Source organism: Lissotriton helveticus, chromosome 11, assembly GCF_964261635.1.
Source record: "Lissotriton helveticus chromosome 11, aLisHel1.1, whole genome shotgun sequence".
NCBI lineage: Eukaryota > Metazoa > Chordata > Amphibia > Caudata > Salamandridae > Lissotriton > Lissotriton helveticus.
This window is the reverse complement of record NC_136072.1, coordinates 1164742567-1164814655: the sequence shown is the minus strand read 5'-3', so window position 1 is coordinate 1164814655 and position 72089 is coordinate 1164742567.

Here is a 72089-nt window from a genome sequence, read left to right as displayed (position 1 = left end):
GCCCTGATCTTTGGACTGGGTAAGAGTGGTCTGCTTAATTCAGACACTCTGTTCATCACCACCCCCTTTTCTGAATCATTTTTGGCCACTATAGGTGTGGCGGGTATACTCAGACATGAGTCCCTTGCTCACTGCTCCATCAGGATTCAAGCAAGCCGGGCCGACGAGGCTGAAATGCCAGAAACCGGTCCCCGGTAGCTTGTCTCCTTTCTGGTGAAGAATTGGCCTGGTAGTTTGGTCTGTCCTGTTCCCATGATGCATTGGGCCAGGGACAGACTAATTTGCATATAGCCAGGTTCTGAGCTGGGATGGGGCAGTGAGCTAAATAACGGTGATGGATCAAGCCCTGATCTTTGGACTGGGTAAGAGTGGTCTGCTTAATTCAGACACTCTGTTCATCACCACCCCCTTTTCTGAATCATTTTTGGCCACTATAGGTGTGGCAGGGTATACTCAGACATGAGTCCCTTGCTCACTGCTCCATCAGGATTCAAGCAAGCCGGGCCGACGAGGCTGAAATGCCAGAAACCGGTCCCCGGTAGCTTGTCTCCTTTCTGGTGAAGAATTGGCTTGGTAGTTTGGTCTGTCCTGTTCCCATGATGCATTGGGCCAGGGACAGACTAATTTGCATATAGCCAGGTTCTGAGCTGGGATGGGGCAGTGAGCTAAATAACGGTGATGGATCAAGCCCTGATCTTTGGACTGGGTAAGAGTGGTCTGCTTAATTCAGACACTCTGTTCATCACCACCCCCTTTTCTGAATCATTTTTGGCCACTATAGGTGTGGCAGGGTATACTCAGACATGAGTCCCCTGCTCACTGCTCCATCAGGATTCAAGCAAGCCGGGCCGAAGAGGCTGAAATGCCAGAAACCGGTCCCCGGTAGCTTGTCTCCTTTCTGGTGAAGAATTGGCTTGGTAGTTTGGTCTGCCCTGTTCCCATGATGCATTGGGCCAGGGACAGACTAATTTGCATATAGCCAGGTTCTGAGCTGGGATGGGGCAGTGAGCTAAATAACGGTGATGGATCAAGCCCTGATCTTTGGACTGGGTAAGAGTGGTCTGCTTAATTCAGACACTCTGTTCATCACCACCCCCTTTTCTGAATCATTTTTGGCCACTATAGGTGTGGCGGGTATACTCAGACATGAGTCCCTTGCTCACTGCTCCATCAGGATTCAAGCAAGCCGGGCCGACGAGGCTGAAATGCCAGAAACCGGTCCCCGGTAGCTTGTCTCCTTTCTGGTGAAGAATTGGCTTGGTAGTTTGGTCTGTCCTGTTCCCATGATGCATTGGGCCAGGGACAGACTAATTTGCATATAGCCAGGTTCTGAGCTGGGATGGGGCAGTGAGCTAAATAACGGTGATGGATCAAGCCCTGATCTTTGGACTGGGTAAGAGTGGTCTGCTTAATTCAGACACTCTGTTCATCACCACCCCCTTTTCCGAATCCTTTTTGGCCACTATAGGTGTGGCAGGGTATACTCAGACATGAGTCCCTTGCTCACTGCTCCATCAGGATTCAAGCAAGCCGGGCCGACGAGGCTGAAATGCCAGAAACCGGTCCCCGGTAGCTTGTCTCCTTTCTGGTGAAGAATTGGCTTGGTAGTTTGGTCTGCCCTGTTCCCATGATGCATTGGGCCAGGGACAGACTAATTTGCATATAGCCAGGTTCTGAGCTGGGATGGGGCAGTGAGCTAAATAACGGTGATGGATCAAGCCCTGATCTTTGGACTGGGTAAGAGTGGTCTGCTTAATTCAGACACTCTGTTCATCACCACCCCCTTTTCTGAATCATTTTTGGCCACTATAGGTGTGGCAGGGTATACTCAGACATGAGTCCCTTGCTCACTGCTCCATCAGGATTCAAGCAAGCCGGGCCGACGAGGCTGAAATGCCAGAAACCGGTCCCCGGTAGCTTGTCTCCTTTCTGGTGAAGAATTGGCTTGGTAGTTTGGTCTGCCCTGTTCCCATGATGCATTGGGCCAGGGACAGACTAATTTGCATATAGCCAGGTTCTGAGCTGGGATGGGGCAGTGAGCTAAATAACGGTGATGGATCAAGCCCTGATCTTTGGACTGGGTAAGAGTGGTCTGCTTAATTCAGACACTCTGTTCATCACCACTCCCTTTTCTGAATCATTTTTGGCCACTATAGGTGTGGCAGGGTATACTCAGACATGAGTCCCTTGCTCACTGCTCCATCAGGATTCAAGCAAGCCGGGCCGACGAGGCTGAAATGCCAGAAACCGGTCCCCGGTAGCTTGTCTCCTTTCTGGTGAAGAATTGGCTTGGTAGTTTGGTCTGCCCTGTTCCCATGATGCATTGGGCCAGGGACAGACTAATTTGCATATAGCCATGTTCTGAGCTGGGATGGGGCAGTGAGCTAAATAACGGTGATGGATCAAGCCCTGATCTTTGGACTGGGTAAGAGTGGTCTGCTTAATTCAGACCCTCTGTTCATCACCACCCCCTTTTCTGAATCATTTTTGGCCACTATAGGTGTGGCAGGGTATACTCAGACATGAGTCCCTTGCTCACTGCTCCATCAGGATTCAAGCAAGCCGGGCCGACGAGGCTGAAATGCCAGAAACCGGTCCCCGGTAGCTTGTCTCCTTTCTGGTGAAGAATTGGCTTGGTAGTTTGGTCTGCCCTGTTCCCATGATGCATTGGGCCAGGGACAGACTCATTTGCATATAGCCAGGTTCTGAGCTGGGATGGGGCAGTGAGCTAAATAACGGTGATGGATCAAGCCCTGATCTTTGGACTGGGTAAGAGTGGTCTGCTTAATTCAGACACTCTGTTCATCACCACCCCCTTTTCTGAATCATTTTTGGCCACTATAGGTGTGGCAGGGTATACTCAGACATGAGTCCCTTGCTCACTGCTCCATCAGGATTCAAGCAAGCCGGGCCGACGGGGATGAAATGCCAGAAACCGGTCCCCGGTAGCTTGTCTCCTTTCTGGTGAAGAATTGGCTTGGTAGTTTGGTCTGCCCTGTTCCCATGATGCATTGGGCCAGGGACAGACTAATTTGCATATAGCCAGGTTCTGAGCTGGGATGGGGCAGTGAGCTAAATAACGGTGATGGATCAAGCCCTGATCTTTGGACTGGGTAAGAGTGGTCTGCTTAATTCAGACACTCTGTTCATCACCACCCCCTTTTCTGAATCATTTTTGGCCACTATAGGTGTGGCAGGGTATACTCAGACATGAGTCCCTTGCTCACTGCTCCATCAGGATTCAAGCAAGCCGGGCCGACGAGGCTGAAATGCCAGAAACCGGTCCCCGGTAGCTTGTCTCCTTTCTGGTGAAGAATTGGCTTGGTAGTTTGGTCTGCCCTGTTCCCATGATGCATTGGGCCAGGGACAGACTAATTTGCATATAGCCAGGTTCTGAGCTGGGATGGGGCAGTGAGCTAAATAACGGTGATGGATCAAGCCCTGATCTTTGGACTGGGTAAGAGTGGTCTGCTTAATTCAGACACTCTGTTCATCACCACCCCCTTTTCTGAATCATTTTTGGCCACTATAGGTGTGGCAGGGTATACTCAGACATGAGTCCCTTGCTCACTGCTCCATCAGGATTCAAGCAAGCCGGGCCGACGAGGCTGAAATGCCAGAAACCGGTCCCCGGTAGCTTGTCTCCTTTCTGGTGAAGAATTGGCTTGGTAGTTTGGTCTGCCCTGTTCCCATGATGCATTGGGCCAGGGACAGACTAATTTGCATATAGCCAGGTTCTGAGCTGGGATGGGGCAGTGAGCTAAATAACGGTGATGGATCAAGCCCTGATCTTTGGACTGGGTAAGAGTGGTCTGCTTAATTCAGACACTCTGTTCATCACCAGCCCCTTTTCTGAATCATTTTTGGCCACTATAGGTGTGGCAGGGTATACTCAGACATGAGTCCCTTGCTCACTGCTCCATCAGGATTCAAGCAAGCCGGGCCGACGAGGCTGAAATGCCAGAAACCGGTCCCCGGTAGCTTGTCTCCTTTCTGGTGAAGAATTGGCTTGGTAGTTTGGTCTGCCCTGTTCCCATGATGCATTGGGCCAGGGACAGACTAATTTGCATATAGCCAGGTTCTGAGCTGGGATGGAGCAGTGAGCTAAATAACGGTGATGGATCAAGCCCTGATCTTTGGACTGGGTAAGAGTGGTCTGCTTAATTCAGACACTCTGTTCATCACCACCCCCTTTTCTGAATCATTTTTGGCCACTATAGGTGTGGCAGGGTATTCTCAGACATGAGTCCCTTGCTCATTGCTCCATCAGGATTCAAGCAAGCCGGGCCGACGAGGCTGAAATGCCAGAAACCGGTCCCCGGTAGCTTGTCTCCTTTCTGGTGAAGAATTGGCTTGGTAGGTTGGTCTGCCCTGTTCCCATGATGCATTGGGCCAGGGACAGTCTAATTTGCATATAGCCAGGTTCTGAGCTGGGATGGGGCAGTGAGCTAAATAACGGTGATGGATCAAGCCCTGATCTTTGGACTGGGTAAGAGTGGTCTGCTTAATTCAGACACTCTGTTCATCACCACCCCCTTTTCTGAATCATTTTTGGCCACTATAGGTGTGGCAGGGTATACTCAGACATGAGTCCCTTGCTCACTGCTCCATCAGGATTCAAGCAAGCCGGGCCGACGAGGCTGAAATGCCAGAAACCGGTCCCCGGTAGCTTGTCTCCTTTCTGGTGAAGAATTGGCTTGGTAGTTTGGTCTGCCCTGTTCCCATGATGCATTTGGCCAGGGACAGACTAATTTGCATATAGCCAGGTTCTGAGCTGGGATGGGGCAGTGAGCTAAATAACGGTGATGGATCAAGCCCTGATCTTTGGACTGGGTAAGAGTGGTCTGCTTAATTCAGACACTCTGTTCATCACCACCCCCTTTTTTGACTCATTTTTGGCCACTATAGGTGTGGCAGGGTATACTCAGACATGAGTCCCTTGCTCACTGCTCCATCAGGATTCAAGCAAGCCGGGCCGACGAGGCTGAAATGCCAGAAACCGGTCCCCGGTAGCTTGTCTCCTTTCTGGTGAAGAATTGGCTTGGTAGTTTGGTCTGCCCTGTTCCCATGATGCATTGGGCCAGGGACAGACTAATTTGCATATAGCCAGGTTCTGAGCTGGGATGGGGCAGTGAGCTAAATAACGGTGATGGATCAAGCCCTGATCTTTGGACTGGGTAAGAGTGGTCTGCTTAATTCAGACACTCTGTTCATCACCACCCCCTTTTCTGAATCATTTTTGGCCACTATAGGTGTGGCAGGGTATACTCAGACATGAGTCCCTTGCTCACTGCTCCATCAGGATTCAAGCAAGCCGGGCCGACGAGGCTGAAATGCCAGAAACCTGTCCCCGGTAGCTTGTCTCCTTTCTGGTGAAGAATTGGCTTGGTAGTTTGGTCTGCCCTGTTCCCATGATGCATTTGGCCAGGGACAGACTAATTTGCATATAGCCAGGTTCTGAGCTGGGATGGGGCAGTGAGCTAAATAACGGTGATGGATCAAGCCCTGATCTTTGGACTGGGTAAGAGTGGTCTGCTTAATTCAGACACTCTGTTCATCACCACCCCCTTTCCTGACTCATTTTTGGCCACTATAGGTGTGGCAGGGTATACTCAGACATGAGTCCCTTGCTCACTGCTCCATCAGGATTCAAGCAAGCCGGGCCGACGAGGCTGAAATGCCAGAAACCGGTCCCCGGTAGCTTGTCTCCTTTCTGGTGAAGAATTGGCTTGGTAGTTTGGTCTGCCCTGTCCCCATGATGCATTGGGCCAGGGAAAGACTAATTTGCATATAGCCAGGTTCTGAGCTGGGATGGGGCAGTGAGCTAAATAACGGTGATGGATCAAGCCCTGATCTTTGGACTGGGTAAGAGTGGTCTGCTTAATTCAGACACTCTGTTCATCACCACCCCCTTTTCTGAATCATTTTTGGCCACTATAGGTGTGGCAGGGTATACTCAGACATGAGTCCCTTGCTCACTGCTCCATCAGGATTCAAGCAAGCCAGGCCGACGAGGCTGAAATGCCAGAAACCGGTCCCCGGTAGCTTGTCTCCTTTCTGGTGAAGAATTGGCTTGGTAGTTTGGTCTGCCCTGTTCCCATGATGCATTGGGCCAGGGACAGACTAATTTGCATATAGCCAGGTTCTGAGCTGGGATGGGGCAGTGAGCTAAATAACGGTGATGGATCAAGCCCTGATCTTTGGACTGGGTAAGAGTGGTCTGCTTAATTCAGACACTCTGTTCATCACCACCCCCTTTTCTGAATCATTTTTGGCCACTATAGGTGTGGCAGGGTATACTCAGACATGAGTCCCTTGCTCACTGCTCCATCAGGATTCAAGCAAGCCGGGCCGATGAGGCTGAAATGCCAGAAACCGGTCCCCGGTAGCTTGTCTCCTTTCTGGTGAAGAATTGGCTTGGTAGTTTGGTCTGCCCTGTTCCCATGATGCATTGGGCCAGGGACAGACTAATTTGCATATAGCCATGTTCTGAGCTGGGATGGGGCAGTGAGCTAAATAACGGTGATGGATCAAGCCCTGATCTTTGGACTGGGTAAGAGTGGTCTGCTTAATTCAGACACTCTGTTCATCACCACCCCCTTTTTTGACTCATTTTTGGCCACTATAGGTGTGGCAGGGTATACTCAGACATGAGTCCCTTGCTCACTGCTCCATCAGGATTCAAGCAAGCCGGGCCGACGAGGCTGAAATGCCAGAAACCGGTCCCCGGTAGCTTGTCTCCTTTCTGGTGAAGAATTGGCTTGGTAGTTTGGTCTGCCCTGTTCCCATGATGCATTGGGCCAGGGACAGACTAATTTGCATATAGCCAGGTTCTGAGCTGGGATGGGGCAGTGAGCTAAATAACGGTGATGGATCAAGCCCTGATCTTTGGACTGGGTAAGAGTGGTCTGCTTAATTCAGACACTCTGTTCATCACCACCCCCTTTTCTGAATCATTTTTGGCCACTATAGGTGTGGCAGGGTATACTCAGACATGAGTCCCTTGCTCATTGCTCCATCAGGATTCAAGCAAGCCGGGCCGACGAGGCTGAAATGCCAGAAACCTGTCCCCGGTAGCTTGTCTCCTTTCTGGTGAAGAATTGGCTTGGTAGGTTGGTCTGCCCTGTTCCCATGATGCATTGGGCCAGGGACAGACTAATTTGCATATAGCCAGGTTCTGAGCTGGGATGGGGCAGTGAGCTAAATAACGGTGATGGATCAAGCCCTGATCTTTGGACTGGGTAAGAGTGGTCTGCTTAATTCAGACAGTCTGTTCATCACCACCCCCTTTTCTGAATCATTTTTGGCCACTATAGGTGTGGCAGGGTATACTCAGACATGAGTCCCTTGCTCACTGCTCCATCAGGATTCAAGCAAGCCGGGCCGACGAGGCTGAAATGCCAGAAACCGGTCCCCGGTAGCTTGTCTCCTTTCTGGTGAAGAATTGGCTTGGTAGTTTGGTCTGCCCTGTTCCCATGATGCATTGGGCCAGGGACAGACTAATTTGCATATAGCCAGGTTCTGAGCTGGGATGGGGCAGTGAGCTAAATAACGGTGATGGATCAAGCCCTGATCTTTGGACTGGGTAAGAGTGGTCTGCTTAATTCAGACACTCTGTTCATCACCACCCCCTTTTCTGAATCATTTTTGGCCACTATAGGTGTGGCAGGGTATACTCAGACATGAGTCCCTTGCTCACTGCTCCATCAGGATTCAAGCAAGCCGGGCCGATGAGGCTGAAATGCCAGAAACCGGTCCCCGGTAGCTTGTCTCCTTTCTGGTGAAGAATTGGCTTGGTAGTTTGGTCTGCCCTGTTCCCATGATGCATTGGGCCAGGGACAGACTAATTTGCATATAGCCATGTTCTGAGCTGGGATGGGGCAGTGAGCTAAATAACGGTGATGGATCAAGCCCTGATCTTTGGACTGGGTAAGAGTGGTCTGCTTAATTCAGACACTCTGTTCATCACCACCCCCTTTTTTGACTCATTTTTGGCCACTATAGGTGTGGCAGGGTATCCTCAGACATGAGTCCCTTGCTCACTGCTCCATCAGGATTCAAGCAAGCCGGGCCGACGAGGCTGAAATGCCAGAAACCGGTCCCCGGTAGCTTGTCTCCTTTCTGGTGAAGAATTGGCTTGGTAGTTTGGTCTGCCCTGTTCCCATGATGCATTGGGCCAGGGACAGACTAATTTGCATATAGCCAGGTTCTGAGCTGGGATGGGGCAGTGAGCTAAATAACGGTGATGGATCAAGCCCTGATCTTTGGACTGGGTAAGAGTGGTCTGCTTAATTCAGACACTCTGTTCATCACCACCCCCTTTTCTGAATCATTTTTGGCCACTATAGGTGTGGCAGGGTATACTCAGACATGAGTCCCTTGCTCACTGCTCCATCAGGATTCAAGCAAGCCGGGCCTACGAGGCTGAAATGCCAGAAACCTGTCCCCGGTAGCTTGTCTCCTTTCTGGTGAAGAATTGGCTTGGTAGTTTGGTCTGCCCTGTTCCCATGATGCATTTGGCCAGGGACAGACTAATTTGCATATAGCCAGGTTCTGAGCTGGGATGGGGCAGTGAGCTAAATAACGGTGATGGATCAAGCCCTGATCTTTGGACTGGGTAAGAGTGGTCTGCTTAATTCAGACACTCTGTTCATCACCACCCCCTTTCCTGACTCATTTTTGGCCACTATAGGTGTGGCAGGGTATACTCAGACATGAGTCCCTTGCTCACTGCTCCATCAGGATTCAAGCAAGCCGGGCCGACGAGGCTGAAATGCCAGAAACCGGTCCCCGGTAGCTTGTCTCCTTTCTGGTGAAGAATTGGCTTGGTAGTTTGGTCTGCCCTGTCCCCATGATGCATTGGGCCAGGGAAAGACTAATTTGCATATAGCCAGGTTCTGAGCTGGGATGGGGCAGTGAGCTAAATAACGGTGATGGATCAAGCCCTGATCTTTGGACTGGGTAAGAGTGGTCTGCTTAATTCAGACACTCTGTTCATCACCACCCCCTTTTCTGAATCATTTTTGGCCACTATAGGTGTGGCAGGGTATACTCAGACATGAGTCCCTTGCTCACTGCTCCATCAGGATTCAAGCAAGCCAGGCCGACGAGGCTGAAATGCCAGAAACCGGTCCCCGGTAGCTTGTCTCCTTTCTGGTGAAGAATTGGCTTGGTAGTTTGGTCTGCCCTGTTCCCATGATGCATTGGGCCAGGGACAGACTAATTTGCATATAGCCAGGTTCTGAGCTGGGATGGGGCAGTGAGCTAAATAACGGTGATGGATCAAGCCCTGATCTTTGGACTGGGTAAGAGTGGTCTGCTTAATTCAGACACTCTGTTCATCACCACCCCCTTTTCTGAATCATTTTTGGCCACTATAGGTGTGGCAGGGTATACTCAGACATGAGTCCCTTGCTCACTGCTCCATCAGGATTCAAGCAAGCCGGGCCGACGAGGCTGAAATGCCAGAAACCGGTCCCCGGTAGCTTGTCTCCTTTCTGGTGAAGAATTGGCTTGGTAGTTTGGTCTGCCCTGTTCCCATGATGCATTGGGCCAGGGACAGACTAATTTGCATATAACCAGGTTCTGAGCTGGGATGGGGCAGTGAGCTAAATAACAGTGATGGCTCAAGCCCTGATCTTTGGACTGGGTAAGAGTGGTCTGCTTAATTCAGACACTCTGTTCATCACCACCCCCTTTTCTGAATCATTTTTGGCCACTATAGGTGTGGCAGGGTATACTCAGACATGAGTCCCTTGCTCACTGCTCCATCAGGATTCAAGCAAGCCGGGCCGACGAGGCTGAAATGCCAGAAACCGGTCCCCGGTAGCTTGTCTCCTTTCTGGTGAAGAATTGGCTTGGTAGTTTGGTCTGCCCTGTTCCCATGATGCATTGGGCCAGGGACAGACTAATTTGCATATAGCCAGGTTCTGAGCTGGGATGGGGCAGTGAGCTAAATAACGGTGATGGATCAAGCCCTGATCTTTGGACTGGGTAAGAGTGGTCTGCTTAATTCAGACACTCTGTTCATCACCACCCCCTTTTCTGAATCATTTTTGGCCACTATAGGTGTGGCAGGGTATACTCAGACATGAGTCCCTTGCTCACTGCTCCATCAGGATTCAAGCAAGCCGGGCCGATGAGGCTGAAATGCCAGAAACCGGTCCCCGGTAGCTTGTCTCCTTTCTGGTGAAGAATTGGCTTGGTAGTTTGGTCTGCCCTGTTCCCATGATGCATTGGGCCAGGGACAGACTAATTTGCATATAGCCATGTTCTGAGCTGGGATGGGGCAGTCAGCTAAATAACGGTGATGGATCAAGCCCTGATCTTTGGACTGGGTAAGAGTGGTCTGCTTAATTCAGACACTCTGTTCATCACCACCCCCTTTTCTGAATCATTTTTGGCCACTATAGGTGTGGCAGGGTATACTCAGACATGAGTCCCTTGCTCACTGCTCCATCAGGATTCAAGCAAGCCGGGCCGACGAGGCTGAAATGCCAGAAACCGGTCCCCGGTAGCTTGTCTCCTTTCTGGTGAAGAATTGGCTTGGTAGTTTGGTCTGCCCTGTTCCCATGATGCATTGGGCCAGGGACAGACTAATTTGCATATAGCCAGGTTCTGAGCTGGGATGGGGCAGGGAGCTAAATAACGGTGATGGATCAAGCCCTAATCTTTGGACTGGGTAAGAGTGGTCTGCTTAATTCAGACACTCTGTTCATCACCACCCCCTTTTCTGAATCATTTTTGGCCACTATAGGTGTGGCAGGGTATACTCAGACATGAGTCCCTTGCTCATTGCTCCATCAGGATTCAAGCAAGCCGGGCCGACGAGGCTGAAATGCCAGAAACCGGTCCCCGGTAGCTTGTCTCCTTTCTGGTGAAGAATTGGCTTGGTAGTTGGGTCTGCCCTGTTCCCATGATGCATTGGGCCAGGGACAGACTAATTTGCATATAGCCAGGTTCTGAGCTGGGATGGGGCAGTGAGCTAAATAACGGTGATGGATCAAGCCCTGATCTTTGGACTGGGTAAGAGTGGTCTGCTTAATTCAGACACTCTGTTCATCACCACCCCCTTTTCTGAATCATTTTTGGCCACTATAGGTGTGGCAGGGTATACTCAGACATGAGTCCCTTGCTCACTGCTCCATCAGGATTCAAGCAAGCCGGGCCGACGAGGCTGAAATGCCAGAAACCGGTCCCCGGTAGCTTGTCTCCTTTCTGGTGAAGAATTGGCTTGGTAGTTTGGTCTGCCCTGTTCCCATGATGCATTGGGCCAGGGACAGACTAATTTGCATATAGCCAGGTTCTGAGCTGGGATGGGGCAGTGAGCTAAATAACGGTGATGGATCAAGCCCTGATCTTTGGACTGGGTAAGAGTGGTCTGCTTAATTCAGACACTCCGTTCATCACCACCCCCTTTTCTGACTCATTTTTGGCCACTATAGGTGTGGCAGGGTATACTCAGACATGAGTCCCTTGCTCACTGCTCCATCAGGATTCAAGCAAGCCGGGCCGACGAGGCTGAAATGCCAGAAACCGGTCCCCGGTAGCTTGTCTCCTTTCTGGTGAAGAATTGGCTTGGTAGTTTGGTCTGCCCTGTTCCCATGATGCATTGGGCCAGGGACAGACTAATTTGCATATAGCCAGGTTCTGAGCTGGGATGGGGCAGTGAGCTAAATAACGGTGATGGATCAAGCCCTGATCTTTGGACTGGGTAAGAGTGGTCTGCTTAATTCAGACACTCTGTTCATCACCACCCCCTTTTCTGAATCATTTTTGGCCACTATAGGTGTGGCAGGGTATACTCAGACATGAGTCCCTTGCTCACTGCTCCATCAGGATTCAAGCAAGCCAGGCCGACGAGGCTGAAATGCCAGAAACCGGTCCCCGGTAGCTTGTCTCCTTTCTGGTGAAGAATTGGCTTGGTAGTTTGGTCTGCCCTGTTCCCATGATGCATTGGGCCAGGGACAGACTAATTTGCATATAGCCAGGTTCTGAGCTGGGATGGGGCAGTGAGCTAAATAACGGTGATGGATCAAGCCCTGATCTTTGGACTGGGTAAGAGTGGTCTGCTTAATTCAGACACTCTGTTCATCACCACCCCTTTTCTGAATCATTTTTGGCCACTATAGGTGTGGCAGGGTATACTCAGACATGAGTCCCTTGCTCACTGCTCCATCAGGATTCAAGCAAGCCGGGCCAACGAGGCTGAAATGCCAGAAACCGGTCCCCGGTAGCTTGTCTCCTTTCTGGTGAAGAATTGGCTTGGTAGTTTGGTCTGCCCTGTTCCCATGATGCATTGGGCCAGGGACAGACTAATTTGCATATAGCCAGGTTCTGAGCTGGGATGGGGCAGTGAGCTAAATAACGGTGATGGATCAAGCCCTGATCTTTGGACTGGGTAAGAGTGGTCTGCTTAATTCAGACACTCTGTTCATCACCACCCCCTTTTCTGAATCATTTTTGGCCACTATAGGTGTGGCAGGGTATACTCAGACATGAGTCCCTTGCTCACTGCTCCATCAGGATTCAAGCAAGCCGGGCCGACGAGGCTGAAATGCCTGAAACCGGTCCCCGGTAGCTTGTCTCCTTTCTGGTGAAGAATTGGCTTGGTAGTTTGGTCTGCCCTGTTCCCATGATGCATTGGGCCAGGGACAGACTAATTTGCATATAGCCAGGTTCTGAGCTGGGATGGGGCAGTGAGCTAAATAACGGTGATGGATCAAGCCCTGATCTTTGGACTGGGTAAGAGTGGTCTGCTTAATTCAGACACTCTGTTCATCACCACCCCCTTTTCTGAATCATTTTTGGCCACTATAGGTGTGGCAGGGTATACTCAGACATGAGTCCCTTGCTCACTGCTCCATCAGGATTCAAGCAAGCCGGGCCGACGAGGCTGAAATGCCAGAAACCGGTCCCCGGTAGCTTGTCTCCTTTCTGGTGAAGAATTGGCTTGGTAGTTTGGTCTGCCCTGTTCCCATGATGCATTGGGCCAGGGACAGACTAATTTGCATATAGCCAGGTTCTGAGCTGGGATGGGGCAGTGAGCTAAATAACGATGATGGATCAAGCCCTGATCTTTGGACTGGGTAAGAGTGGTCTGCTTAATTCAGACACTCTGTTCATCACCACCCCCTTTTCTGAATCATTTTTGGCCACTATAGGTGTGGCAGGGTATACTCAGACATGAGTCCCTTGCTCACTGCTCCATCAGGATTCAAGCAAGCCGGGCCGACGAGGCTGAAATGCCAGAAACCGGTCCCCGGTAGCTTGTCTCCTTTCTGGTGAAGAATTGGCTTGGTAGTTTGGTCTGCCCTGTTCCCATGATGCATTGGGCCTGGGACAGACTAATTTGCATATAGCCAGGTTCTGAGCTGGGATGGGGCAGTGAGCTAAATAACGGTGATGGATCAAGCCCTGATCTTTGGACTGGGTAAGAGTGGTCTGCTTAATTCAGACACTCTGTTCATCACCACCCCCTTTTCTGAATCATTTTTGGCCACTATAGGTGTGGCAGGGTGTACTCAGACATGCGTCCCTTGCTCACTGCTCCATCAGGATTCAAGCAAGCCGGGCCGACGAAGCTGAAATGCCAGAAACCGGTCCCCGGTAGCTTGTCTCCTTTCTGGTGAAGAATTGGCTTGGTAGTTTGGTCTGCCCTGTTCCCATGATGCATTGGGCCAGGGACAGACTAATTTGCATATAGCCAGGTTCTGAGCTGGGATGGGGCAGTGAGCTAAATAACGGTGATGGATCAAGCCCTGATCTTTGGACTGTGTAAGAGTGGTCTGCTTAATTCAGACACTCTGTTCATCACCACCCCCTTTTCTGAATCATTTTTGGCCACTATAGGTGTGGCAGGGTATACTCAGACATGAGTCCCTTGCTCACTGCTCCATCAGGATTCAAGCAAGCCGGGCCGACGAGGCTGAAATGCCAGAAACCGGTCCCCGGTAGCTTGTCTCCTTTCTGGTGAAGAATTGGCTTGGTAGTTTGGTCTGCCCTGTTCCCATGATGCATTGGGCCAAGGACAGACTAATTTGCATATAGCCAGGTTCTGAGCTGGGATGGGGCAGTGAGCTAAATAACGGTGCTGGATCAAGCCCTGATCTTTGGACTGGGTAAGAGTGGTCTGCTTAATTCAGACACTCTGTTCATCACCACCCCCTTTTCTGAATCATTTTTGGCCACTATAGGTGTGGCAGGGTATACTCAGACATGAGTCCCTTGCTCACTGCTCCATCAGGATTCAAGCAAGCCGGGCCGACGAGGCTGAAATGCCAGAAACCGGTCCCCGATAGCTTGTCTCCTTTCTGGTGAAGAATTGGCTTGGTAGTTTGGTCTGCCCTGTTCCCATGATGCATTGGGCCAGGGACAGACTCATTTGCATATAGCCAGGTTCTGAGCTGGGATGGGGCAGTGAGCTAAATAACGGTGATGGATCAAGCCCTGATCTTTGGACTGGGTAAGAGTGGTCTGCTTAATTCAGACACTCTGTTCATCACCACCCCCTTTTCTGAATCATTTTTGGCCACTATAGGTGTGGCAGGGTATACTCAGACATGAGTCCCTTGCTCACTGCTCCATCAGGATTCAAGCAAGCCGGGCCGACGAGGCTGAAATGCCAGAAACCGGTCCCCGGTAGCTTGTCTCCTTTCTGGTGAAGAATTGGCTTGGTAGTTTGGTATGCCCTGTTCCCATGATGCATTGGGCCAGGGACAGACTAATTTGCATATAGCCAGGTTCTGAGCTGGGATGGGGCAGTGAGCTAAATAACGGTGATGGATCAAGCCCTGATCTTTGGACTGGGTAAGAGTGGTCTGCTTAATTCAGACACTCTGTTCATCACCACCCCCTTTTCTGAATCATTTTTGGCCACTATAGGTGTGGCAGGGTATACTCAGACATGAGTCTCTTGCTCACTGCTCCATCAGGATTCAAGCAAGCCGGGCCGACGAGGCTGAAATGCCAGAAACCGGTCCCCGGTAGCTTGTCTCCTTTCTGGTGAAGAATTGGCTTGGTAGTTTGGTCTGCCCTGTTCCCATGATGCATTGGGCCAGGGACAGACTAATTTGCATATAGCCAGGTTCTGAGCTGGGATGGGGCAGTGAGCTAAATAACGGTGATGGATCAAGCCCTGATCTTTGGACTGGGTAAGAGTGGTCTGCTTAATTCAGACACTCTGTTCATCACCACCCCCTTTTCTGAATCATTTTTGGCCACTATAGGTGTGGCAGGGTATACTCAGACATGAGTCCCTTGCTCACTGCTCCATCAGGATTCAAGCAAGCCGGGCCGACGAGGCTGAAATGCCAGAATTCGGTCCCCGGTAGCTTGTCTCCTTTCTGGTGAAGAATTGGCTTGGTAGTTTGGTCTGCCCTGTTCCCATGATGCATTGGGCCAGGGACAGACTAATTTGCATATAGCCAGGTTCTGAGCTGGGATGGGGCAGTGAGCTAAATAACGGTGATGGATCAAGCCCTGATCTTTGGACTGGGTAAGAGTGGTCTGCTTAATTCAGACACTCTGTTCATCACCACCCCCTTTTCTGAATCATTTTTGGCCACTATAGGTGTGGCAGGGTATACTCAGACATGAGTCTCTTGCTCACTGCTCCATCAGGATTCAAGCAAGCCGGGCCGACGAGGCTGAAATGCCAGAAACCGGTCCCCGGTAGCTTGTCTCCTTTCTGGTGAAGAATTGGCTTGGTAGTTTGGTCTGCCCTGTTCCCATGATGCATTGGGCCAGGGACAGACTAATTTGCATATAGCCAGGTTCTGAGCTGGGATGGGGCAGTGAGCTAAATAACGGTGATGGATCAAGCCCTGATCTTTGGACTGGGTAAGAGTGGTCTGCTTAATTCAGACACTCTGTTCATCACCACCCCCTTTTCTGAATCATTTTTGGCCACTATAGGTGTGGCAGGGTATACTCAGACATGAGTCCCTTGCTCACTGCTCCATCAGGATTCAAGCAAGCCGGGCCGACGAGGCTGAAATGCCAGAATTCGGTCCCCGGTAGCTTGTCTCCTTTCTGGTGAAGAATTGGCTTGGTAGTTTGGTCTGCCCTGTTCCCATGATGCATTGGGCCAGGGACAGACTAATTTGCATATAGCCAGGTTCTGAGCTGGGATGGGGCAGTGAGCTAAATAACGGTGATGGATCAAGCCCTGATCTTTGGACTGGGTAAGAGTGGTCTGCTTAATTCAGACACTCTGTTCATCACCACCCCCTTTTCTGAATCATTTTTGGCCACTATAGGTGTGGCAGGGTATACTCAGACATGAGTCTCTTGCTCACTGCTCCATCAGGATTCAAGCAAGCCGGGCCGACGAGGCTGAAATGCCAGAAACCGGTCCCCGGTAGCTTGTCTCCTTTCTGGTGAAGAATTGGCTTGGTAGTTTGGTCTGCCCTGTTCCCATGATGCATTGGGCCAGGGACAGACTAATTTGCATATAGCCAGGTTCTGAGCTGGGATGGGGCAGTGAGCTAAATAACGGTGATGGATCAAGCCCTGATCTTTGGACTGGGTAAGAGTGGTCTGCTTAATTCAGACACTCTGTTCATCACCACCCCCTTTTCTGAATCATTTTTGGCCACTATAGGTGTGGCAGGGTATACTCAGACATGAGTCCCTTGCTCACTGCTCCATCAGGATTCAAGCAAGCCGGGCCGACGAGGCTGAAATGCCAGAAACCGTTCCCCGGTAGCTTGTCTCCTTTCTGGTGAAGAATTGGCTTGGTAGTTTGGTCTGCCCTGTTCCCATGATGCATTGGGCCAGGGACAGACTAATTTGCATATAGCCAGGTTCTGAGCTGGGATGGGGCAGTGAGCTAAATAACGGTGATGGATCAAGCCCTGATCTTTGGACTGAGTAAGAGTGGTCTGCTTAATTCAGACACTCTGTTCATCACCACCCCCTTTTCTGAATCATTTTTGGCCACTATAGGTGTGGCAGGGTATACTCAGACATGAGTCCCTTGCTCACTGCTCCATCAGGATTCAAGCAAGCCGGGCCGACGAGGCTGAAATGCCAGAAACCGGTCCCCGGTAGCTTGTCTCCTTTCTGGTGAAGAATTGGCTTGGTAGTTTGGTCTGCCCTGTTCCCATGATGCATTGGGCCAGGGACAGACTAATTTGCATATAGCCAGGTTCTGAGCTGGGATGGGGCAGTGAGCTAAATAACGGTGATGGATCAAGCCCTGATCTTTGGACTGGGTAAGAGTGGTCTGCTTAATTCAGACACTCTGTTCATCACCACCCCCTTTTCTGAATCATTTTTGGCCACTATAGGTGTGGCAGGGTATACTCAGACATGAGTCCCTTGCTCACTGCTCCATCAGGATTCAAGCAAGCCGGGCCGACGAGGCTGAAATGCCAGAAACCGGTCCCCGGTAGCTTGTCTCCTTTCTGGTGAAGAATTGGCTTGGTAGTTTGGTCTGCCCTGTTCCCATGATGCATTGGGCCAGGGACAGACTAATTTGCATATAGCCAGGTTCTGAGCTGGGATGGGGCAGTGAGCTAAATAACGGTGATGGATCAAGCCCTGATCTTTGGACTGGGTAAGAGTGGTCTGCTTAATTCAGACACTCTGTTCATCACCACCCCCTTTTCTGAATCATTTTTGGCCACTATAGGTGTGGCAGGGTATACTCAGACATGAGTCCCTTGCTCACTGCTCCATCAGGATTCAAGCAAGCCGGGCCGACGAGGCTGAAATGCCAGAAACCGGTCCCCGGTAGCTTGTCTCCTTTCTGGTGAAGAATTGGCTTGGTAGTTTGGTCTGCCCTGTTCCCATGATGCATTGGGCCAGGGACAGACTAATTTGCATATAGCCAGGTTCTGAGCTGGGATGGGGCAGTGAGCTAAATAACGGTGATGGATCAAGCCCTGATCTTTGGACTCGGTAAGAGTGGTCTGCTTAATTCAGACACTCTGTTCATCACCACCCCCTTTTCTGAATCATTTTTGGCCCCTATAGGTGTGGCAGGGTATACTCAGACATGAGTCCCTTGCTCACTGCTCCATCAGGATTCAAGCAAGCCGGGCCGACGAGGCTGAAATGCCAGAAACCGGTCCCCGGTAGCTTGTTTCCTTTCTGGTGAAGAATTGGCTTGGTAGTTTGGTCTGCCCTGTTCCCATGTTGCATTGGGCCAGGGACAGACTAATTTGCATATAGCCAGGTTCTGAGCTGGGATGGGGCAGTGAGCTAATAACGGTGATGGATCAAGCCCTGATCTTTGGACTGGGTAAGAGTGGTCTGCTTAATTCAGACACTCTGTTCATCACCACCCCCTTTTCTGAATCATTTTTGGCCACTATAGGTGTGGCAGGGTATACTCAGACATGAGTCCCTTGCTCACTGCTCCATCAGGATTCAAGCAAGCCGGGCCGACGAGGCTGAAATGCCAGAAACCGGTCCCCGGTAGCTTGTCTCCTTTCTGGTGAAGAATTGGCTTGGTAGTTTGGTCTGCCCTGTTCCCATGATGCATTGGGCCAGGGACAGACTAATGTGCATATAGCCAGGTTCTGAGCTGGGATGGGGCAGTGAGCTAAATAACGGTGATGGATCAAGCCCTGATCTTTGGACTGGGTAAGAGTGGTCTGCTTAATTCAGACACTCTGTTCATCACCACTCCCTTTTCTGAATCATTTTTGGCCACTATAGGTGTGGCAGGGTATACTCAGACATGAGTCCCTTGCTCACTGCTCCATCAGGATTCAAGCAAGCCAGGCCGACGAGGCTGAAATGCCAGAAACCGGTCCCCGGTAGCTTGTCTCCTTTCTGGTGAAGAATTGGCTTGGTAGTTTGGTCTGCCCTGTTCCCATGATGCATTGGGCCAGGGACAGACTAATTTGCATATAGCCAGGTTCTGAGCTGGGATGGGGCAGTGAGCTAAATAACGGTGATGGATCAAGCCCTGATCTTTGGACTGGGTAAGAGTGGTCTGCTTAATTCAGACACTCTGTTCATCACCACCCCCTTTTCTGAATCATTTTTGGCCACTATAGGTGTGGCAGGGTATACTCAGACATGAGTCCCTTGCTCACTGCTCCATCAGGATTCAAGCAAGCCGGGCCAACGAGGCTGAAATGCCAGAAACCGGTCCCCGGTAGCTTGTCTCCTTTCTGGTGAAGAATTGGCTTGGTAGTTTGGTCTGCCCTGTTCCCATGATGCATTGGGCCAGGGACAGACTAATTTGCATATAGCCAGGTTCTGAGCTGGGATGGGGCAGTGAGCTAAATAACGGTGATGGATCAAGCCCTGATCTTTGGACTGGGTAAGAGTGGTCTGCTTAATTCAGACACTCTGTTCATCACCACCCCCTTTTCTGAATCATTTTTGGCCACTATAGGTGTGGCAGGGTATACTCAGACATGAGTCCCTTGCTCACTGCTCCATCAGGATTCAAGCAAGCCGGGCCAACGAGGCTGAAATGCCAGAAACCGGTCCCCGGTAGCTTGTCTCCTTTCTGGTGAAGAATTGGCTTGGTAGTTTGGTCTGCCCTGTTCCCATGATGCATTGGGCCAGGGACAGACTAATTTGCATATAGCCAGGTTCTGAGCTGGGATGGGGCAGTGAGCTAAATAACGGTGATGGATCAAGCCCTGATCTTTGGACTGGGTAAGAGTGGTCTGCTTCATTCAGACACTCTGTTCATCACCACCCCCTTTTCTGAATCATTTTTGGCCACTATAGGTGTGGCAGGGTATACTCAGACATGAGTCCCTTGCTCACTGCTCCATCAGGATTCAAGCAAGCCGGGCCGACGAGGCTGAAATGCCTGAAACCGGTCCCCGGTAGCTTGTCTCCTTTCTGGTGAAGAATTGTCTTGGTAGTTTGGTCTGCCCTGTTCCCATGATGCATTGGGCCAGGGACAGACTAATTTGCATATAGCCAGGTTCTGAGCTGGGATGGGGCAATGAGCTAAATAACGGTGATGGATCAAGCCCTGATCTTTGGACTGGGTAAGAGTGGTCTGCTTAATTCAGACACTCTGTTCATCACCACCCCCTTTTCTGAATCATTTTTGGCCACTATAGGTGTGGCAGGGTATACTCAGACATGAGTCCCTTGCTCACTGCTCCATCAGGATTCAAGCAAGCCGGGCCGACGAGGCTGAAATGCCAGAAACCGGTCCCCGGTAGCTTGTCTCCTTTCTGGTGAAGAATTGGCTTGGTAGTTTGGTCTGCCCTGTTCCCATGATGCATTGGGCCAGGGACAGACTAATTTGCATATAGCCAGGTTCTGAGCTGGGATGGGGCAGTGAGCTAAATAACGGTGATGGATCAAGCCCTGATCTTTGGACTGGGTAAGAGTGGTCTGCTTAATTCAGACACTCTGTTCATCACCACCCCCTTTTCTGAATAATTTTTGGCCACTATAGGTGTGGCAGGGTATACTCAGACATGAGTCTCTTGCTCACTGCTCCATCAGGATTCAAGCAAGCCGGGCCGACGAGGCTGAAATGCCAGAAACCGGTCCCCGGTAGCTTGTCTCCTTTCTGGTGAAGAATTGGCTTGGTAGTTTGGTCTGCCCTGTTCCCATGATGCATTGGGCCAGGGACAGACTAATTTGCATATAGCCAGGTTCTGAGCTGGGATGGGGCAGTGAGCTAAATAACGGTGATGGATCATGCCCTGATCTTTGGACTGGGTAAGAGTGGTCTGCTTAATTCAGACACTCTGTTCATCACCACCCCCTTTTCTGAATCATTTTTGGCCACTATAGGTGTGGCAGGGTATACTCAGACATGAGTCCCTTGCTCACTGCTCCATCAGGATTCAAGCAAGCCGGGCCGACGAGGCTGAAATGCCAGAAACCGGTCCCCGGTAGCTTGTCTCCTTTCTGGTGAAGAATTGGCTTGGTAGTTTGGTCTGCCCTGTTCCCATGATGCATTGGGCCAGGGACAGACTAATTTGCATATAGCCAGGTTCTGAGCTGGGATGGGGCAGTGAGCTAAATAACGGTGATGGATCAAGCCCTGATCTTTGGACTCGGTAAGAGTGGTCTGCTTAATTCAGACACTCTGTTCATCACCACCCCCTTTTCTGAATCATTTTTGGCCACTATAGGTGTGGCAGGGTATACTCAGACATGAGTCCCTTGCTCACTGCTCCATCAGGATTCAAGCAAGCCGGGCCGACGAGGCTGAAATGCCAGAAACCGGTCCCCGGTAGCTTGTTTCCTTTCTGGTGAAGAATTGGCTTGGTAGTTTGGTCTGCCCTGTTCCCATGTTGCATTGGGCCAGGGACAGACTAATTTGCATATAGCCAGGTTCTGAGCTGGGATGGGGCAGTGAGCTAATAACGGTGATGGATCAAGCCCTGATCTTTGGACTGGGTAAGAGTGGTCTGCTTAATTCAGACACTCTGTTCATCACCACCCCCTTTTCTGAATCATTTTTGGCCACTATAGGTGTGGCAGGGTATACTCAGACATGAGTCCCTTGCTCACTGCTCCATCAGGATTCAAGCAAGCCGGGCCGACGAGGCTGAAATGCCAGAAACCGGTCCCCGGTAGCTTGTCTCCTTTCTGGTGAAGAATTGGCTTGGTAGTTTGGTCTGCCCTGTTCCCATGATGCATTGGGCCAGGGACAGACTAATGTGCATATAGCCAGGTTCTGAGCTGGGATGGGGCAGTGAGCTAAATAACGGTGATGGATCAAGCCCTGATCTTTGGACTGGGTAAGAGTGGTCTGCTTAATTCAGACACTCTGTTCATCACCACTCCCTTTTCTGAATCATTTTTGGCCACTATAGGTGTGGCAGGGTATACTCAGACATGAGTCCCTTGCTCACTGCTCCATCAGGATTCAAGCAAGCCAGGCCGACGAGGCTGAAATGCCAGAAACCGGTCCCCGGTAGCTTGTCTCCTTTCTGGTGAAGAATTGGCTTGGTAGTTTGGTCTGCCCTGTTCCCATGATGCATTGGGCCAGGGACAGACTAATTTGCATATAGCCAGGTTCTGAGCTGGGATGGGGCAGTGAGCTAAATAACGGTGATGGATCAAGCCCTGATCTTTGGACTGGGTAAGAGTGGTCTGCTTAATTCAGACACTCTGTTCATCACCACCCCCTTTTCTGAATCATTTTTGGCCACTATAGGTGTGGCAGGGTATACTCAGACATGAGTCCCTTGCTCACTGCTCCATCAGGATTCAAGCAAGCCGGGCCAACGAGGCTGAAATGCCAGAAACCGGTCCCCGGTAGCTTGTCTCCTTTCTGGTGAAGAATTGGCTTGGTAGTTTGGTCTGCCCTGTTCCCATGATGCATTGGGCCAGGGACAGACTAATTTGCATATAGCCAGGTTCTGAGCTGGGATGGGGCAGTGAGCTAAATAACGGTGATGGATCAAGCCCTGATCTTTGGACTGGGTAAGAGTGGTCTGCTTAATTCAGACACTCTGTTCATCACCACCCCCTTTTCTGAATCATTTTTGGCCACTATAGGTGTGGCAGGGTATACTCAGACATGAGTCCCTTGCTCACTGCTCCATCAGGATTCAAGCAAGCCGGGCCGACGAGGCTGAAATGCCTGAAACCGGTCCCCGGTAGCTTGTCTCCTTTCTGGTGAAGAATTGTCTTGGTAGTTTGGTCTGCCCTGTTCCCATGATGCATTGGCCCAGGGACAGACTAATTTGCATATAGCCAGGTTCTGAGCTGGGATGGGGCAGTGAGCTAAATAACGGTGATGGATCAAGCCCTGATCTTTGGACTGGGTAAGAGTGGTCTGCTTAATTCAGACACTCTGTTCATCACCACCCCCTTTTCTGAATCATTTTTGGCCACTATAGGTGTGGCAGGGTATACTCAGACATGAGTCCCTTGCTCACTGCTCCATCAGGATTCAAGCAAGCCGGGCCGACGAGGCTGAAATGCCAGAAACCGGTCCCCGGTAGCTTGTCTCCTTTCTGGTGAAGAATTGGCTTGGTAGTTTGGTCTGCCCTGTTCCCATGATGCATTGGGCCAGGGACAGACTAATTTGCATATAGCCAGGTTCTGAGCTGGGATGGGGCAGTGAGCTAAATAACGGTGATGGATCAAGCCCTGATCTTTGGACTGGGTAAGAGTGGTCGGCTTAATTCAGACACTCTGTTCATCACCACCCCCTTTTCTGAATAATTTTTGGCCACTATAGGTGTGGCAGGGTATACTCAGACATGAGTCTCTTGCTCACTGCTCCATCAGGATTCAAGCAAGCCGGGCCGACGAGGCTGAAATGCCAGAAACCGGTCCCCGGTAGCTTGTCTCCTTTCTGGTGAAGAATTGGCTTGGTAGTTTGGTCTGCCCTGTTCCCATGATGCATTGGGCCAGGGACAGACTAATTTGCATATAGCCAGGTTCTGAGCTGGGATGGGGCAGTGAGCTAAATAACGGTGATGGATCATGCCCTGATCTTTGGACTGGGTAAGAGTGGTCTGCTTAATTCAGACACTCTGTTCATCACCACCCCCTTTTCTGAATCATTTTTGGCCACTATAGGTGTGGCAGGGTATACTCAGACATGAGTCCCTTGCTCACTGCTCCATCAGGATTCAAGCAAGCCGGGCCGACGAGGCTGAAATGCCAGAAACCGGTCCCCGGTAGCTTGTCTCCTTTCTGGTGAAGAATTGGCTTGGTAGTTTGGTCTGCCCTGTTCCCATGATGCATTGGGCCAGGGACAGACTAATTTGCATATAGCCAGGTTCTGAGCTGGGATGGGGCAGTGAGCTAAATAACGGTGATGGATCAAGCCCTGATCTTTGGACTGGGTAAGAGTGGTCTGCTTAATTCAGACACTCTGTTCATCACCACCCCCTTTTCTGAATCATTTTTGGCCACTATAGGTGTGGCAGGGTATACTCAGACATGAGTCCCTTGCTCACTGCTCCATCAGGATTCAAGCAAGCCGGGCCGACGAGGCTGAAATGCCTGAAACCGGTCCCCGGTAGCTTGTCTCCTTTCTGGTGAAGAATTGTCTTGGTAGTTTGGTCTGCCCTGTTCCCATGATGCATTGGCCCAGGGACAGACTAATTTGCATATAGCCAGGTTCTGAGCTGGGATGGGGCAGTGAGCTAAATAACGGTGATGGATCAAGCCCTGATCTTTGGACTGGGTAAGAGTGGTCTGCTTAATTCAGACACTCTGTTCATCACCACCCCCTTTTCTGAATCATTTTTGGCCACTATAGGTGTGGCAGGGTATACTCAGACATGAGTCCCTTGCTCACTGCTCCATCAGGATTCAAGCAAGCCGGGCCGACGAGGCTGAAATGCCAGAAACCGGTCCCCGGTAGCTTGTCTCCTTTCTGGTGAAGAATTGGCTTGGTAGTTTGGTCTGCCCTGTTCCCATGATGCATTGGGCCAGGGACAGACTAATTTGCATATAGCCAGGTTCTGAGCTGGGATGGGGCAGTGAGCTAAATAACGGTGATGGATCAAGCCCTGATCTTTGGACTGGGTAAGAGTGGTCGGCTTAATTCAGACACTCTGTTCATCACCACCCCCTTTTCTGAATAATTTTTGGCCACTATAGGTGTGGCAGGGTATACTCAGACATGAGTCTCTTGCTCACTGCTCCATCAGGATTCAAGCAAGCCGGGCCGACGAGGCTGAAATGCCAGAAACCGGTCCCCGGTAGCTTGTCTCCTTTCTGGTGAAGAATTGGCTTGGTAGTTTGGTCTGCCCTGTTCCCATGATGCATTGGGCCAGGGACAGACTAATTTGCATATAGCCAGGTTCTGAGCTGGGATGGGGCAGTGAGCTAAATAACGGTGATGGATCATGCCCTGATCTTTGGACTGGGTAAGAGTGGTCTGCTTAATTCAGACACTCTGTTCATCACCACCCCCTTTTCTGAATCATTTTTGGCCACTATAGGTGTGGCAGGGTATACTCAGACATGAGTCCCTTGCTCACTGCTCCATCAGGATTCAAGCAAGCCGGGCCGACGAGGCTGAAATGCCAGAAACCGGTCCCCGGTAGCTTGTCTCCTTTCTGGTGAAGAATTGGCTTGGTAGTTTGGTCTGCCCTGTTCCCATGATGCATTGGGCCAGGGACAGACTAATTTGCATATAGCCAGGTTCTGAGCTGGGATGGGGCAGTGAGCTAAATAACGGTGATGGATCAAGCCCTGATCTTTGGACTGGGTAAGAGTGGTCTGCTTAATTCAGACACTCTGTTCATCACCACCCCCTTTTCTGCACCTCATGACACCGCAGGAAGGTGTAGCATCTCTGTGCAGGAGTCAGGGTGGTGACACCTCTGGCTCTGGTTAGCCACAGAGCCCTTAGGAAGTAAGGCAGGTCCGACCACAGGCCCTGGGGCACTCAGCCCCTAAGGATGCCGTTGCCGCTCGGGCAGGAATCACAGCCAAGTCACCCTCCCTGGAGCACCATCCACGGGACGCCAGGCAGTGACTGCAGCCCCAGAGCCGGTGCCCCTGCTTCGGTGCCAGGACTGGACCACAAACCAGTCTGACACTATAGGGATAGAGATTGGTACACAGTGATGGTTATTCTCGATGGAGAATGCTCACAGCAGCCCCAGTAACATTTCAACCCATGCAAATTCCAGACTTTTTTAAACTTTATTTTTCATTTTATTGACTGAAAAGCAAAACATACACTTGGGAAAAGGAGTCGTTAAGGCATGGAGTATGTTCAATTGCGGGCAGCAAGTTACAGCAGTTGGCAGAAGGTATTGCAGCAGACTCTTCAATGAGAAACACAGAGTTACATCAGCATCACAGATAAGCAAACACATAGGCAGTTCTCGTACAATCGTAGCCATCAGGCATGTGCTAGGCATCACGGTTATTAATGACTTGGGGGCATATTATCAAGAGGGTTTATCTCTGCTTTTTTGGCTTTAAAAGCCAAGAAAGCGGAGATAAAATGATCTCCCTATTACCTAGCTGTCGCTAACACCAGTTAGCGACAGCTAGTAGGAGATAGCGACCATCTTGGGCCCCCCTTTGCATGTCAGTGATATTTATCACTAATGACATGCAAAGTGGGCGTGCCAAGATGTTAGCGACTGGAAACAGTCGCTAACATCGCTATCTCCTATTACCAACTTTTGGAGATATTCGCGCTAAGCGCGAATATCTCTAAAAGCTTACACCTGCCCTGAGCAGTTCTTAGCCATGTTAACCAATGGGAGGTGGATAACATGGCTAAGAGCATTAGCTCAGTAATGCATGAATATCGCTGACTTTTCAGCGATATTCATGCATTGCGGGGGTTTTTTATCTCATTTGCGATAAACCTTGGTAATATCAAGGTTTATCTGCGATAAAAATCGCCGCAGCTCTGCAGTACATTTTTGTCTCTAACCAAGCAATAGCGATACTTATCGCTATTGCTTGGTAATATGCCCCTTGGTTCTGTCCTGCCGTGTGAAAGGTCTTGACTTTCCCCATCCGTGTCCAAGTCCAGATTGTAGTATTTTATCCATGGCATCAACATTTTTCGTAATTTACGCGGGCAGCCCCGCGCCTTCTAAATGCAAATCCCAGTCTTGATTTCAGTGGCCAAAGACCACCGCCTGCAAAGCAGAGGCTTGGTCTCCGCAGCTGACCGTGACTTATTGCTTCTGTAACTTCTCTCATGTTATAATTTGCCTGCTGTGGTGCAAACCTAATCACCCTCATGTTCAGCATTTCCCAGTATTGATTGTTTGCGCCTTGTTTCTTTAAACCAGATGAATGTGTCAAAAAAAATCAATTTTTCTTTCTGCCGGGTTCTCCGTTGACAGCGTTGCATGATTCTCAAACTCTCTGGTACCCTTGTTCCTGCACTCCCCCGATACTGGCACATTTCAACCAATATAAAAGAACTGATTCAATTTTTATGCTGCTTTAGCAGAAGAAATTAAACCAGTCTATTTCCAATCAGTTTGTAAAGTTAAAATGTGCTCCTGCAAGAAAAAATACCAGCAATGCTAAAACTATGAGATTTAAATTCTCTAACAATGGCTGCTTGGTGCATTATTTTGGTTCATATGATCGCAGATCTTCCGGTAGTCCCGGAAATACCACAAGGGGAGGGTAGAGGCACTAGATGCCGAGCATCGGGGGAGGTAAAAGCAGGCGCATCGCTGGCAAGCCGAAGACGCGCCAAAGGCAAGCCCATCAGCGACCGTCGTAGCGTAGCCAGTACCTAGTGCCAGCCACTCTGCCAGTTTCAGCCCCCATTCTACATCTTATCATACGTATACAGCTATATATCAAGATTACATCATTGGAAGAGATCATCATTATGAACCTGGCATTGAAGAGGACCGTTCATTGGCTAACTAATAATAATCTCAAGCTTAACCCGCATAAAAAAGAATTCCTTCCGATTTCACTTCAGAAAAGCTCAGCGAGGATAATGGAATGGACCACGTTGATCACTGCGCTAAACTGTACCCCAAAGCCAGTGGACTCAACCAAGTCCCCTGGAATCACGCTAGATTAGAACCTGAACCTGCAATCCCACATTTGCACGATGACTAAAACTGCCTGCTTCCATCTGAGCTATCTTAGAAAACTGAAAACATTCATATCTACATCAGACCTCAAAACGGCAGTTCAGGCTTTGGCCATCTTGAGGATTGAGTATGGATGCACAACGTTATCAGGACTATTCAAGATTTCAACAGCTCCACTAACAGCCTGTCTCGATGTGGCCAAAAAAACTCATAACAGGCTCCAGAAAGTTTGACCACATCCCCCAAAGTGCTTAACTGGTTACCTTACGAAGCAAGAATCCAACTAAAGATGGCATGTATCACCCACAAAGCGATACACTACATAACGCCTCTTCACCTAGCCCAGAAAATCACATTGTTAGGAGGCAGCAGATTCTCTCCGAGTAATGGAGACCTCTTACTGAAACCCGCCCTCCTCCGTAAGAAGAGAATTTATGACGGAGCATTCGCTGGCATTGCACCAAGAATCTGGAACTCACTCCCCCCGAGCATCAGAGAGATCTCGTCCACGTCAGTCTGTAAAAACGAAGCTAAGACGTTTTTATGAGCAAATTCCTCCCATAAATACAGAAAGAACAGACACTGTTATGATACTTTGTAGTTCACGGACTATGCTAACACAGATAGATCTCTTGTAACCGTTCGGACATGTATGTCTTTTGTAATAAGCACAAACATCTTAATCTCACAGACTGATTATTTACACGTGTTACTGTTGCTGAAAGGTTTGTGTCAAACCTGCCATTGAAAGTTCTAGGCTATGGAATTGTGAAGCGCTCTGATACCCTAATTGGGTCATGTCCGCGCTATATAAAACATAGAATAAATAAATAAAAAATACTTACACCGGGGACCAGCTGCTAGAATTCAATAATATAAGTAAGTGCTGTTGGAAACCTCCCCTTAATTCTGACTCGTTCGCGGTACATGTTCACTGCCCAGACTGCAACATTCATATCTGCCCCACTAAACCACCATTGCTATCACCCAGCTCAGCCCTGTCTCGAGAGGGCCATGCAGGACCAGATACATTTTCTGTACCCTAATTAATGCAGCTCTCTATATAAGCACGCTTCTGAATTTGCCATTTTTTGGACGCTCAAGCTGTTGACTTAGCTTTCATTTCTGAGACCTGGGCAGATGCCTCCTCAGGCCCAGGCTTAGCCATTGCCGTTTCAACTGGGTATGGCATATTTTTACAAAACAGGGCTGGGAAAAAGGGTGGTGGGCTGGCCATAATATACTGAAGAAGGGACATTCACTACCCAAACCAATTTGTCAACCCTGAAATCTCTACATTTTAAGATCTCAATAGATAACATTACACTTTCAATGGCCTATCGTTTTATCGTCCTCCTGGCCCCAGGGCATACTCTCTAAACACGTTGGATCACTCCTCGGATGTGATATCTCAGTCGCCAGATTTCACGCTTTTGGGTGACTTCAATTTACACCTCTAGACACGGATGCAGTACACTTTATTGATTGCAACTGAAACCCTAGAAAGCTCTCTGGCCCAGAATCCCCCTGAGATTAAAAATGACCCTAACACAGCGGCAGTCGCTTTCGAGCAGTGGCTCTGCAGCTCAATGATTATGTTCTATCTGAAAAGTCCACTACTAATCGTAGATCAAGATGCTCTGAACCATGGTATACTGAACATCTTAACCCCTTCCATGCTGAGGACGGCCCCCAGACGTCATGCATCACATTGGGCGTGTGCTGATGACGGCTGGGGGCCGTCATGGACCCGCCCACTGTTTAATAAGTGCCGCACAAGCGCAGATTCGCGGCCGTGCACAAGGGGTTCATCTTCAAAAACAAAACTGCTGCCATCTTGAAAGGAAATGGAGATCTCGCTATGATATCAGTGACAGAATAGCCTATAAACAATCTCTGGTAGACTATAAAAAAATGTATTCATGATGAGAAAACCCCGAATGTTACTACAGCCATAACAGCAACAGCAAAAAACTCATTCAAGGAACTCTTTGCCAAAGTACAAAAGCTAGCCAAACCCCCCTAAATGGCAAAATGCCAGTGAGCAAGGCTTTTTGTAACTCCTTGGCCACCTTCTTTTGGTTCAAATTTAAATCAGTCTGCAGTTGTTTCTCTACATCCTTGTCTCAATGTGCTAGCCCCTCCCAATGTACTTCAGTCACTCCTGACATGCCAAAGGAGGTCTCCATATTCGGCTCAAAATTTATCAATCCTCCTGAACTACTTCACTGTCCATCATTGACCTCTGATCAGGTCACCAAACTACTTCAGTCTGCCAAATCTGGCCCCCCATTGGACCCCTGCCCCCTCAAGATCCTTCATCTTCTACCAGAAGTAATTGCTACTCATCTGTCTCCCATCTTTAACCACATGTTTTCCTCAGGCATCTTTCCCACCAACTGGAAATTAGCATCAGTCCCCCCTCTTCTAAAGAAAGCTAATTTGGGCCGGATCCAAAAAATTATCATTCAATCTCAAGACTGCCCCTGCCCGCTAAAAGGGTGGAGGAGGCCATGAATGTAGTAATATGTGACTACATCAAGAAACATGCTTTCCTGGATGCTACCCAGTCGGCTTCAGAAAGCAGCATAGTACCGAACAGACACTGATCTCTACATCCGAACAGATCAGGCAGATGGTCAATGCAGGGGGCAATGCAGCACTGGTGCTGCTTGACCTCGCCGCCGCATTCAACACTGTTAATCACATAAAGCTACTGGAATGCCTTGACAGGATTCGCATAAAAGGAAAAGCGCTCGCGTTACTCAGATCCTATCTGACTGGACAAGAACAGTTCGTAGCTCTTTCTGAATTCAAATCACGCTATTTTACACCGCCTTGTGGGGTACCCCAAGGCTCATCATTGAAACCCACCCTTTTTACCATCTACGTTGACCCCCTGGCACAGTTGACTAGATCTCTGGGTTTCTCAGCAATTTCTTATGCTGACGATACCCAAATTGTCGTGTCAGTTAGCCTTCGGATACAGTATCACAGTTCTGTACCTGCCTCCATCAAGGCAGTGATTGGATGGCCACCATTTGTCTGAAGATAAATTCCAATAAAACTGAAGTTCTACTTTTTGGCAGCAACACCACTTTCTGGTCTCCAGCTTTTTGGCCATCAGAGTCTTTGCCCATCCCTACAAATAAGGTAAAAGATTTCGGAGTCACCTTTGACTCCAAGCTCACATTCGAAGGCCATGTGAACCAGATCACCTCTGTATCTTCTAGACATTAAAATTACTCTGAAATTTTTTTCCATTCATTCCTGTCAAACTATGCCAGCTGGTGATCTCTGCTCTGGGTCTGTCCAGAGCCGATTACTGCAACGGTCTTTTTATCAACCTCAGGACTAAATGCCGAACTAAACTACAGATTGTACAAAATGCCGCAGCGCACATTTTGCTGGACATTTCCAAGCACAAATCTGCTACTGCTGCACTACAAAGTGGTACACTGGCTACCAGTGAAAAAACGTATTGAGTTCATAGCTCTCTGTATAGCATTTGAAGCAACCCATGACATAGGACCAGTCATTTTAAAGCAGAACCTCTGACAGTACATTCCTGCACGCCATCTACGCTCAGCTCAGTCTCACATTCTGGGGATTCCAGGTTCAAGAAAAGCTCCTGGGGTGGCAGAAGTTTTCTGGTCGGTACTACCAGACTCTGGAAGGTTAAAAGATGAAACACAATTGTTGGCTCTCAGGAAAGCATTAAAAACATGGCTGTTTAATCTCTGATTCCTAACTAAGATCTTCCGGTATATTTACCCTGATGAGCCAGCTCCTTGACACCTTCGGGTTATTGTTTTGCGCTAAATAAATCTCTTTTTCATTTCATTTTCTTTCCTATTTTAGCCATAAATATGGGTATGTAAGCTGAATTCATGTAAATATAGTTAATCTATGTGAAACAAAACACCCAAAGAAGTGTTTAAAACATAGAGGGGCATTTTAAAAAGCTGAAGTATCGCCGCTTTCTCGGCCCAATTCGCCGAGAAAGCGGCGATACTTCCAGCGCCCTATTAACAAGGGCATTGCAACGCCTGCCACAAGCCCACTTTGCATGTCAGCGAGAAACATCACTAATGACATGCAAAGTGGGCGTTCCTACGTCCAACCACATGTAAAATGTGGTTGGAGGTGGGAACACCCTATCACCAAGGCAGGCGTTGGGAGGAAAAGACCTGGGATAAACTTGTTTATCGCAGGTCTCCCAACGCCTGCTCTGATCAGGCGTTAGGCATTGTTAACATGGGGGTGTGGATCATAAAGCTGAATCCACCCCCCCATATTAAAAAGGCACACATTAGCGCGTGACAACAACGCTTGTTTTCACGCGCTAATGTTCACTATCGCAGGATTTACTATTGCCTATGTGTTGCGCGTTGATAATAACGCGCTAACATGGTGAAAAAATCCGGCGATAGCCGGCGATAGTGAAATGTGCGATGTGCGTTTTTTAACTCACATCTTGTTAATATGCCCAGAGGGTTTTAGGTCCCTGGGCTGGCTTCCCCCCTCCACCTCCCCGCTGCTGCAGGTCCGCTCGATGCCATACCATGCTTCCAGTCTGCCCCCACTTGTGCTCGTTCTCCCCTTAACTCTTTCCTCCTTGCTCCTTTTTCCCCATAACGTTTCCCTCCTTGCTTGTTTCTTCCACTTAACTTCTGCCTCTGTGCTTGTTTTTTCCCCTAAGTTTGCCTCCTGGCTTGTTTTTCCTCTTAACCTTTACCTCTGTGCTCGTTTTCCCCCTTACCTTTTGCCTCTTTGCTTGTTTTTTCCCTTTAACTCCTGCCTCCTTGCTTGCTTTTTCTTCTTAACTTTGCCTCCTTGCTTCCTTTTCCCCTTAACTTTTGCCTCTGTGCTTGTTTTTCCCCCTTAACTTTTGCCTCTGTGCTTGTTTTTCCCCCTTAAGTTTTGCATATGTGCTGGTTTTCCCCCTTAAGTTTTGCCTCCTTGCTCGTTTTTTCCCCATAATTTGTCCCTTCTTGCTTGTTTTTTCCCCTTAACTTTTCCCTCCTTGCTCACTTTTCCCTTTAACTTTTGCCTCCTTGCTCGTTTTCCCCCTTTAACCTTTGCCGCCTAGCTTGTTTTCCCATGTATCTTTTTTGCCTCCTTGCACATTTTTTCCCTTTCCCTTTTCCTTCTTCTCTTATTTCTCCCTGTGTTATTTTTGCTGCCTTTTTCTCCACGATCACTAACCTGTTTCCCACTTTCCATAACCCGCCCACTGCCTCGCCCCCCTCCCAAGAACCTACTTTATACCGGCCGCAGCACGACCACATTGAGCAGGTCCCTGGGCCAGCTCCACCCCCTTCTGCAGGTTGTGTCCCCTTGACGCCCTTCCATGCACTCAGTCCACTCTAGCTTGTTCCTGTTTTCCCCTTAACTCTTTCCTCATCCTCATTTTTCACCTTTACTATTGGCTCTTTGGTCTTTTTTACCCTTATTGTTTGCCTCCTGTCTCATTTTTCTCCTTAGCTTTTGCCTCCTTGCTTGCTTTTCCCCCTTAACCTTTGCCTCCTTGCTCATTTTTCCCACTTAACGTTTGCCTATTTGCTTGTTTTTTCCACTTAATTTTTGTCTCCAATGGAATGGAAACACGCAGAAATTAAACCCCTCATCAAAAATCCTTTCATGGAGCCAGAGGAATTGGCCATCAATAACCAACTCACTGTCCACCTTGAAGCCTACAACCTCCTGGACCCTTCCCAATCAGGGTTCTGCTCAAATCACAGCACAGAGACCACTCAAACAGCGGCCACCGACAACATCCTAGACCAGGGAGACACTGCAGTACTGATCCTCCCAGACATTTCTGCTGCTTTTGACACAGTGTCTCACAACACCCTTTTAACCGCATGCGCGCTAGCGGTTTTCCCGCTGCGCGCTGCGATTCGCAAAAACACTCGTTACGTGACAAGGTCAGCTCGTCACACGCGCAGCGCAGGTAACGCCCATGACGAGCTGACCTTGTCACGCGCGTCGAAAGGGTTAAAAAGACTCCACCAGATGAGAATAGAAGGAGATGCACTAAATTGGGTACCATCATTCCAGACCAGAAGAAGGCAGAGCATCGCCTCTCCCCCTACGCCTCGGCCCAAAAGTATCATCTGCAGCATCACCCAGGATTCCTCATTGAGTCACCCTGTTTAATGCCTACATGGCCTCGATGGCCACCTTGGTTGGAGCCCATGGCATTAACATCTTCTCATACGCTGATGACCCTCAGCTCTTTATCTGCTGACCCCACTAACATCAAAGCAAATTTCAACATATGTATGACGAGCATCGCTAGCTGGATGCAGAACAACTGCCTCAAGCTTAACATGAACAAAACAGAGGTTCTCATCTTTGGAAAAAATGGCAACCCCTGGAATTACTCATGGTGGCCAGGAGAAGTGGGCCAAACTCGTGCACCTGTGGACCACTCCAGGAACCTTGGCATCATATTTGACAGCAGGCTCACAATGAAAAAACAAATTAGCGCAGTCTCCTCAGCATGGTTCTAATGCTCCACGTGCTCCAGAAAATCTTCAAGTCGATTCCCATCAGCATCAGACACACTGTCACCCACACCCTCATCGCAGCCACCTGGACTACAGCAACACTCTCTACATGAGAGTTACTACTCAGATACTTAAAAGATTGCATACCATCCAGAACACAGCAACGAGGCGCATCCTTGACCTACCGAGGACAGCCTGTATCATGTCCCACCTCACAAAACTCCACTAGCTTCCCATACACAAAGGATGTCAGTTCAAAATGCTGACCCGTGCCTACAAGGCCTTGCACAATCAAGGATCATCCTACCTGAACCACAGACTGAATTTCACACACTGGTCAGACATCTGTGCTCCACCTCCATTACCCTCGCCCACACCCCTTACTTCCTCAAAAGCAGAAGTGGTGCCGCTCCTTCTCCTACCTCCTGACTGCAAAAATCTGGAATGGTCTCCTCCTCCACCTTTGGATATCACCCACCCTGCAGGATTTCAGGCATGGACTAAAGACCTGGCTGTTCGACTAACAGAAGTCAGCAGCAGATCCCTCCACCCCAGCGCATGGATACCCTCACGGGTGATAATCAGCGCTTTATAAATCCAGATTGATTGATTGACAGCGTATGGGAAGGGGCCTACTGGTGACAAGCTCCTCCACCCTGATGGATGATATCAATCATATTTAGAGATTTCTACTAGCCTGGTGGAGCTGCTGCTGTGGTGGCTCCTCTAAAGGTGCTAAAGTTTGGCTGAGGAGCCGCCATGTTTAATGCATCTTCTCAGCAAAGATTTTTGTTTTTGAAAAACAAACTTCATAGCAAGAATTTGGCTTTGAAAACCAAAATAAATTTTTAATCTGACACCCCAGGCGTTTTCTCACTGCTTTTTTTTGGTCACTTTTTTCCCCTTTTCTGTGCTACCAAACTTTCCGTGGTGATCCAGGAACAAATTATGTTACAATGTCTGGACAACTTGAGGAAATTAGATCAAAGGCCTCATGTACATGAAGCCATCGATTTAAGATTTCCAACAATAGAGTGAGAGGAAGCTCCTCCAGCAGTAACATGATGGTTCACCCAACTTCGAATAGAGCAGGCATTCCGATAAACTCTTATAAGCCGCTAACTTTCGATCACACACATTTTAACATTTTTCTTGATAGCATAGGGTGGTTGTTCAGAGTTTGATAACCAGTGCTTAATTTGTGTAATATTAGGTTCTGGGGTGCAAAGCTATGTTCAGAAGCCCGGGGTCGATGGTATTGAAGGTTGGGGTGCCAAATATCAAATCCCTGCACTACTGATTCCACCTCACTCCTCTTTCATCCTCTTTCATCCACCAGACACTCCCTGGCCCTTCATCTCACTGCAGGTTCATTTACATCCGGTTGTTTTCTTTTTGTCAGCTGGTCCTCCTCCCCCTTTTGCACTTTCCTCTCTTTTGATTTGCATTAAAGTTTGTGGAGGAAGCATAAGTTACAGTCCCCAAAAATGAGGGCCTCACCTACCATCATGTAACACTTTGTGCTCTGATGTCGACTGCCACCGGTCCTGTAGTACCTCACTGCCCACTGTCATAGCTACTTGGGAGTCAATCAGTGTGTTACTGGACTGTTCCGCGTAGGAAAAGGCAACAATAGCCCCCTAAGCAAAGAGTGAAATCTTACTTCACACCAGGGTTACAGCTATTTAGCTTTCTTGTAAGAATTGCTGCAAGTTTGTTTTCAGAGAACAAAATCGGTGGCACATCAGGTGCATCAAAGATGGAGGCCATCAGGCAAAGTTCAGGGCCTTTGAAGAAGCCGCTGGAGCATCATCACCAGCATCAGCACCAGAGTCAGCACACTGACCCCAGCCTGCCTGTTGAGGATCTCTAAGTATTGCGGCAGTCCTTCACCAGGTGTGTCAAGTCTATAGCTTCAGCTGCCCAGGTGGAACATTTGGCTACCAACCAGACTCTCAGAGAGCCCCATAGTGCTGGAAAATGGATGTGCTGCAGCAGACTCCACAACTCTTTATCTTTCTGTTCAGTACTCTCCACATCAGCACTTGGCAAGAATGTAAATTTTTTTACGTTTTACCTTCAAATGTGTTTCAGCTGACTTCATTTGGCAAATCGGGGATGTTGATGGAATCAGGATCGCCAGGTGTTGTATATATATATGTATGTATATATATATATATATATATATATATTCTCTGCACCGTGAGGAGGAGTAGCTGAGTTTTTATATATATATATATATATATATTAATCACAGAAAAGGTTGCCCTAATGCAAGGACGCCTCCAAACAGCTGCAAGCTTGAAAGCCTTTTAATGTAAAAACCGGCATTTACATTTCGCAATAAAAAGTCTTTTATTCTTCTTCTTACGCGTTTCAGAGCAGGATCGCTCCTTCATCAGAGAAATGACATCGGATGCAATGTTCAACAGCACCAATCATAGCATGCAAAGCAATTTTATACTTTTCCCCGGTGCCTCTTCAGGTGTATTTCCGGTATGAGGCATGCTGGTGCTTGTAGTTTGGTGATAACACCCCCAGTGGGTACAGTTCAATTCCGTGTCGAATTTTTTGACTTCCTTTCAGCCCAAGTGGGTTACGGAATGTAATCCCCGGTTTTCTTGTTCAAAATGCAGCAGTTCCTAAGGTCTTGAAGAGTTCGAAACCTTTTCAGCCCCAGTTGTGCTTCAGGGGTGTGGCGTCCTTCACGGCCAGGCTGCCGTGTTTAATTAATCACAGAAAAGGTTGCCCTAATGCAAGGACGCCTCCAAACAGCTGCAAGCTTGAAAGCCTTTTAATGTAAAAACCGGCATTTACATCTCGCAATAAAAAGTCTTTTATTCTTCTTCTTACGCGTTTCAGAGCAGGATCGCTCCTTCATCAGAGAAATGACATCGGATGCAATGTTCAACAGCACCAATCATAGCATGCAAAGCAATTTTATACTTTTCCCCGGTGCCTCTTCAGGTGTATTTCCGGTATGAGGCATGCTGGTGCTTGTAGTTTGGTGATAACACCCCCAGTGGGTACAGTTCAATTCCGTGTCGAATTTTTTGACTTCCTTTCAGCCCAAGTGGGTTACGGAATGTAATCCCCGGTTTTCTTGTTCAAAATGCAGCAGTTCCTAAGGTCTTGAAGAGTTCGAAACCTTTTCAGCCCCAGTTGTGCTTCAGGGGTGTGGCGTCCTTCACGGCCAGGCTGCCGTGTTTAATTAATCACAGAAAAGGTTGCCCTAATGCAAGGACGCCTCCAAACAGCTGCAAGCTTGAAAGCCTTTTAATGTAAAAACCGGCATTTACATCTCGCAATAAAAAGTCTTTTATTCTTCTTCTTACGCGTTTCAGAGCAGGATCGCTCCTTCATCAGAGAAATGACATCGGATGCAATGTTCAACAGCACCAATCATAGCATGCAAAGCAATTTTATACTTTTCCCCGGTGCCTCTTCAGGTGTATTTCCGGTATGAGGCATGCTGGTGCTTGTAGTTTGGTGATAACACCCCCAGTGGGTACAGTTCAATTCCGTGTCGAATTTTTTGACTTCCTTTCAGCCCAAGTGGGTTACGGAATGTAATCCCCGGTTTTCTTGTTCAAAATGCAGCAGTTCCTAAGGTCTTGAAGAGTTCGAAACCTTTTCAGCCCCAGTTGTGCTTCAGGGGTGTGGCGTCCTTCACGGCCAGGCTGCCGTGTTTAATTAATCACAGAAAAGGTTGCCCTAATGCAAGGACGCCTCCAAACAGCTGCAAGCTTGAAAGCCTTTTAATGTAAAAACCGGCATTTACATCTCGCAATAAAAAGTCTTTTATTCTTCTTCTTACGCGTTTCAGAGCAGGATCGCTCCTTCATCAGAGAAATGACATCGGATGCAATGTTCAACAGCACCAATCATAGCATGCAAAGCAATTTTATACTTTTCCCCGGTGCCTCTTCAGGTGTATTTCCGGTATGAGGCATGCTGGTGCTTGTAGTTTGGTGATAACACCCCCAGTGGGTACAGTTCAATTCCGTGTCGAATTTTTTGACTTCCTTTCAGCCCAAGTGGGTTACGGAATGTAATCCCCGGTTTTCTTGTTCAAAATGCAGCAGTTCCTAAGGTCTTGAAGAGTTCGAAACCTTTTCAGCCCCAGTTGTGCTTCAGGGGTGTGGCGTCCTTCACGGCCAGGCTGCCGTGTTTAATTAATCACAGAAAAGGTTGCCCTAATGCAAGGACGCCTCCAAACAGCTGCAAGCTTGAAAGCCTTTTAATGTAAAAACCGGCATTTACATCTCGCAATAAAAAGTCTTTTATTCTTCTTCTTACGCGTTTCAGAGCAGGATCGCTCCTTCATCAGAGAAATGACATCGGATGCAATGTTCAACAGCACCAATCATAGCATGCAAAGCAATTTTATACTTTTCCCCGGTGCCTCTTCAGGTGTATTTCCGGTATGAGGCATGCTGGTGCTTGTAGTTTGGTGATAACACCCCCAGTGGGTACAGTTCAATTCCGTGTCGAATTTTTTGACTTCCTTTCAGCCCAAGTGGGTTACGGAATGTAATCCCCGGTTTTCTTGTTCAAAATGCAGCCGTTCCTAAGGTCTTGAAGAGTTCGAAACCTTTTCAGCCCCAGTTGTGCTTCAGGGGTGTGGCGTCCTTCACGGCCAGGCTGCCGTGTTTAATTAATCACAGAAAAGGTTGCCCTAATGCAAGGACGCCTCCAAACAGCTGCAAGCTTGAAAGCCTTTTAATGTAAAAACCGGCATTTACATCTCGCAATAAAAAGTCTTTTATTCTTCTTCTTACGCGTTTCAGAGCAGGATCGCTCCTTCATCAGAGAAATGACATCGGATGCAATGTTCAACAGCACCAATCATAGCATGCAAAGCAATTTTATACTTTTCCCCGGTGCCTCTTCAGGTGTATTTCCGGTATGAGGCATGCTGGTGCTTGTAGTTTGGTGATAACACCCCCAGTGGGTACAGTTCAATTCCGTGTCGAATTTTTTGACTTCCTTTCAGCCCAAGTGGGTTACGGAATGTAATCCCCGGTTTTCTTGTTCAAAATGCAGCAGTTCCTAAGGTCTTGAAGAGTTCGAAACCTTTTCAGCCCCAGTTGTGCTTCAGGGGTGTGGCGTCCTTCACGGCCAGGCTGCCGTGTTTAATTAATCACAGAAAAGGTTGCCCTAATGCAAGGACGCCTCCAAACAGCTGCAAGCTTGAAAGCCTTTTAATGTAAAAACCGGCATTTACATCTCGCAATAAAAAGTCTTTTATTCTTCTTCTTACGCGTTTCAGAGCAGGATCGCTCCTTCATCAGAGAAATGACATCGGATGCAATGTTCAACAGCACCAATCATAGCATGCAAAGCCTTCAAGACCTTAGGAACTGCTGCATTTTGAACAAGAAAACCGGGGATTACATTCCGTAACCCACTTGGGCTGAAAGGAAGTCAAAAAATTCGACACGGAATTGAACTGTACCCACTGGGGGTGTTATCACCAAACTACAAGCACCAGCATGCCTCATACCGGAAATACACCTGAAGAGGCACCGGGGAAAAGTATAAAATTGCTTTGCATGCTATGATTGGTGCTGTTGAACATTGCATCCGATGTCATTTCTCTGATGAAGGAGCGATCCTGCTCTGAAACGCGTAAGAAGAAGAATAAAAGACTTTTTATTGCGAGATGTAAATGCCGGTTTTTACATTAAAAGGCTTTCAAGCTTGCAGCTGTTTGGAGGCGTCCTTGCATTAGGGCAACCTTTTCTGTGATTAATTAAACACGGCAGCCTGGCCGTGAAGGACGCCACACCCCTGAAGCACAACTGGGGCTGAAAAGGTTTCGAACTCTTCAAGACCTTAGGAACTGCTGCATTTTGAACAAGAAAACCGGGGATTACATTCCGTAACCCACTTGGGCTGAAAGGAAGTCAAAAAATTCGACACGGAATTGAACTGTACCCACTGGGGGTGTTATCACCAAACTACAAGCACCAGCATGCCTCATACCGGAAATACACCTGAAGAGGCACCGGGGAAAAGTATAAAATTGCTTTGCATGCTATGATTGGTGCTGTTGAACATTGCATCCGATGTCATTTCTCTGATGAAGGAGCGATCCTGCTCTGAAACGCGTAAGAAGAAGAATAAAAGACTTTTTATTGCGAGATGTAAATGCCGGTTTTTACATTAAAAGGCTTTCAAGCTTGCAGCTGTTTGGAGGCGTCCTTGCATTAGGGCAACCTTTTCTGTGATTAATATATATATATATATATATATATATATATATATATATATATATATATATATATATATATATATATATCCACAACAGTTTCAAACGCCCAGTGCAGCAGACTCAATTCCGCCGCGGCACCGCCAAGAAACAGGAGACCCAACATTCCGTGAGTAATTATTTATTCTCTGCAACGGACAGCATAACGTTTCGGCCTTCCAGAGGCCTTGGTCACATGGCGCCACTGAGGGCGATGGCAGAAATTTAAAGTGCTAGTGCATTTGAATTGTCCAATCAATGTAGGTATATGCTAAAGACACAAAAGAAAGTTTTAACGCTTGCATTGCTGTGTACTTTTAAAGCATAAAATCACAATATTGGGGTTAATCCCTTTAAACATGATATTGCACAAGATAATCCTGGAATGTATTGCTTAAATGGCTCGCAGAAGTGCTGATAAACTTTATAAGACATTTGCGTCATGGGTCTACATATTTTTTAGAAAAATCCTTGACCACAATATGCTTTGAAATAAAAATATTTGGCTACAAACGTCAATATACATATGTACAAATGTACAAAACATCCTATAAAGATGCTTAAGCATGTATTTACATATAACTTATAGTCCAATATTATATGTGCAAGAGCCAATACTACATGTATAATACATTCATGTGCAAGTTCGCAAATGCTTATCCTATGTGATAAAAACCCTACTGGACAAATCAAAAATGCAAATAAAAAACAAAAACAAAGTGCTCGATATTTTTGTGTGTGTGATAGCCACTAATATGTGTCAAGTAGATGTAATATTGAACAGGCTGATCCCAGTCTGACAGCCTAACACATATGGTGGCAGGTTCTGCATAAACAAAAACAAGAATTTAAGATGCCGCCACAAAGTACATATCACAATTTACAACAGCCCGTTGGTATTACAGTAGGTTATCACCATTGTATATGCAATAATGTACTTTTGTATGCTGATAGTGTTAACACAATTTGGCACAGGTTATAAAGGAAGTGATTGCCTCAGAGACAGGTGTAAAAATCTTCTGAGGCATTAAGGCCCTGTGGAGCCTTACTGTCTAACATCAGAATATACCTAGTTTCCAACTTCCTAAGTGCAGCATTCCTGACACCTCCCCTTCTCATAGGAGCTATTGAATCAATGGCATAGTACCTCAACAGAGTACTGTTGCTGTTATGGTACTCCTTGAAGTGTCTAGCCACTGGATAAGCAGGGTCATTGGTGTTGATAGCCCTCAAGTGTTGGAGAACCCGTTTGTGGACTTGCAGCTTCGAGCTGCCCACGTATCTCAAACCACACGGGCACTCCAACACGTACACTGCAAACTCACTTTTGCATGTAAGCTTTTTGTTGATCTTATACGGGACTTCAGAAAAAGGGGTAATATATTCTGTTCTGTTTGCCCCATGAGCACATGCCTTACAGACAGAGCACTTCCTAAAACCTTTGCTACCCACCAGCCAGTCTTTGTTTGTTAAAAGTTCTGGGCTGGATTTTACCAGGGCGTCTTGTAAGGAATAGGCCCTTCTGTAGGTAATAGCTGGTTTTCTAGGCATGACTTCTCCAATGACTGGGTCGCACTTCACTAGATCCCAGTATCTATTGACAATCTTTCTTAATGCCCCGTGCTGATTATTAAATGACCAAATTAGTCTGACAGGTTGCTGCATTTTATGAAGTAAGGCAACTTCACGCGGGAGAGCATTAGCTTTGCGGATGGCAGCCCCGACAACTTTTTCACTATATCCTCGTGCCAGAAACCTGAGTTTGCTGGCCTGTTGTGCTGCAGTACATTGAAGCTCAGTACTGCAAACCCTTCTAATCCTGAACATCTCCCCATAGGGGATGCTACTGATCAAATGCGGAGGATGATGACTGTGGGCGTGTAGTACTGTGTTTCCCGCCGTGGGCTTCCTAAACAACGCTGTTTCCAAATAACCATTGTTGATTTCAATAGATACATCTAAAAAGGGTGCATGTTGTTCACTGATGTTAGAGGTGAATGCCAGGTTGTAGTTGTTGATGTTCAACTGAGTAATGAATTGTTCTGCCTCTGTGCGTGTACCTTTCCAGATCATAAAAACATCGTCGATGTATCTGTACCATCGCACGATGTGATCTTTACAAATGGCTGAGTGCTCACCATGGAGGACCTGTCTCTCCCAGTATCCCATATGAATACAGGCATAGCTGGGAGAGAAACAGGCCCCCATGGCCACTCCCCTGATATGTTGGAAATGTTGTTGGTTAAACATAAAAAAGTTATTGTTAAGGCAGAAACTAATCATGGACAGTAACATCTTGTTGTGTTCTACCAATTCAATCGCACGTTGACCCAAGTAATAAGAGACAGCCCTCAAACCATCTACATGCAAAATACTTGTGTATAACGCCGTGACGTCAAGTGTAATTAACAAATATTCTGGATCCCATTGTAGTTCATTGATTTTCCTTAAAAAATCACTGGAATCCTGGATGTACGAGGGCAATCTGTACACAAAGTCCTGTAGAAATGCATCCACATAAATAGTAGTTTTTTCCAACAAACCCCCACACGCAGAGATGATAGGCCTGCCGGGGGGTTTATTTGGATTCTTGTGGACTTTGGGAATCAAGTATAGGACGGGCGTAATGGGATGATCATTCTTAAGATATTTCAAATCATCCATGCTGATGAGGCCCGATGACCTCCACCCCATCAACATAGAATAGAAGGTTGTTTGGGACTGCTTTACTGATGCCACATCGCAATGTCTGTAGCAGGAGGCGTCATTCAGCTGTATATATATGCAAAAAAGAGAAGGAACTCTGGGTAGTTCACAAGTTTAGGTGGAAAGCAGCTCCTGTATAGAGCACCCTCCTCACCAGCGACACTCTAAATTTGCTCACCTCAAATGTCTGCTTTTCTATCAAAGTTTTTAAGCATAGGATTAGCACAGTGCTATCCACGCCGAGATAGAAATGGACAAAGTCTTTTGCCATTTGTACAGAAAAGTCTTTAAGCATAGGATTAGCACAGTGCTATCCTTGCCGAAATGTAAATGACAAAAGCCATTTACCACGCCAGGCACAGTATTACAGCTTTGGATTGGTAAAATACCATCCAAGCCAACCTGAAATGAATAAAAGCAACCCCTGACACGTGTTTCGCTGTCATTACAGCTCTTCAGAGAGGTTTAGCTTTGTCCAGACACAAGGGAGCACCCAGTATAAGTCAAAACAATACCCTTGCAGGCATAGAGTGAGGTATAAACTATGCAAAAAAGAGAAGGAGAGAACTCTGGGTAGTTCCCAAGTTTAGGTGGAAGGCAGCTCCTGTATGGAGCACCCTCACCAGCAGCGACACTCTAAATTTGCTCACCTCAAATGTCTGCTTTTCTATCAAAGTTTTTAAGGATAGGATTTTGCCATTTGTACAGCAAAGTCTTGAAGCATAGGATTAGAACAGTGCTATCCTCGCCAAGCTATAAAATAACAAAAGCCATTTATGACTTCAGGCACAGTATTGCAGCTTTGGATTGGTAAAATACCATCCAAGCCAACCTGAAATGAATAAATATATATATATATATATATATATATATATATATATATATAAAAACTTTCTTCAAACAAAAAACAATGCAGAGCCCAATTCCTTTTGTCATGTATTCCTATAGGTTCTGAATCGATCCCCCTATTCCTGACCCTATTCTGCTTAAACTAACTATCAAGTTAACTAACAGTCAGCCCATGAGGCAAGAACAGCCCCCATGATGCAGATACCGTTATCTGACGCAGTCACACTACGGCACAGGAACGTGTTATCTGATTATGTCATAACGCTTGAGATCTAATTAGACAAGCGACATTCCTCCAGCCCCTGATAAGGCATACGACGTTCTCATAACAAATCAAACCTATGACAACCTGGAAAATCCGTGCGGCCATTGTTTTGATTTCACAGAGAACTTTAGTAAAGAATGTGCTAACGAGCAAGTCGTATGACATCTTTAATGACGTATCTATGTCCATCCTTACGTCAATCTCGGCACCTTTAAGGTATAAATATTGCCGATCTTGCCCTATGCAAACACACGCGTGGTGACGAGACGGAGCAGCCATACTTGCCGAAGCCGAGAGCAGAAGCAGACCCCGCAGGCAGGAGCCCCGCCTTCCTGACGCGCTGAGAGACGCGCTGCTATCTCAAGCCGAGAGACCCAGCACCGGCGCTTTCGGGCAGCCCTCGCAGGCAGCCTGGAATATCGAGAGCAGAGAAAGAGATACCATTCCTCATTCATCCTAAATTCCAGGTACAGAACTGAATAACCCCTCACAGAGAATTCTTTAGTTATTCACTTGGCAAAAACAAACTTAACTTAAACTGTAACTTTCTATTCCCGCACACGCATTAGACTTAGGTCAGGTACACGGGGTAGGCATATTTAGAAACACCAGTTGAGTACGTTTAGTCAAATGTATATGTGTATGTAAATATATTTTAATCATTTTAAACATCATATGGCTCAGAAACCATATCAATGTTTTTACAGTATTATGTTATACTATTGCTTTTAATGTATGCACTTTACTTAACTATAAGTATTGCAATAATATCGATCCATTTCTCTTGTACGAGAAAAGAGACTGATCAATTAATAACACCTTTTTATTGAACACGCCCGTCTCTTCCTTTTCTCTACATTCTGATGAGACTAAGAATGCACGTACTGACTGAGTAAAATAATTGCCTTGTGCTCACACGACTCTTGAGATTGACTCTTGATTAGGGGAGAGCAAAGTTGTCATGTTCTATGGTTGTCAGAAACTAAATCCCTTCTTGTCTAATCAGGGGAGTTAATTCTTTCCTGAACATTCGAGAAAGTTTCTAGCGAACTCTGAGCTAAGCTGGCAAACCCAAAACTTAAGTCTAGTATCGACAGTAGTAGACCTAGTTAACGTCTGGCCTAGGCCTTTACTGCTGTAGGTACTATTCCAATGCGCAGAGCCTATTGGGAAAATAGGAACTACACTACATGGCGCCCAACGCGTTTGGAAAGGGCGATAAAACTAACGTAAGACATTTAGAGTAACTCAGTCGTGCTTTCTCACTCAGACCCCTTTTCCCAAATTCTCCAAAGACGTCGGGAGTGGGTGAAAGGTAATATCCTCCAAAACCGCACAGGAGGGAACTCCTATGTATGGTTCTTGGTACAGTCAACGTTGAAGGATACACTGTTCCAAAATATTGTGCATCTAATCTCTGTTCCATAAGAAACCTGATCTGCAAACAAACAAAATAACCATCCTGACAGTAAAATGTCAGAAAGTGATGAAGAAAGAGAGGCAGTTAGATTAGCAGCTGAAATAGCAGCAGCAGATACTGCACTAAAGGATGCAGACGCGGATATAATACTCATTCCGGTCAGCAAAAGGAGATCTATAACCTTAAAACTTATAGAAAATGGACTGACACCTAGAGGTGGCACAGTCATATTCGTAATTGAGGCACACGAATATCGGCAGACAGAGGTATACTATTCATGGATACATTTTCCAGCAGCAAATGCTGTAACAAAGTACTTCCACTATTACAAAATAGAAGTTCCACCCGACATTTACACTCCTTTCGAGGAGGTGGAAGTACCACTCAAATTCCAAGAGCATTTGCTCTTATTTGATGGCGCCCTAATACATAATAATCACATCACCAGGCTCGGTCCTTTAGGTAGACCAGGAGCAACGTGGCCGGTCAAAGCCGGATACACACCACACCCAGACATCGAAGGGATGTCTACTGGAGAGCTGTTAATACAGCTAAAACAATTACTAAAAATTCATAGACAATTAGTTCAGTATGTAATGCGGACTTCAACAATTCAGCCAGCGATTAAACTTCCACAGCTGACCCCTCACCAGGGGAACACAAATAAAATCACACCACAGAACATCCAATCCTGCCTAGGTAAAGTTCCGGCTAAACGGGAACAAATACAATTCTGGTTGGCACAGAAAATCACCCAAATAGAGGCGGTGTTTCCTGACACCACCCCGATAGAAAAACACAGGATTCTGACTATATGTCTCCCAATGGGAATCGCACCACACATAGAGGACTGTGACACTTGGGGTACAGTCTTTGCTTCAATCTACACAAAAACGCACGGTGTTCCATCCATTTCGGTAATACCAGATGTGCTAAAACAAATTCAAGATGAATACGGTCCAGAACCAGCTTTAACTCTTGGTATCAAATTACTGAAAGACTTCAAGCAGGTCTCGGCTATATTACTAGCCAATATAAAAGGTGAAGCAGCAAACGTGGCGATCCGCCAGAGGTTAAAAGAGACAGATATAGCAGACCAACCAGCTGAAATTGCCAGAATCATAGAAAAATCCTATGAAGAACTAGGTAGAGACAGTTTAGGTGGAATACCAGTAAAACCGCAACTGACTGAAAGTTCAGAAAAAATATTTTTTAATAATAATTCACCAAAAAAGAACTGGGATGGAAACAAACAATCCAATCCAAAAGAAAAGAAATTCCAGTCCAGAGGAAGGTCTCCTAGGCGAAGGGAGAAATCTCCGAACCAGAGACACAGGTCACCCCAGAGTGACCCCTCTGGGAAAAGATATAACCTTAGAAATAGGGATAATATTAAAAAACCTGATAGATATCAAGACATTGATACACGTCCCTCTCAATCTTTTCAGAATTCCTCGCAGAAATCGGAAAGAAGAGGACGATCAGAACAAAGAGAAGAGCACGCCAAGTCCAAAGACAAGGAACCTGCTCAGCTAATAAAGAAATTACAATTTCCAAAAAAGAAGGTAGCCAGTATCAAGGTAGTTAACAATGCCGAGAATACTGAGGACACAACTGAAAAACGGAGAGTGGGCTCAGACAATGCTAGACAGCGCAGCAGAAGTGAGCATAGCTCGCAAAGTCCTTATGAATCATCTGGAGACAGTGGACACGAATGAATACCTTCAAGTGGAAACTGCAGACACCAGAGTTAGCAAGCCCCACAAGATATACGAGATAACATTACGTATAGAGGGAGATAAGACTAGGAAAATAAGGGGACTATTTTGGGATAACCTCTCCAAGGGTTATGACATCCTTCTAGCTGAAAAAGACTGGCCACCAGAGTTTGTCAGGGAGTGCCCTCATGGCGAAGAAGTAATTATGCCTGCCTTCTCGAATCAAATCCCGATTCATAAAAAATATACACTTGCTAGAAAGTGGGCAGTGGCCTTAGCACCTGCTTTATATAAAAATCATGTAGGATGGGATGAGGACTCCCCTCCTCACAAAATCCAGTTAAAATCACAACCTACTGCACAAAGGCAGTACCCAATTAAGCAAGAAGCTAAAAAACAGGTAAATGAAATACTAGATCAGCTAGAATACCAGGGGGTGATTGAAACTTGCACCTCACAAATGAACAATCCTTTGTTTCCGGTCTCCAAACCAGACAATTCATATCGTCTAGTTTTGGATTACCGACACCTTAACACATGTTGCAAAACCTTTGCAGTGCAAAACTCACACAGTGCTGCACTAATGAATAACATAGTGCGCAAAAAATACAAAACAACCTTGGACATCTCCAATGGATTCTTTTGTCAAAACATAGCACCAGAGAGCAGATATTTAACTGCATTCTCAGTAAATGGCACTCAAAAGCAATTCTGTCGGTTAGCCCAGGGGTACAAGAATAGCCCGGGAGTATTCTCAGCGAGAGTAACAGAATTACTACAACTATATGATGATGAAGCATTATCTTATGTCGATGACATTTACTTAACAGATGATGACTTGGATACTCACTTGAAAAGAGTGAACACCATAATACTTGGGTTCGCTGCAGAGGGTTACAAATTCAACTTTAAAAAATCCAGAATTGCCCAACTGACAGTCCTGTTCTTAGGATATGAGTTATCAAGTGAAGGTAAAAGCCTGGCAGACAATTTCCTAGAGAAATGTGCCGTAATCCAAGCTCCTAAAACACTAAAAAACCTACAGTCAATTCTAGGCTTCCTAAATTTCGGAAGAACATACATTACAAATTACGCAGAAAGGGTCAAACCCCTTTATGATCTAATTAAACCAGACTTTAAAAAATCCAATTGGACTCAACACACACACAGAAATTTTGAGATCCTTACAAACAGACATGCTAATTAAAACAAAATTAGAAACACGTGATAACACACGCAATCTTGTGATTCAAGTCATCCCAGGGAGATGCGGATTCACATACCTGACCTCTAATGAGGGAGAAAAGGTACCAATTGCATTCAAATCACACTTGTATACAGAAGCTGAACAGAAATTCAGTAATACAGAAAAAATCATTCGTGCAGTTCAAACCGCAATAGCTAGAGAAAAAGACATAGCTGACGGTAGACATATCACAGTCAGAACAGCAGAATCAGCCTTTGAGGCACTAACAACACCTTGTAATTTACCAACAACACCATTGAATCCAGAATGGATACAATGGGTGAATTCAATCACAACGGACAAAGTATACTACTACTCTGATCCAGAACTAGAAGAATTAAAAAATCTAAAATATGAAAAGACGTATCCTCTGCCAATCGACATTCTGCCTCTACGACATTACGCCTGTGTAATCTATACAGACGGACATGCTCAACCCTCCGTTTGGGGAGAACAAGCATACAACCCCACATGTGAGATTACAAAAGAAGTGTGGCGGGGAGGTAAACTAAGACCCCTATTAACAAAATCACACTCAGTAGAAACTAATTCAGAACTACAAACTGAAATAATAGCTTTGAAAATGGCGCTAGATAATGCGGATCGCGAATTCCCGACACTTATAGTGTCAGATTCATATTACTGCGTCAAAGCATATAACAAGGATTTGCAGACATGGATTCAGAACGGTTACAAAGATGACACAGATGCACCAATAAAGCAGAAACTGCTCTGGGAACAAGTAGCTCTTTTGAAAAAAGAACTACCAAAGACTCACGTGACACACTCACTGAGTCATCAGCGTGATGGCGTTCACGTTGTAGGGAATTCATTGGCTGAAGCAGCCGCAGCGGCAGCCACTAAACCGGCTCCCGTATATCGAAAAAAGCGTACATTAAAATACATTGACGGTGAAACAATGCTGGCGGTGAAAACGTCATCAAAAGGCGACTGCTCAGCGTTACCGATCAACTATCCACTCAATTATACATACATAATCGATGCGAACTCCGTCCCTTTTGCTCGAATCCCTGGAGTGGGGGATAGAGTGATTCCAAACATGGACAGGAGAAGCGTGTTAATCGCAGACGCACACATGGGCGAGGGTCTCAGACACCTCAAACTGAAAGATTCTCTGGAAGAATTACAATCACGGTACTGGTGGCCAGGCATGAGCCTGCATTACACCATGTTTGTAAAAAACTGCCCAAACTGCAACAGAGATCGCAGTGGGGAGAGAAACAGTTTAATACCTCGTCGTATCAAGGCAGATAATATCACCAGTAAAAAGCAGGGCTTGCGATTAACATATACAGGCTAGTTTCCACTTATAATGTAGATCACCAGCACTTGGCTGACGTCCGGACTGTTATACAAAGATTTGCGAGTCTAAATGGCATATACGCTAAGAGCATGCTACGTTCGACCATTGTTTTCACTCAAGCCCTCCGGCCGGGGGGGAAACATGGCCTAATGAGCACAGCCCAGCGGGAATCTTCTCACTTCCTTCCTGAGGGTACTGGATGGTGTAAAGAAAAAACCAAGGCAGAAAGCAATCTATAATGGAAAGGATATTAGGTTCGGGAGCTGGGTGGGTCAAACATCTAATAAGTGTCCAACGTAGTCTAAATAACTTGCCAAGAATTTCTCTGAAGGGATTCAGTCCGTACGAATTATTATTTGGAACTAGAATGATAATCTCTGACCTTGATAGTCAGACTTCAGTGGTTAAAGAAAAAAGCTTTGATGTCAAAGACCGTTTGGCTATTTTGCAGGACTTAAACAAAACAAGAAAAGACCTGAGCAACATACAGTTGAAACAACAGCCAACAACCACTGAAGAATCACCACCTGTCCCAGCAAGACCTGTCTGGATTCCAAAAGTCGGGGATCTAGTCAGGGAGAAGATCGCGGTAAAGAAGGAATTTGGGCCTTCTTACAGAAAAGCAGTTCCTGTCTTGTCTGTCAACGGGACAAGATCAGTTGTACTACCGCCACTTGCTGGTAAAAAGGATAACCGAGTTGTATCCATCGACCTGGTAAAACCACAACATGTGGCCGATAACAAACAGTAGGCCAAGTGGACTCCCAATAAGTAGCAGAACACCAAGGTTTGCTACCAGTACAGAGGTCCTAACAAAGAGGCTCATCACATTCGACACGCCTACAGAAGAACAAGAAGGACTATGCAACAATGCAATAGAACTCAGACCTCTGACAACCCAAATAAAAACATTTAGCAGAGACACACCAATCTACAATGAAGTACCAAGTGACAATGCAAGAAACAAAAATCCTGAAGCAATTGGAACAATTGACAGAACTGCATCCGGGTACTTCATCAACTTCGATGATTCCTCTGAAGGCTTCAGTGAATCAAAGACACAGCCATCATCAAAATCCTTTAAAGACAAAGCTAAGGAACTTTTGAAACAACTGAAAGAAACATATCTGATTTCTCCATGGATTGAATTTTGGGTGGGTTTTGGTGCATTTATCCTCATACTTTGGCTCATCATGGTATTTACTTTGGGACGCTTCATTGAGGGAAAATATGCTAAAATGGACACAGCAAGTCAGAACATCAACTTGGTCCTCAAACCACACACATCTTCACACGTCGAGAAAAGAGAACTTTCTTCAGCCAACTTCACAGCCAATCCGATACCTGGTGGGGTAGCCTGGGACAACACTGACTATGAAATTTATGGTCCGGTCGAGATCCTGAAATACCCACACCAAATCAAGATCTCCTTGAGTGACTTTGCAAAACCAAACTCATTTGCTGATGATTGGGACTTCGAAAGCATTAACAACATGATGTCTGATCTAGTAATGTCTGCTAAATTTACAAAACATGATTATTTGCAAGGTTCTACAAATTATGATAGTATGTATTGCTATAACCACTATGGTAATCATTTTTTGCATAAATCTGCACAACCTAGAAATGTTTTAAATTATAATCAATGGGAACATTGTGCAACACCTCCAAAAGGGAGCTCAAGAACCGTTTATGACAAATATTCATATTTTTCAGGTTTTAACACAAGTAATGCTGAAACATTTTATTTTAAAATGTCAAACAAGACAGGGATGAAAACCATGATAACCAACACAAAATTGATATATTCAGATTCATTCTTCGAAAAAATGAATACCTTTGGATTTGATTATTGGGACAAAAATGTTGATTTGAAAAGTGTTTGGGGTACAAAAGATTGGCAAGTACAAGGTTTAGAAGCTTTGTTTAGAGCCTGCATGATCCCAGAACAAATGATATTTTTAAATGACACTGTTCAACAAACCACCTGTCTTGGCTTAGCCAAAATCAAAGATTTAAATAAACCGTCTATTCCAAAGCCAATAATGTTTAGCAATAACTCTGATACAGATGAAGAGATAGACGTAAACCATATATTAAACCAAAACAGAACACATCCTGATTGGAAACAATGGTTGATCTGGCCCACAGATACAAATAACTGTCAAGATAGATTCCTGAATAAAACACAGGGTTTCAAAATGACCAGGCCAGACCCTAGATATCCCCAAAGACATCACCCAGGGATAATAACAACCTACAGTGTGGGCAAATTATGCCTTCAATGGCTACAAACTTCCACACTGCCTGAAATTAAGCAACACCTAACTTTACTTACTGATGGTGCTGACTTGCGTGATTTCATAATGGGACCACGCAAACAGCGTCAAAAGCGTTTCATAGCAGCCTCTGTATATGCAGCATACAATGAGGCCTGGAAGGTTACTCAAATTGAAACAGCAGAGAGAATACGGGAAATTGACCGTATTAATTTGGAAAAATCACTTTCTGTAGTGGACAATGGGTTAATGACTCTGTCCTCCAGAATTTTTTCTTTGGACAGCATTGTGTCGTCAGCAATCGATATATTATCGCAAGACTTACTGTTATTACAACATGGTCAGTCACAATTGCGTTCTATTGTACAGCTTGGCTGGACGTTACAAAATCTGCGTTCAGGCTATGTGCCTTGGCGTTTAATCAACACAACGTCACTATTCCAAATCTTTAACCTTACTGATAGACAAATCGGTATGGCGCAAAAGGGTGCTGATTATACAATCTTGAGCATTGAAAAACTAGAAAGATTACCAATGACAATGTCAGAACGACCTGTCAGTGAATGGATAATCCACGGAATCATAAATATTCCAATCTCAACCTTCAGGTTTCAATACTGCCAAAAATATATACAGGCTGGCATGTACGAGAAATTGGGAAAGGGGTACCTTAAAACAACTTGGAACCTGCCCTATTCACATGCATGTGTCAGTAATAAAGGACAGAAAGTGTTTCTTAGTGGCAACAATTGTGCTATGTCACTAAGCGGCACACTTCTGTGTAACGGAATTAGTTTGCATTGAGCCTGTGAAGGGAATTCATACAACCTTTCATGTCACCAGCAAGGCGCACCTGCAACTGAAATAGAACCATTCTTTCAAAGACTCTATAATGGGAGTTACATTCTTATTGTAGACCGCAGATGTTGTAGTCTTATGCCCGGGACTCCTTATCTAGTCACTACGACGGCGAAGGTCAAGTGCTGTGGACGTTCTTTATTCCCCAGCTCCTTTCCAGACAGGGAGGCAAGGGCATGGCCCAATTTGAAAATTACTTCTATTCGAATAGATACTTTAAGCAGAATGAAAACAGTGCTTCTTCAGACGCCTACAAGGCTCACGTCATCAAAAGAAACGTATGATCTACAAGTCGCAAGGACGACTGCAGAGATACATACATTATTATCAACTAATTCCCCCGTACATTTCGCGGAAATCCTGAGCGAAATCTTAAATATTTCTGATACCACTGGGGTCTCAAAGGTATTTAAGACAGTATTTTCGATGGCATTAACACCATTCAAAGCCATACTGGGTATTTTTCCAGATTTCGTCCATTCGATTTTTGGCGGATTTCCCCTGATCCTGGGACTAATTGCAGGAATCCTATTCTTAGTCCTTATTTTTCGTTATGGCAACCCATGTCACAGATCAAACTCTCGCGACAATGGAAGATACGATCCTAGCCATTGGATACCGGGACCGGATATCAAAAATCCTGGGACTATCCCGGCTTAGAGACCTGAACATGACTTGGTTTCTATCATTTCGACCAATGTGGCAAAGATGTGTTTTACCTGTATTGAGATGTCTGCTATGCGGAGAAGAATGAGTGTTAGACACCTGTCTGACGCTACAATCGGATGCGCCAGTGGATGCAGATACATTGTTGGTTCCTACCAAGGTTCACGCTTTGTGCTGCCCTCAAAGGCTACCAATCCTGATGACGGCATTCCTGGAATCTTCACCACTACGATTGAAGAGTAGTGAAGTTCAAGATGAGAGCAGCATTGAACAGGTACGACCTTCTGTCAGCAATGCGAATCAGAATGTCAATGCAGACAATCATGCGCACGAATGCATGGTTACCCCTATTTTCAACTTAGTGGAACTTTCCCATGAAGCTGTTGACAGTTTTTTCGAAAGCCTTAATGATATGATGTTCTCTCCGGAACAGAAATAGAGACTTTTGAGCAAGCTCGCACACGGCGTTCCCTGAATTCGGCCTTCAACTTTAAAAATAAAGTCACATGAACAATTCTTCCCACCAGTTCACGGACAACAATTTTTTAGAAGCCCCAAATTATTTTTCACAAATTTTTCGGGACACTTATCTTCTGCTTAAAGTAAGAAACTATTCCTAGAGAACTAAGATTTCTATTTTTAGATACTTTATAAACTTTAGTTGCCCGCTGGGATGTTCACATATATTTTATTTTGTGATGAAATGGTCTCGAACTTTCTTTCTGTATAGCCATATTAAGAGCCATTTCATGTGTATTTCTCATATACCAAATAAGCAATAATGTCTACAAATGCGTGTTTACTTTAGCGTTTAATTCATAGCTTAAGTGCATACAATATTTATGACTGCACTTTTTCCGTATATTTGAAAATTTCAAAATGCATTTATGTATTTTGGGGTGGTAAGGTATACACTATACTCTATAGTATGTTGTACTATGTTATACTATGCATAGATTAGTAAATATGACCATAGTTAGCGTGGAGTGGGTGTCATGTATTCCTATAGGTTCTGAATCGATCCCCCTATTCCTGACCCTATTCTGGTTAAACTAACTATCAAGTTAACTAACAGTCAGCCCATGAGGCAAGAACAGCCCCCATGATGCAGATACCGTTATCTGACGCAGTCACACTACGGCACAGGAACGTGTTATCTGATTATGTCATAACGCTTGAGATCTAATTAGACAAGCGACATTCCTCCAGCCCCTGATAAGGCATACGACGTTCTCATAACAAATCAAACCTATGACAACCTGGAAAATCCGTGCGGCCATTGTTTTGATTTCACAGAGAACTTTAGTAAAGAATGTGCTAACGAGAAAGTCGTATGACATCTTTAATGACGTATCTATGTCCATCCTTACGTCAATCTCGGCACCTTTAAGGTATAAATATTGCCGATCTTGCCCTATGCAAACACACGCGTGGTGACGAGACGGAGCAGCCATACTTGCCGAAGCCGAGAGCAGAAGCAGACCCCGCTGGCAGCAGCCCCGCCTTCCTGACGCGCTGAGAGACGCGCTGCTATCTCAAGCCGAGAGACCCAGCACCGGCGCTTTCGGGCAGCCCTCGCAGGCAGCCTGGAATATCGAGAGCAGAGAAAGAGATACCATTCCTCATTCATCCTAAATTCCAGGTACAGAACTGAATAACCCCTCACAGAGAATTCTTTAGTTATTCACTTGGCAAAAACAAACTTAACTTAAACTGTAACTTTCTATTCCCGCCCACGCATTAGACTTAGGTCAGGTACACGGGGTAGGCGTATTTAGAAACACCAGTTGAGTACGTTTAGTCAAATGTATATGTGTATGTAAATATATTTTAATCATTTTAAACATCATATGGCTCAGAAACCATATCAATGTTTTTACAGTATTATTTTATACTATTGCTTTTAATGTATGCACTTTACTTAACTATAAGTATTGCAATAATATCGATCCATTTCTCTTGTACGAGAAAAGAGACTGATCAATAAATAACACCTTTTTATTGAACACGCCCGTCTCTTCCTTTTCTCTACATTCTGATGAGACTAAGAATGCACGTACTGACTGAGTAAAATAATTGCCTTGTGCTCACACGACTCTTGAGATTGACTCTTGATTAGGGGAGAGCAAAGTTGTCATGTTCTATGGTTGTCAGAAACTAAATCCCTTCTTGTCTAATCAGGGGAGTTAATTCTTTCCTGAACATTCGAGAAAGTTTCTAGCGAACTCTGAGCTAAGCTGGCAAACCCAAAACTTAAGTCTAGTATCGACAGTAGTAGACCTAGTTAACGTCTGGCCTAGGCCTTTACTGCTGTAGGTACTATTCCAATGCGCAGAGCCTATTGGGAAAATAGGAACTACACTACACTTTAAGCGTGGATGTATTGTATTTCATCCAGCAAAAACGCCTGACGCATTTTGGAGCAGCCGCTCCTTGGTCAAGGGTCAAACACCGTTTGCTACCACCATTCACATATAGTGCTCATAATTACCAACATTGAAGTAGGACTACAAAACCATCCACATCATAGTGCAAATAGGCATCCATTTTAAAAGGGTCATCCTACCTTTAACATATCAGGCAATAACATGTTGAAACTTAATATCGAGTACATTTATTAACATTACATCATTATTTATATACATGGACGAAATATATTGCTCTTCAATCTGATGTAAATTCAACAAATCTCAGTATTAGGTCCATATATTTTAATTGTGCCCTAGTGGGCTAATGGATTATCAGCATTACACCATTAATTATATACAAGTTTCAAATATGCCTCTTGTTCAGCTTGATTTCAATTCACGGACATGATTTCATCACAGTCGCTCCCAAGTGGGTTAATCTTAACATCCATAATTCTAACCAAATTAATAATCATGTTCATGTTCAATGCTGCCCTAGTGGGCTCATATCATATACTGTTATCAAACCTCGTCTTATCTCATTGATCCCTCAAAGTGGAAATGACCCAAATACATAATTGATAACAACACTGTACATGGCAAGGGCACGAGTTATAGTTACTTTAGGGCATTAGTTATAGTTACTTGAGATAACTGTACCTGGTGAATGTCTGTGGTTTTGGTCACCTAAAATGGCATGTGACATTTTCATATAACTATAACCTTCTCTTTATAAATAGATGAAAATGTTTTTCTTTTTTTTCAGTGAATTTCTAAAATGTTTGTTAATATTTTAAACATATTATTACAATTCCTAACTATAACATCACTATAAACTCATATGGTGCAACAATAGATTTGTGTCTGCTGTAGAAGCTTGTTACATTACTTTATACATCTTCCATTTAATGTTTAATCTGTGAATTAGTGTTGCTTCTGTGGTCTCACTATCTTGATGCCATTATGTCAAAGGTTGTGGCAACACCCTCGCTAACATAATCTAAGTCAAAACGCAATGCAATGTAATTTCCTGTGATGCTATCAGTGCCTGAATGTTTGGGTGATGTCACTTCCACTGCCCCTGGAATTTTGGTAAATACCAATGCCCAAGCACTTTGCATGCTCAATTATTTTAAGATTTATCAATATTGGGCATTTGTCACAAAGGAGCAAAGACAAGGTTTGTATGAGGAATACTCCCCCAATTGAATTTCCTTCTAGAAATAAGGGCCTGATATAGAAATTGCGACCATTATGTTTGCATATTGCATTCCATTTTGCAAACTGATACATACTTCTATACATAAAATTCCATTTCGAGTGGGCTGTGATCCAATCTACCTCACAAATAATATTAGGGTAGGTCGCAAATTGGACCTTAGGGTGCAAATTGGAAGCACAACACCATATCTGTGTTCACACTTAATTATGCCAACATTTTTTAAAGCAGCTGTGTTCTTTAAAGAAAACAGGGCTAGACTTAAAAAATGTTTTACTTGTTTAAAAAGAGTGTTTGAGAGTTGGCAGTGGTCTCCTGACACTCTAGTTGCTCTCCAACAAACCTTTTTTTTCAATTCACAAAGGGGAAGGCTTTTGTGAATACATTACCACCCCAACTTGGGGAGTAAGTCAATTTTCAATGTTGTTCAAACACATTCTGTTCCCAAACATTGATATCCATTCACTGTCCCATTTAGGTGTCTGTGCAATTTACTGACTGCTAAATTTGGATTAGTACTGAGCAAAAACCTACTTTGCAGTCACAAAAACCTCTCCACGAAAAGGCATACGGTCTTTGCTTTGGGGGCCCGTTGCGGGCCCCCAGGGTGAAGGGGGGTGCACATGGGGGGTACCTATGGTACCCCCCTGCGTTTCAAAATACAACATGGCAGGCACCGCGCGTTGCCTGTCATATTGTGCTTTGAAACGCACAACATGCATTTTTAACACTGCGGCGGGCGGTGCTTTCTGTACATTCCATAAATCATTGTTGAACCATTGTATCTGACGTTCTCTGAGATGATCACCTTGTGGATATTAGTGGATATTAGTGCCTCACAGAAATATCATATAAAATCTTAGCTCCCTGGTCTACATATTGCCAACAGCTGGCAAAGGTGAGTCTGTCAAAAAGCATTGTAATACATAACAGTACTCATGACCCACCTGCATGACATCAGCATGAGATGTTGGGCATTGATTTAAATTAAGATGAAAGTGAGATGTAATAGATCGGGGTTTCTTGAATCTCAATCTCTTGGAGAAGTCATCAAATAAAATCACCCATTGGTCAAATGGAGACTTGATTGTTGACTTGAAATGTAGGAAATCAGCTAGCATCAGAATTACACTGCCATTACAGTGAAACCTATGTGGCCCAAGAGAAACAAACGTAAGGAGTTTTCTAACAATTTGATTAACATTGATATGATGATATGATAAAATGTATTTGTAGAGTGCACATACACCAACGGCTTCTTGGCGCCTGGGTGAAGAGGCTGAGAACAGATGCAGAGTGCAGGTTAGTTGTAAGCTTGGTAAAAGAGCTGTGTTTTAAGAGACTTCCTGAATTGAAGATAGGAGGATATTTGACGGAGTTCTAGAGGGAGCGAATTCCAGAGTAGCGGTGCCTGGGTGGAGAATCTCAGCCCGCCATGTTTCTTACGTTTGAAGGTACAGGGAGACAGGAGGAGCGAAGGTCGCGGGAGGGAACATAGCGAGACTGCGCTGGGTCACAGGGAGCCAGTGGAGGCTCCTAAGAAGGGGCTTGGTGTGGGTGGATTTTGGCTGGCCATGAATCAGCCTGGCTGCTTGGTTCTGAACTAGTTGAAGTTGGTGGGATTGACATGCAGGGATTCTGGCGTACAAAGAGTTGGAGTAGTCGATGCGGGACATAACGAGTGCAAGGGTGACTTGAATGAGGGCTTCTTGGGAGAGGAATCTGCTGATTTTTCTGATTCTGCGGAAATGGAAGAAGCAGACTGACACTACTGAGTTGATATTGGCCCTCATGGAGAGGTCCCTGCTGATGGTGACTGGGGATGGTGGACAGCTCAGGGAGGGGGGCCAGAAGTTGGAATTCCAGGGGTTGCCTGGGGCCCCTGTGAGAACCAGCTCTGTCTTGTCGGGATTGAGCTTTAGCTGATTAGCGTTCATCCAGCTGCTGATGAAGGTCATGGTGGATTGAACGGTCTCTACAGAGGAAGGAGAGGGATCGATGCTGAAGGTGAGCTGGAGGTCGTCTGCGTAATTAAAGATAACTACTGGTCTTTTCTGGAGTTCAGAGATCAGGGGGAGGATGTATAGGTTGAACAGGAGGGGAGAAAGGGAGGAGCCCTGGGGGACTCCACAGGTGAGTCTTTTTTCCTCTGAGGAGAAGCTGGAAAGGCGGACCGCTTGGCGGCGGTCAGCAAGGAACGAGGTAAGCCATTCCAGTGGGGGGACCCGGATGCCGGCGCTCTAGACCCGATCGAGTAGTAGGGCGTGGTCGACGGTGTCGAACGCCGCTGACAGATCAAGGAGCACTAGTGCCTGCGAGGTGTTCTGATCGGCCCCCTTTCTGAGTTCGTCATGGACGGCAAGTGCAATAGACTCGGTGGAATGTTGGGGCCTAAAGCCAGCTTGATGGGGGTCTAACAAAAGGGAGTCTTCCACAAAAGAGCTAAGGCAGTTCGCTATGAAGGCCTCCAAAATTTTACCCAAGAAGGGAAGTAGCAAGATGGGGCGGAAATTGCTTAGCACCTCAGCGTTGGCCCCTGCCTTCTTAAGTATGGGTGAGACATACGCAGACTTAAAGGAGTAAGGAACCACACCAGAGGAGAGGGAGTTATTGAGGAGAGAGAGGGGGAGGTCGGGTATGTTAAGAAAGATCTCCCGGGCGATGTGAGGGGGACAGCTGTCCCGCGGGAAGCCAGATCGGACTTTCTTGAGAAGGGAAAAGAAAACCTCTTGAGTGATCAGAGGAAAGTGGGAAAAGAGAGAGAGGTTGCAAGGAGCTTCACTGGGATCGGGAGGAGACATGGCCTTGGGGATCCTAGCCTTGATTTTGGTGATTTTGTCAATAAAGTAGGTGTTGAGGGAGTCACAGAGAGATTGTAATGGCGAAGGTTTGGGAATGATGCGGTCGGGTTTGGCGAGTTCATCCACTGTGGAGAAGATGTCTTTGGCTTTATTTGTCAAGACCAAGATCTTCGAAGAAAAATATTCAGTTTTGGCTGCAAGGATAGCAGATTTGTAATCCTTTAAGGCTGAGGTGAAGATAGATTTTTTTGGGGGACAGTATCAAGTCTCCACTTTTGCTCAGTTTGGCCTAGGGCTAATTTCCTGTATTTGAGGTCCTTTGTAAATCAAAGCTGGGCATCTTGGGGCCTCTTGATTTTGAGTTTTTTCAGGGGAGCAAAGTTATCTCTTGCCCGGGCCAGCCAAGAATTGAGGTCTTCGGCCTGCGTATGAGGAGAGTCCGGGGGACCGGAAGGCTGAAAGGTGCTGGGCGTTGAGGCGGAGATAAATGTGAAGATGGAAGGTATGTTCACCCAGCTCCAGATCCTGGTTGTGAACGGGACGTGGGTGGGGGATGTGGCTGAGGGAGGGGTGGAGATGTTGAAGGCAATAAAAGAACGATCTGACCAGGTGCAGGGCGAGATCTTGAGATTGGAGATATCAAGGTTTAGGGACCAGACCTGATCCAGGATATGTCCTTTAACAAGGGTGGCAACTTCAATGTGCTGGGTAAAATGCCAGCCATTGAGCAACTCAGAGAAGTTAATTGAGCAGGAGCTTTCACGCGGGTCATGAGGCCAGTAGTTGAAGTCCCCTATGATAAGAATGTTGGCATGGTTAATCACCAACTCCGCTGTCATGTTACTGAATAGTTGGAGAAAATTAGGCATGTATGTGGGTGGCCTGTAAAATAGGGCGCAAATAAAAGGGAGGCTTTTAGATTCAAATTTGAGCTGGAGATGCTTGAGGTGGAGAGGGAGGTGAATTTGTGCGACTGGGAGATAATGGCCGCAACTCCCCCCTCCCCCATCCCCCCCCCACCTTGCCATCAGGCCTAATGGCCTGGAGAATATAATAGTTGTCTGGGATGGCGGCCAGGATATCCAGGGTGGATTAGGATGAAACATTATAGCCTCATAGCCCGCTGTAGTGGGCTATACCGGCCATTAAAGTCCAGCTTCAGGGTTCAAGGCCAGAACTGAAGGTGAGGGCCTTTAACAAAGGAGGGGGATATTAATTTTGGTATAGCGCAGCTACGAGGGCTATGAGGCTGTTAGAACATTAGGCCACCAACAGGCAGGATGTTCTAACAAAATTAACAAAGGCCTCATAGAACCCGAGGGGATTAAAATTCCCCATGGGCTCCTTGAGCCCTTTGTTAAGAGCAACAACCGTGAAAAAAAAAAAGAAAAAAGGTTGATGCTCTGGGATTCTACCACCCATTAGAAGTCCGGAGCACTCCACTGTTTTCAAAGGAGCTCCCAACATTCCAATATTCTAATACAGCTAAAACAATCAGCAGTTTTGATAAAAATATATCCTAAGAGCTTACATATTAAAATGATCGTGCAGTCAGAATTTATACATAAGAAAGAACATGAAAAATATTAAATATATACAGCAAACAAAATAAAACCCAAACAGGTTCTATCAAAAGTGTCAAGGAGAAACTCTATAAGGAAGGTCTCAACATCAGATAAACCAGGTTTAAGGGTCAATGGAAACAGTTTGAGTCCTCAAGCATGAAGCTTAACACAATGGGCCGGGGAAATCAGCAGAGTCAAGGAGAAGCCTTCTCTGAGCAAGAAACAGGACAGGGTCTGGTCTGCTATTCTAAAGAGCACACAATTATAGCATAAAAGAAGATTCGAGAAGACTTCTCCTTATCATCTTTCACTAACCAAACAATCAAAAGAAAGTGTTCTCAGGGAGACTCCTTAGTTTTCCAGCTTCCAACAACTAAGCAATCATCTGGATGAGGTTGGATGTAACATCAGTCAGGTATGCCTGGTACAGGATGGGTTCTCCCACATTCTCAGTCTCCATATCTGAGACCAAAATGTAATTAAAAAGATCAGTCCCTCCTAAACTAACAAGCATAACAATATGTCTTTTTAAGTTAACAAGCACATAGATAAGGCACCTGCTGAGCAAATTTATTAACATAACATGCAGTGAGGCTTAGTTACAGGTTAGGCCAACATTAGATTCAGAAAGATTTCAAATGTATAGAGTTAGCATGAATATTGATATGAAAAGTGAATTTAGAAAAGTATACATTTCTTTCATGGTGAAAACATTTCTTATAACTCAGCTAAATGTACAGATGACACTAATTACAATGAATATGCAGCCACTTACTACTATTGAATAATAAAATACATACAAAAGCACCTATAAAGTATATATATGTTGCATAAAAAGGGAAGTACGATGCTCCAGATGCATTATGGAAAAATACATTGGAGAAATGTACTCGCTAAATGCAGTTGAGTGATTCTCTGAGGTACTTGTAAAAAGATGGATGACCTTGTCAAAGTAAATGTGCATCATTTGGAGCCCTCTTCAGTGTAGCAGGTGGATGCCGGATGGCACAGATGTTTAATGTTCATCTAGGAGAGCAGCATGAATTTAGATCACATTAAATTACAAAAAAAAAGTGTCTTATCTCTTTTGCACTGATGGGCAGGTTGGCATGTATAAAAGAGGCACCCAGAATCTGTGCCATGCGTGAGGGCAATCCTCATCATTCAATGTCGTTGGTTAAGTACCAGACATCTGTGTTATGGCAGCGAGTTTTGGTGCCATGCTGTGATAAATAGGTTCTTTGCATGATATCTTTTCCTAGCAGCAAGTGTGAGGTTCATCAGTTTGTAAGGGTGTATATTGTGGTATTGTATCTTTATCTCACTCCGGGAGCCACATCACCTCATTGAGTAATTGTGATTGTGAAGGTGATTTCTTAGTCATACTTACAACAGTCCTGTGCAGCATGGCCTATTTATGAATGATGTCTCAAAGGATCACTGTCAGAATATGGACTTGCAAAAATATCGAGGAAAAAATATCGACAGACAAAATATCGAGTTTGTATCTACAAACAGGTAAGTACAAAATATCGAGTACAAAATATTGTTTACAAAAATATAGTTGTAAAAAATATCGACTTTATTAAAAACTGTGTTAAATTAAATTTAAATTAAAAATGAATTACTCAAATATACTTAAAAATACTTAAATTAACTTATAATAATTAAATAATTAATGAAAATTATAAAAATAATTTTTTACAATCATATTTATTAAAACATATATATATATATATATATATATTTTTTCCCACAGTTCTGCTTACAAGCAAGGAGACGCACTCAGGAATACTCAGCAATAATTTATTTGCCCAGTTAACACGCTACGCGTTTCGACAATGAATCTTGTCTTGATCACACGTGATTACCCCTATGGGTCACAACATAATATACACATTGTCGGTTATTCATGGACATAAAGGAAGTCCCCTTGCAATGTTATTTTCACTGTTACAAGGCGCCACCATCTTGGAGTGGTAACCATCCTTCATATTTACAATGAGATTATCCTTTACAATTACCAATGATTCTTAGTACCATTTACATATGCATTGTCGGAGAACTCATTATGATAAGTAAGGTAAAAACCACAATTATTGTCACAATCGCGATATTTGTATATGCACTGTTATTAACACAGCCTCGAGGAACCACCATCTTGGAATGGTTAAAGTTAGTGTACTACATTGCTTGTTTTTAGGCAACACCGTATATTTCCTCATTTTTATACATTTTCTCTCATTTTGTCAGGTCTAGATTTCTGTCGGACTAGTGCCCCGGTTGGCCCACAAAATTATCAAGAATAAGGTCTTAAAGTCTCCTGGACCATATGTTTCCTCATTTTTTGTCGGTCTAGTGCCCGATTTAATATCTGTCCCGTGGAGACTCTTCCCATGGCAAGGGTACCCTTCGTGCATACTCCCGATTGAGTGTACAATGTTTATAACCCATAATACGGTGCAAAATCAATAAAGTGAAAATATACTTTCATACAGGTGCTCAGTGTCTTTCATCCAATTTTCAGAAGGTCCAAGGACCGTGATTCGGACGTGACAGAAGTGAATTTCCTTCTCCTACAAAACACATAAAAACATACAGTTAAAAATTACATAAAATTGTTTTGTTCCTTATTAACATTTTAACTTGTTTTAAATACACAGGATTTACGTTACATTTCTATCTCTTTATGTGCCTAATCAGTTCTGCTTCCAATTATTGGTCATACCCAACACTGTCTCATCTCATTTTTTATTTATTTATTCCTCATGTAAGTGGGTGGCAAGCTCTTCGTCCCAATTATGCCCCCCAGGGAACCTGGTCTCGAGCTCCATGATCCAGCGTGATTCCTTCTTTCTCAACGCTAGCTCACGGTTTCCCCCTCTTCTCCCCATATTCACCTGTTCCACAGCATAGTACCTGAGAAGGGAGTTGTCAGAGTTATGTTCGGCCTCAAAATGCCTTGCAATGGGATAGCGGATGTCCACATGAGTGATAGCCCTAAGATGTTCTTGTACCCTCTTCTTGGCCATACACGTGGTACTTCCGACATATTTCTTTTTGCATGGACACACCAAAACATAAATGACAAACGATGTTGTGCATGTCAAGAACTGTTTTATCATTTTTGGCTCTTGCCTACCAGGTATGTCTATCTTCTTCACCATTGTACTGTTGGTACAGGCTCTACAGTGCCCACAGGGGTAAAACCCCTTTAGGCCTTGGGAGTGTGGTTTATTTTCAGTTATGTCACCCCTGACTAGCATGTCCCTGAGGTTCCTACCTCGTCTGTAGGTTATTTGAGGTCTTTCTTTTAGGCTCGGACCCACTATATTATCGGTTTTGAGAATGTTCCAGTTATTTGCAAGGATTTTACTAATTTTCTTGGATTGCTGGTTATAGGTCGTGATGACCCGAGTACTCATCCCATCATCCTTATCTTTAGTTTCAGGGGGATTCAGTGTGTCTTTTCGATGTATGAGAGAAACCTTATGGACTGCCTTAATGAGCACACCCTCCGGGTACCCTCAGTAGCTCACCAAATGGAATGCTCCATTTAAGTGAATCCGGATGAGCACTGAGGGCATGGAGGAGAGTGTTACCCGCCGTGTCTTTCCTGTGGAGCCTTGAAGTGAGATGGTTATCAATCACTTCTATAGCCGTATCAAGAAATTCTACATGTTTCTCATCCATGTTATGTGTAAGATGGATGTTGTAGGTGTTATTATTGAGCTTGTCAATAAATGATGTTGCTTCTTCCCGTGTCCCTTGCCATATAATGAACAAGTCATCAATATATCTGACCCAGGTAGATACCTTTTTGAAGTCTTCTGTAAGATTTTTGTCATCTCTAATTTCCTCTTCCCATTTCCCTAGGAACAGATTAGCAAAGCTCGGCGAGAACGCCGAGCCCATGGCTACTCCCCGTATTTGTTTGAACATATCTCCATTAAACATAAAGATGTTATTTCTTAAGCATATTTTCATCATGCCTATAAGCATCTGGGTATGTTCGGAGTAACATGTCTCCCTTTGTTTCAGGTAATGGTAACTGGCTTCCATGCCCTGCACATGATCAATAATTGTGTATAGGGCACTCACATCTAACGTAATGAGAAGAGAGCCCTCTACCCATTTTAAGCTGTCTATTTTCTGCAAGTACGCCATTCATTGAGCATGAATGGCGTACTAGTGGTCTACTCACATGGCAAGAATTTTGTTTTTTAAAAAAGGATTACCCCAAAATGCCTATATTCTATCTCCTTCCCAAAGTGCATAAGAATGCCACTGTTCCACCAGGGAGACCGATCATCTCGTCCATAGGCAGTGTAAACGAAAACCTCTCACAATATATCGATCACTACTTGAGAGATTATGTGAGTAAGTTACCTGCTTATATTAGGGACACCACTGACTTCTTGCAGAAAATAGACAGCTTAAAATGGGTAGAGGGCTCTCTTCTCATTACGTTAGATGTGAGTGCCCTATACACAATTATTGATCATGTGCAGGGCATGGAAGCCAGTTACCATTACCTGAAACAAAGGGAGACATGTTACTCCGAACATACCCAGATGCTTATAGGCATGATGAAAATATGCTTAAGAAATAACATCTTTATGTTTAATGGAGATATGTTCAAACAAATACGGGGAGTAGCCATGGGCTCGGCGTTCTCGCCGAGCTTTGCTAATCTGTTCCTAGGGAAATGGGAAGAGGAAATTAGAGATGACAAAAATCTTACAGAAGACTTCAAAAAGGTATCTACCTGGGTCAGATATATTGATGACTTGTTCATTATATGGCAAGGGACACGGGAAGAAGCAACATCATTTATTGACAAGCTCAATAATAACACCTACAACATCCATCTTACACATAACATGGATGAGAAACATGTAGAATTTCTTGATACGGCTATAGAAGTGATTGATAACCATCTCACTTCAAGGCTCCACAGGAAAGACACGGCGGGTAACACTCTCCTCCACGCCCTCAGTGCTCATCCGGATTCACTTAAATGGAGCATTCCATTTGGTGAGCTACTGAGGGCGAAAAGGAACTGCAGTGGCAATGAGAGTTTCTTAGCCGAACAAGAAGTCATGTTGCAGAGATTCAGGACAAGAGGGTACCCGGAGGGTGTGCTCATTAAGGCAGTCCATAAGGTTTCTCTCATACATCGAAAAGACACACTGAATCCCCCTGAAACTAAAGATAAGGATGATGGGAAGAGTACTCGGGTCATCACGACCTATAACCAGCAATCCAAGAAAATTAGTAAAATCCTTGCAAATAACTGGAACATTCTCAAAACCGATAATATAGTGGGTCCGAGCCTAAAAGAAAGACCTCAAATAACTTACAGACGAGGTAGGAACCTCAGGGACATGCTAGTCAGGGGTGACATAACTGAAAATAAACCACACTCCCAAGGCCTAAAGGGGTTTTACCCCTGTGGGCACTGTAGAGCCTGTACCAACAGTACAATGGTGAAGCAGATAGACATACCTGGTAGGCAAGAGCCAAAAATGATAAAACAGTTCTTGACATGCACAACATCGTTTGTCATTTATGTTTTGGTGTGTCCATGCAAAAAGAAATATGTCGGAAGTACCACGTGTATGGCCAAGAAGAGGGTACAAGAACATCTTAGGGCTATCACTCATGTGGACATCCGCTATCCCATTGCAAGGCATTTTGAGGCCGAACATAACTCTGACAACTCCCTTCTCAGGTACTATGCTGTGGAACAGGTGAATATGGGGAGAAGAGGGGGAAACCGTGAGCTAGCGTTGAGAAAGAAGGAATCACGCTGGATCATGGAGCTCGAGACCAGGTTCCCTGGGGGGCATAATTGGGACGAAGAGCTTGCCACCCACTTACATGAGGAATAAATAAATAAAAAATGAGATGAGACAGTGTTGGGTATGACCAATAATTGGAAGCAGAACTGATTAGGCACATAAAGAGATAGAAATGTAACGTAAATCCTGTGTATTTAAAACAAGTTAAAATGTTAATAAGGAACAAAACAATTTTATGTAATTTTTAACTGTATGTTTTTATGTGTTTTGTAGGAGAAGGAAATTCACTTCTGTCACGTCCGAATCACGGTCCTTGGACCTTCTGAAAATTGGATGAAAGACACTGAGCACCTGTATGAAAGTATATTTTCACTTTATTGATTTTGCACCGTATTATGGGTTATAAACATTGTACACTCAATCGGGAGTATGCACGAAGGGTACCCTTGCCATGGGAAGAGTCTCCACGGGACAGATATTAAATCGGGCACTAGACCGACAAAAAATGAGGAAACATATGGTCCAGGAGACTTTAAGACCTTATTCTTGATAATTTTGTGGGCCAACCGGGGCACTAGTCCGAAAGAAATCTAGACCTGACAAAATGAGAGAAAATGTATAAAAATGAGGAAATATACGGTGTTGCCTAAAAACAAGCAATGTAGTACACTAACTTTAACCATTCCAAGATGGTGGTTCCTCGAGGCTGTGTTAATAACAGTGCATATACAAATATCGCGATTGTGACAATAATTGTGGTTTTTACCTTACTTATCATAATGAGTTCTCCGACAATGCATATGTAAATGGTACTAAGAATCATTGGTAATTGTAAAGGATAATCTCATTGTAAATATGAAGGATGGTTACCACTCCAAGATGGTGGCGCCTTGTAACAGTGAAAATAACATTGCAAGGGGACTTCCTTTATGTCCATGAATAACCGACAATGTGTATATTATGTTGTGACCCATAGGGGTAATCACGTGTGATCAAGACAAGATTCATTGTCGAAACGCGTAGCGTGTTAACTGGGCAAATAAATTATTGCTGAGTATTCCTGAGTGCGTCTCCTTGCTTGTAAGCAGAACTGTGGGAAAAAATTGTTTTTCGGTCGGCGTGGTCCGCCGAACTTTGAGACGCCACCTGGCTGGGGAGAGAGGATCCCGGAAGGGCCGCGCTGTTGTTCTGAAAATATATATATATATATAAACATAATATAATTAAATAATATCCAATATTATTACCGTACGATAGCAGAAGTGTAAAAAATACTATTCCCACTCCACAGAGTGCAACTGTAGGGAACGCGTTGGATAGCGTAGGGGTAAAAATTACTATTCCCACTCCAGTGGGTGCAACAGTAGGGAAAGCGTTGGATAGCGTAGGGGTAAAAATTACTATTCCCAATCCAGTGGGTGCAACAGTAGGGAAAGCTTTCGATAGCGTAGGGGTAAAAATTACTATTCCCACTCCAGTGAGTGCAGCAGTAGGGAAAGCATTGGATAGCGTAGGGGTAAAAATTACTATTCCCACTCCAGTGAGTGCAACAGTAGGGAAAGTGTTGGATAGCGTAGTGGTAAAAATTACTATTCCCACTCCAGTGAGTGGAACAGTAGGGAATGCGTTGGATAGCGTAGTGGTAAAAATTACTATTTCCACTCCAGTGGGTGCAACAGTAGGGAAAGAGTTGGATAGCGTAGGGGTAAAAATTATTATTCCCACTCCAAAGAGTGCAACAGTAGGGAAAGCGTTGGATAGCGTAGAGGTAAATATTACTATTCCCACTCCAGTGAGTGCAACAGTAGGGAAAGAGTTGGATAGCGTAGGGGTAAAAATTACTATTCCCACTCCAGTGGGTGCAACAGTAGGGAAAGCGTTGGATAGCGTAGGGGTTTAAATTACTATTCCCACTCCAAAGAGTGCAACAGCAGGGAAAGCGTTGGATAGCGTAGAGGTAAAAATGACTATTCCCACTCCAGTGGGTGGAACAGTAGGGAAAGCGTTGGATAGCGTAGGGGTAAAAATTACTATTCCCACTCCAGTGGGTGCAACAGTAGGGAAAGCGTTGGATAGCGTAGGGGTAAAAATAACTATTCCCACTCCAGTGAGTGCAACAGTAGGGAAAGAGTTGGATAGCGTTGGAGGAAAAAATTACTATTCCCACTTCAGAAAGTGCAACAGTAGTGACATTAAATACTTCATATATTATTTCAATAAATATTAATTAATATCCATCAAAAAATTATTAAAAGTAATTGCGAATTTAATATAATATAATAATTAATCAATTAAAATTACAAAATTAAATTAAGTATTACAAATATTTAACTATTAATACAAATTAATTACTAATTAACAATTAATAATTTAATAATTAAAATTTACTTTACAATAAATTCAAATTAAATACAATTACATAAATTATTTTATTGAATTAATGATAAATTAATTACTTGCCACCCAATTCCCCTATAAACCCACAACCCGCTACAGAAACTAAATTACTTAAATTAACCTCATTAGCAATTAATCAATTAATTACAATGAATTGCCAATTAAAAGTTAATTAATTACCAAATATAAATTAATTAACAAATAATTAAAAATGAATAACAATAAATAAATGTACATGTTTAATTAATTATAATTAAATTACTTCCCACCCTATTCCCCTATAAACCCACAATCCGCTACAGAATTAAATTACGCAAAAATAAAAAAATAAAAATTTCATTAATTAAAATGATTTATAACATAAATACACACTTTTTAACACATATAATCACATAAAAACACTATAAAAAATGCAATATTATCAAAAAAAAGATAATTTTATTAAACTATATTATATACTTCGATATTTTGAATGTCTATATTTTTAACATTCGATATCACATTACTTACCTTAAAAACGATATTTTTGATGTCTATATTCTGTCCAGTCGATATTTTGTCCATTTGATATTTAAAACTCGATATTGTGTCCAGTCGATATTTTGGAGTCGATATTTTGACTGTGCACCGTCTCAAACTATCATGTTGGTCCATGCTATTGAATTCTGATGTCCCTTCTGAGGTCCCAGTCAGAAAAACATATTAATCTGCAGTGGATCAAATACTACACTAACAATTCTATGCATGGCTTACCATATCACAAACCCCCATGATAATAAACTTGTGTTATTATTGTTTTTTTTTTAGTTTTGCGGCTGTTGGTGGTGGTGAGGGGGTGCTGCTCCTCTGCCATAGCTGGCTCTGTGTATGCACTGGATGTCTTTGACTAGGAGTTTTGTGGAGCTGTGGTGTCTGGATGGTTGGGGAAAGGAGATGCGACCGCTCAGGAGCATGAGGCCTAAGTTGTATAATACCTTGACTGTGTGTGTGAGGAGTTTGAAATGAGCACATTTGTGTATCGATAGCTAGTGAAGCTCCCTAAGGAGTGGTGTGAAGTGAGTTCTGTGTGGGAGGTAGTGGATGAGTCTGGCTGCCAAGTTCTGGATGTTGTGTAGTCTTCCATTGAGTTGCTTGCTGATTCCAACATGGAGGGTGTCCCCATAGTCCAACTTACTGGCAATTGGGGCATGACTGACAGGTTTTTGTTGACTGTTCCTCCCTTCTGGTGATGGCTCTCTAAAGCCAATGCATGGGTCAATAAATGCTGTAAAAAATCAAACAAAAATATAACAATAATAATTAATATGAAATGGAAGAAAAATATATGTCTCAACCGAAACTATCAGTGGCTCATAGGTCTGTAAAAGTGGGTGACTGATCTAAAGCTGGGCAGTAATGAAAAGATCTCTGATTAGTTAATGAATTGCTAAATCTACAGGTTTGATTTCCACCCCTATACTAAACTTCTATCTCAACACATCAGGACCTGTTTTCTCAGTTGCTGTGTATATTATCAGAAACAGGAAAACAATGCACAGCGTTGTGTATGAACGCATACTCAAAAACACAATGTGAAACTTGGAACTGTATAGATCAATGACTAATGAATTCATACTTAGGGGAAAATACAGCAGATCAATAAAAAGAGACTTAAATGGTATGTTAAAGTTTATTCTATTGATTTCTAATATAAATATTACTCAAACGCCAGTTTCAAGAATATAAAAAGTGATATTTTCAATTACTCTGGTTGGCTTTAAGGACCGGAATCAGAGCAGGTCGCTGACCCCCTTCTAGACTGACCTCCACAGAATAGCAACATGAAATGAATCCTTTAGGAGGGTCCTTGGTGGAGGAAAAAACACAGAGTAAAATATTTCCTTGGCAATCTTGTATCTCATAAAGGGAGATGACAGTTGAAATTGGTGTGATTATCAGAAAACCAAACTCCCCCTTGTTACATCCTACACTGTTACCTAATCTTTCATTACTTCCCCTTTAAGTGCATGAGCCTTTCTGCATAGTGTTCTGGTTCTCAGAACTTTCCTAATGATGCATTCTGCATCTCAATGTCAGTTGTTCTTGGACCTGTAGCTGACTACATGATGCTGTGCTGCTGAATAAACCTACTTGAATTTCTACCTGTTTCCTGGATTATTACAAAATTTGGCGACGAGGACTCCAGCCATCTACAGCACAGGAGCGGAGTGAACCCTATTTCATTTCAATTTTGACCTCTTCGTGAATTTTTGGGGAATTTTTGCCTTTCCTGAAGGGATATTCATTTGGTATTCTTCACGTTCGTTTTGTACATTTTCTTGGATTCGTGCCTTCATTTTCCCAC